The following is a 72,089-nucleotide window of genomic DNA, read 5'->3' as shown; positions in this document are numbered from 1 at the left end:
GATAGACCATGATTAAGAAATCATAATAGCCACAATGACCATAACCACTACAAAATACAGCAGTTATCATGACCATCCCAAAGTCATGTTGTTCAAATGTGGCTATTTAAATTTAAGCTTAAATTAATTACAACTAAATAAACATCAGAAATCTAATTCATCAGTTGTACTAGCCACTTTGAAAGTGCTTAGTAGAGGATGTGACTAGTGACTATCATATGGGACAGTGTAGATATAAATTATTAATAACATAACAGAAAGTGCCATTGGGTAGCACTCCCTCGAACAAGTAAAGGAGAATTTTAGTTAGAGATTATAAATTTTTATTTTGAGCGGAAAGTGGTCAGGGGTAGTCAGCTGCTTCTGCACTTTACTCTCCATGCTTAAGAATTTGGTGAATATTGTCATGTTCCTCCAATGATCTGGTGCCTTTGCACAGCATCCTGACCCCACTCTTTCACTCTGTTAACTCATACGTTATAATTCATTTACTTCACATATAGGTTCCTGAACCCTCTCACTCTCCAGTCTGACTCAGGTGACAACTTCTTGGCTGGCATAGCAACAAACGGTATATTTCACTATATTTCTGCTTAGCTACTCTCCCATCACACACCTTAATAATCCCTGGGAATCCTAAGAGCAAGGTCCTAAATTTGTTCATCTTTCTACTTCAAACACATGGTATAGAGCCTGGCACAGAGTAAATGCTCAATACTCAATGAATAACTTTACTTGGAACATCCTTCTATGGCCAAATTGCTTTAAATTAATTAAATAATTATTTAATAAACAGGCCAACAAATATCAGCAGCTTACCTTTTGAGGTCATTAATTAATTTGTTTTTCTCCTGGACTATTCTCTTGTGGTGCATTCGATGAAAATCACGTTCTTTCTGAGTTTTCAGCAAATCTTCTCTGGCCTTGCTATAAAAATAAAAATAACAACAACCTTAAAATTCAGTGCTATTCTCCTCTGAAAAAATATTTATTTATCTGTTCTAATCCAGTATGAAAGTGAAAGAGGAAAGTGAGAAAGATGGCTTAAAGCTCAACATTCGGAAAACTAAGATCATAGCATCTGGTCCCATCACTTCATGGCAAATAGATGGAGAAACAGTGGAAACAGTGGCTGACTTTATTTTTCTGGGCTCCAAAATCACTGCAGATGGTGATTTCAGCCATGAAATTAAACGATGCTTACTCCTTGGAAGGAAAGTTATGACCAACCTAGACAGCATATTAAAAAGCAGAGACACTACTTTGTCAACAAAGGTCCGTCTAGTCAAGGCTATGGTTTTTCCAATAGTCATGTATGGATGTGAGAGTTGGACTATAAAGAAAGCTGAGTACCAAAGAATTGATGCTTTTGAGCTGTGGTGTTGGAGAAGACTCTTGAGAGTCCCTTGGACTGCAAGGAGATCCAACCAGTCCATCCTAAAGGAGATCAGTCCTGGGTGTTCATTGGAAGGACTGATGTTGAAGCTGAAACTCCAATACATTGGCCACCTGATCCAAACAGCTGACTCATTTGAAAAGACTCTGATGCTGGGAAAGATTGAAGGCAGGAGGAGAAGGGGACAACAGAGGATGACATGGTTGGATGGCATCACCAACTCAATGGACATGAGTTTGAGTGAACTCCGGGAGTTGGTGATGGACAGGGACCTGAGGTGCTGCAGTCCATGCGGTCGCAAAGAATCAGACATGACTGAGCGACTGAACTGAACTGAATCCAGTACTGCATAATTCAAAAGATAATTTAAAATAAAAAATTCCACTATAATTTTCACTGAAATATCCCTACCAACATAACATATATGGGGATGGGGGATGAACAAGCTAAAACCTGTAGTTTCAAATATATCAGTCATTCACATTTCATTTAAATAAAGAAAATAAAAGGTATTTTTCCACAATAACTTACAATCCATCTGTTATCAAAGACAATATGTTTACAAGATTGAAATATATACAAAATAGAATAATTCAAAATAATTACAAATGAACTAAAAGACTTAAATGTAATTCTGAACTTGCTTGAATACATGCTTAAGTGGGTTACTTAGTTCTGATATTTGTAAAAAAAAATATATATATATATATATATAAATGCTAGAAAAATCAAGATTTCATTCTGGTAAGGCATGTGAAAAGCCTACACCACCTACAGATCATATTACATATTACAAATAACTGGTAACTTAATGAGAAAAGTCTCCAGTGTCAGTGCTATGACACAGAAGCATTCTTTAACTAAATGTATCTTCTGCAGATCCCTGGCATAAAGCTAGCAAGAGTATTCTTTTTAATCTGAAGTCACATGTGAAGAAAATTAATGGGAATTTTTTATCCACCACTACTCTATAAGTCAATTTCAATATAACAGTGTAAAGTATAATTTATAATAGAAAAATAATTATCTAAAAGTCTTAGTTAACTGACAAAGCGCTACTGCATTGAGATTCTCACATTCTAAAAAATGGATGGACTGAATTAGAGTACTGACAGCTCACAAAAGGTTCAGAATGGAATAAATCTACCTCTCATATTTTAAAATTCAGATTCACATGAAATAAATGGGTGCAATAGATTTCTTCTTTAGGACCTATGTGAGAACAATCATTGAGGAATGGTGGCTGGGAAGCTGCCAAAGTGGTATGAGTTTAGGTTTTCAGACTTGTGATGGCACATATTATTATGATTAATAAGACTTCTTACTACAAAATCAAGTCACACACAGAATATGGTAAAAGTGTTGTTTTCCATTCTTCCATGTTTCCTTCTTTGTCCCCACCATCTCCCGCTGATTAGGGATTACCTGTATTATTCTTCATTCTACTGTCAATGTTGTAGTTTTGATCACATGTAAATAAACAATGTGTCACAGTACTTCATAGTCTAACCATCTGACCCTCAACTTCATTTCCATGCCAATAATCTTAAAGGCATACAGGCAAATGTTGATTAAAATATTCAGACTTGAAAAATCATCTGTGGAATAGCCCAACTACTAGAAAAATTATTTATTCTTTCTAGGTTTTAACTGTGTGTATATGTAAGTGAAGATGGGGGGAAAAAAGGGAGAATTCCTCTGCCACTAAAATGTGCCTAATACTGACTAGAGTGGAGAGTGAAAAGAAGAGAGAGTTTAAGTAGAGTGGAAAAGATAAATGGCTGAGTTGATATTTTGTTTTGAAAGCACAAGAACAACACCTGAATCCCCACTCATTTTAAAGAAAAGTGTTTAAAGTGTCTTATATGCTATACGACAGAAAAACTATTCAATAAAATTTCTGTAATTGTTATCACTATTATCATGATATTATTTATCATTTAGTATACTAGAACAGATATATTCAATTCCTCTAATAGTTACATGTATCTACCTAAAATACGGGGTACACCAGTTGTTAAATATGCTCTAATGAATTAAAAAAAAAGATATATGATTATTAGTAACACTGTATATCTTTATAAATGAATTTAAACTTTATAAACATTTAGTTTGACTCTACTAACAGTTAGAAGTGGACATGGAAAAACAGACTGGTTCCAAATAGGAAAAGGAGTACATCAAGGCTGTATATTGTCACCCTGCTTATTTAACTTATATGCAGAGTATATCATGAGAAACGCTGGGCTGGAAAAAGCACAAGCTGGAATCACGATTGCCGCGAGAAACATCAATAACCTCAGATATGCAGATGACACCACCCTTATGGCAGAAAGTGAAGAGGAACTAAAAAGCCTCTTGATGAAAGTGAAAGTGGAGAATGAAAAAGTTGGCTAAAGCTCAACATTCAGAAAACGAAGATCATGGCATCTGGTCCCAACACTTCATGGGAAATAGATGGGGAAAAAGTGGAAATAGTGTCAAACTGTATTTTGGGGGGCTCCAAAATCACTGCAGATGGTGATTGTAACCATGAAATTAAAAGACGCTTACTCCTTAGAAGGAAAGTTATGACCAACCTAGATGGCATATTGAAAAGCAGAGACGTTACTTTGCCAACAAAGGTTCATCTAGTCAAGGCTATGGTTTTTCCAGTGATCATATATAGATGTGAGAGTGGAACTGTGAAGAAAGCTGAGTGCCAAAGAATTGATGCTTTTGAGCTGTGATGTTGGAGAAGACTCTTGAGAGTCCCTTGGATTGCAAGGAGATCCAACCAGTCCATTCTAAAGATCAGTCCTGGGTGTTCATTGGAAGGACTGATGTTGAAGCTGAAACTCCAATACTTTGGCCACCTGATGTGAAGAGCTGATTCATTTGAAAAAGATTCTGATGCTGGGAAAGATTGAGGGCAGGAGGAGAAGGAGACAACAGAGGATGAGATGGCTGGATGGCTCACCAACTCAATGAACATGAGTTTGAGTGAACTCCAGGAGTTGGTGATGGACAGGGAGGCCTGGCATGCTGCAATTCATGGGGTTTAAAGAGTCAGACATGACTGAGCGACTGAACTGAACTGAACTGAACTACTAAAAGCTGTCTTATTTTCAACAACTCAATTTATTACTTAATGAGCTTATATATTTTTTATCTTATCTGAAATGTAAACCATAATGGGTTAAAAAAAAAAAACAGAAAAACAATGCTAAAGTTTCTTGGGCAGAACCACAAATGTGTAGCATTGCATTAACTCACTTTTCAAATACACATTTTAAGTCCTACTGTACTCATCCCAGGAAAGAAAGCATAGGAACTGACTGAAGTATTGGACCTTAAAGCCTTTCTGACCATTAAATTGGTTTTCAGAGACTTGCTTTCTGTTTGCAAAAATGAAGTCTACTCAGTAAAACAATTTAAACTCACTTCATGGTGATGCTTTTCCAATTATGAACTTTCTGCTGCCCAACTGCTTAATAAAAGAAAAATAGAAGTTGTACTAAAAAATAAAGTTTGAAATAATCATATATGCAATTAATATTTAAACTATCTAGTATTTTTTATTATATTAGTAGAACATCTTTGTGTTTAAAAGAAAAATTTTATTAAGAAAGATACAAAATATAGAAATTCTATTTCAAGTACAATGAACTTGATATTCAGTGAAACATTCTATTTAGATTTGTTCATAAAGAACATACTACTTAAATACTTTTTCTTAATGAGATAACAGAATAACTATTTAACTTACCCATTTCAGGAAAGCAGCAAATTAAAATATATAAATAAAATATAAAATAGCAAGATACTCATAGGTTTCACACTATAAAAGATCTGTCCCCAAAACTCCATGTTTAACATATAAATATAATTTAAAAAACCACAATGAGGTACCACTTCACACCAGTCAGAATGTCTGCGATCCAAAAATCTGCAAGCAATAAATGCTGGAGAGGGTGTGGAGAAAAGGGAACCCTCCTACACTATTGGTGGGAATGCAAACTAGTACAGCCACTATGGAGAACAGTGTGGAGATTCGTTAAAAAATTGCAAATAGAACTACCGTATGACCCAGCAATCCCACTGCTGGGCATACACACCGAGGAAACCAGAATTGAAAGAGACACATGTACCCCAATGTTCATCGCAGCACTGTTTATAATAGCCAGGACATGGAAACAACCTAGATGTCCATCAGCAGATGAATGGATAAGAACGCTGTGGTACATATACACAATGGAGTATTACTCAGCCATTAAAAAGAAGTCATTTGAATCAGTTCTGATGAGATGGATAAAACTGGAGCCGATTATACAGAGTGAAGTAAGCCAGAAAGAAAAACACCAATACAGTATACTGACACATATATATGGAATTTAGAAAGATGGCAATGACGACCCTGTATGCAAGACAGCAAAAAAGACACAGATGTGTATAACGGACTTTTGGACTCAGAGGGAGAGGGAGAGGGTGGGATGATTTGGGAGAATGGCATTCTAACATGTATACTATCATGTAAGAATTGAATCGCCAGTCTATGTCTGACGCAGGATACAGCATGCTTGGGGCTGGTGCATGGGGATGACCCACAGAGATGTTATGGGGAGGGAGGTGGGAGGGGGGTTCATGTTTGGGAACGCATGTAAGAATTAAAGATTTTAAAATTAAAAAATAAATAAATAAATAGTGTATGTAAAAAGTTATTTTTAGCTTTAATGCTCCCAGTAAAATAATTTTCATTAACTGAATAGCTTTAACTAAGTATTTTGGAGTGAACATTTAATAATGGATTTGTTGAGTTATTGTTTCCATAATTTGGCAAAAGGTACCATATAAACATTTTCTGATTTCCATGCACCAATCAAAGTAAGCCATCTTTGTTGTGTATTTTTTCTCACATGTAAACTTGAATCAAAGTGATTTTTGATAACAGTACAATTATCAACTATTTTTTCTCTTCAATTGGTTAGAAATAAATTAGTTTAACCCACTACAATTAATATTGGAATAATTGTCAGACGGTAAAAATGCCACATAACCATACTAGATTCAAACTTTCATTATATTCTTAACCAGTAAAAGATAGGGATACACCCATGTCTGGAAAAAATACCTTCTTAATTTAACAAGCAATTACCTAAACACTAAAGCATGAAATTTCATGGGTCCCATTATTATCCTTATCCACAGTGTGTGTTTCTGAAAGTCATTAAATTAAATAGGTCTTCAGAAAAGCTGGGTACTCTCTGACCTTTCATAGAAGTGTATTTTGCAAGGGAAATTAGGGTCCATTTGTAAAGCACCTAATGTTTTCTTAATATTAGTAGCCATTAATTTTCCTTATGTCCATATTTTCTGACAGAAGATAAAATCAAGCATTTCATTAATTTTAAAATGGTAGATTTTTATCTTCTATTTAGTAGTTCCAGTCAGTATCATTCCTGCTTAATCTTTCAGTTCAGTTCAGTCGCTCAGTCGTGTCCGACTCTTTGCGACCCCATGAGTCGCAGCATGCCAGGCTTCCCTGTCCATCACCAACTCCCGGAGTTCACTCAGACTCACGTCCATCGAGTCAGTGATGCCATCCAGCCATCTCATTCTCTGTTGTACCCTTCTCCTCCTGCCCCCAATCCCTCCCAGCATCAGAGTCTTTTCCAATGAGTCAACTCTTCGCATGAGGTGGCCAAAGTACTGGAGCTTCAGCTTTAGCATCATTCCTCCCAAAGAAATCCCAGGGCTGATTTCCTTCAGAATGGACTGGTTGGATCTCCTTGCAGTCCAAGGGACTCGCAAGAGTCTTCTCCAACACCACAGTTCAAAAGCATCAATTCTTTGGTGCTCAGCCTTCACAGTCCAACTCTCACATCCATACATGACCACAGGAAAAACCATAGCCTTGACTAGACAGACCTTAGTCAGCAAAGTAATGTCTCTGCTTCTGAATATGCTATCTAGGTTGGTCTTAACTTTTCTTCCAAGGAGTAAGTGTCTTTTAATTTCATGGCTGCAATCACCATCTGCAGTGATTTTGGAGCCCCCAAAAATAAAGTCTGACACTGTTTCCACTTTTTCCCCATCTATTTCCCATGAAGTGATGGGACCAGATGCCATGATCTTCATTTTCTGAATGTTGAGCTTTAAGCCAACTTTTTCACTCTCCACTTTCACTTTCATCAAGAGGCTTTTTAGTTCCTCTTCACTTTCCACCATAAGGGTGGTGTCATCTGTATATCTGAGGTTATCGATATTTCTCCATAAACCTTTCTGGTCTGCATTGTATTTTCTTAACATAAAAGCCCAACAAAGGAAGACAGTATTTTAAATGAGCAAGACTTAACTCCGGAGGAAGTTATTTAAATTACCATCATAAAAGGGAAAGGATGCCTGCTTCTAAGGAATACTATGAAAGAGGCAAAAATCATCAATCAACTACTCAAAAAATTATTAGAAACTTAACTAAAGAGCCAAAATGTTAAAAACATACATTCACATAAGCCCTCATATTTGTCAGGCACAGCTGCAAATCTGAGTATATACTGAGCACAAGATAATTCCCTATTATATGGAGCTCATAATGTAACAAAAAGTGAATATATCAGATAATTAGATGTAAAAGGCACAAATATCAAGCTTTTTCACAAATATACAGTATTTAAGATAATCTAATAACTGGAATGAGATATACAAATAGAACACTAAAACATATGAATACATCAATCCATCCCCCTAAAATGTATGGATATGAAAATATCTGTGTATACTCACACATACACATTCTTCCCAAATTTTAACAGATTGAACTCAATCTTAATCCTAATGCCACCCCAGTCTTTCAATAAAAACTGATGTATACTATCATGTAAGAATTGAATCGCCAGTCCATGTCTGACGCAGGATACAGCATGCTTGGGGTTGGTGCATGGGGATGACCCACTGAGATGTTATGGGGAGGGAGGGGAGGGGGGGTTCATGTTTGGGAACACATGTAAGAATTAAAGATTTTAAAATTAAAAAAAATAAAAATAAAAATAAAAGTACACTAAAAAAATAAAATAAAATAAAATTTATATGAAAATACAGAATCTAGAATAGCTAAACAATCTTTAGAAAAGAAAAACAAAGTTGGAAGAGTAATCTATCTGACTTTAAGAACTTAAACTTGCAGCAATCAAGAGTGTGGTATTAGCATTAGCATAAGGATAAACAAATAGGTGAATGGAACAGAAAATAGAAACTGACCCACAATTATAGAGTGAAATTAATTTTCAACAAAAATGCCAAAGAAATTCAATGAAGAATAAAAAATCTTTCTAAGAATGGTTATGGAATAATGAATATCTATTGAAAAGAAAATTAATCTCTAGCTCCTACCTCACAGAATGTACAAAAATGAAAGTAGGCTGAAAATACAAGTTCTAAATTTTTTTTTTAAGTTCTAGATTTTTGAAGGTTTTAAAAGAAAAGAGAATATATCTTTAACCTGGAAGTAGGCAATGGTATCTTAGCCAAAATATCAAAAGCAGTATTCTAAAAAAGATAAATTAAGACTTTATCAAAATTTAAAATTTCTGCTCATCCAAAGACACCATTAAGAAATTAAAGAATTGAGCCATAAACTAGGAAAAATATTCAAAATATTCTGACAAAGGATTTGTATCCAAAACATATAAATAACTCTTAAAACTCACAAATAGAACAATTGATGCAACAGAAAAAAAAAAACAGACAAAAGACTTACACAGAAAGCATCATATTCAAAATATTCTGACAAAGGATTTGTATCCAATATACAAAGAACTCTTATAACTCACAAATAGGACAACTAATGCAAAAATAAAAATAAAAAAAAATAGCAGGCAAAAGACTTAGACAGAAAGCAGGATGGATGAATGGCCAATAAGCACCAAAAAATGTTATCAGTATCATTAGTCATCAGGAAAATGAATATCAAAACTACAATAAGTTGCCATTATACAACCACTAAAATGGCTGAACTTTAAAAGTCTGACAAAACTCAGTGTTGGTGATAATGTGAAGCAATTAGAGCTTTCATATATTTCTTTTGAGAATGTAAAATGACTCAACTTGAATGCTGGAAAATGGACTAATAGTTTCTTAAACATCTACCCTTTATAAAATTACATTCTCAAACCAGTCAATCCTAAAGGAAATCAACCCAGAATATTCACTGAAAGAACTGATGCTGAAGCTGAAGCTCCAATACTTTGGCCGCCTGATACGAAGAGTCAACTCATTGGAAAAGACTCTGATGCTGGGAAAGATTGGAAGCAAAAAGGAGAAGGGGGTAGCAGAGGATGAGATGGTTAAATATCATCACCGACTCAATGGACATGAATTTGAGCAAACTCTGGGAGACAGTGGAGGACAGGGAAGCCTGTCATGCTGCAGTCCATGGGATCACAAAGAAACATGACTTAGCGACTAAACAAGTTTTTACCAAAAACAAAGAAAACACACTTTCACAAAAAGACTTGTACACAAATGTTCATAGCAGTATCATTCACAAGAACTATAGCTGGAAACAATTCAATAGAAAAAGGGTAATAAATAAATTCTGGTATACACTATACAATAGGACATTACTTAGCAATAAATAATTCGGATATCATCACCGACTCAATGGACATCATTTTGAGCAAACTCTGAGAGACAGTGGAGGACAGGGAAGCCTGTCGTGCTGCAGTCCATGGGGTTGCAAACAGTTGGACACAAATGAGCAACTGAACTGAACTAGCAATAAAAGGGAACAACTTAATCATAAATGACAATATCACAGATAAATTTTACAGACTTTAGATGAGCAGAAGAAGCCAAACACAAAGAAATGAACATTCTGTGATTCCACTTATGAAGTTCTCCAACTGGCAAAACTAATCCAAAGCGGAAAATAATATCAGAACATTAATTGCCAGGGCAGGGAATGACAAAGAAGGGACACAAAAGAAATCTCTGGATAGACAGCAATGCTCTGTATTATGAGTTGGGAGGTTATAAGACTGTCTGTCTGGATGGCTCCATCTCTCTTTGTAAAACATCACCTCTGCTCTCCCATAGAACTGCTCTCTGGTTTCCAACCAAGAAAACAGTTAAAAATAAATCTCATCATTCTGGAAAATAAAAATTCCCCCAGGTATCAAAGTCCAAAAAAAAAAAAAGACTTCATTTGTTTGTCAAAATCATGTAGCTAAGATATGCACATTTCAATTTATATAAACTATAACTCAAAAAATGATAAAAATAATAAATGGAATGTGGGGTAGAGTGTCGGGGGAAACAAATGAAACAATGGTAGAAAGTTGATAAGTGCTGAAACTATCTGACTGGCTCATGAGGTCCATTATTCTATTTTTGTTTACTTTCTATACGATTGATATTTGTTTAGAATTAAAAACTGCATATATGTAAACAAATAAATAAATTGCCTTATACCTGACTTCTGAAAAAGATACCACTCTTGGGTCTTTCTTCAGTGTTACTGATGCTGCTAATAATAAAGTTGATGAAGATGATAATGCTATTCCACCCACTTAATAATACTGTGTACTAGATATAATGCTCATTACACTGTGATGAATAAGACAAGCACAATCTTTACATCTCAGATGTATAAACAAAATGAATAAGGAAATAAAACATATGCATATATTTTTATATATATATCCACAAACTGTAGTGAGTGTTCTGAAAGGAGGAAAAAAAAGGGATGTTTTAATATAGAATATTGATTTAATCCTTCTCAAAGTGAAAGTTGCTCAGTCATGTCTGACTCTTTGCAACCCCATGGACTATAGAGTCCATGGAATTCTCTAGGTCAGAATACTGGAATGGGTAGCCTTTCCCTAGGGGATCTTCCCAACCGAGGGATTGAACTCAGGTCTCCTGCTTTGCAGGTGGATATTTTACCAGCTGAGCCACTTTACTGAGCACTTATCATGTGACAGATATTGGGTTAAAAACTTTAAAATGATGCCCTCAAGGATAATGTCACCCCACTCACATATGTGAAAACTGAGAGATAATTATATTTTTATAGCTAATAAGTGGCAGACAGCATGTACTTGTGCTACTCTATCCTTAATACCTGGCCTGATATTATTATCCATCCTGAGTAAAAGTTTGGGGTTAGTAAGTAATGAAGAATTTGATAATAACATATGTGTTCCTTTCAAGGACCTAATTTTTCCATAAGGAGCTGGTCTGACGTATTATTATGTAGTAACGAGATAAGTCAGCCTATAAGATTATGCAGGATATAATGCTCTCCCTAGTTTGATTATGTCCCTCCATCCAATCTACTTTCCATACAGGAGCCACTTTATATTATTTTTCTCCTCAAAACTATCCATTAGCCTCACATCCCACTTAGAGAAAAAAAAAAAAAAATTCTAACAAAGGCCTCTACCACTTACCCAAACGATCTAGTCACTATGGTCACCTTACTCATCCTCCAACAAGCTAAGCTGTCTCCAACATAGGTTCTTTGTATTTCCTTTTCCTTCTGCCTGGAATTCCCTTTTCCCAAGTTGACACATGGCCCTCTCCTTCAGTTTTTCCAGATAACTGAGAGGATTTCTCTCACTATCCTGTATAAAGCAGTGTATCATTTATTTGTCTCCTTTACTTGTGTTCTTTTTCTGCATAGCACCTACTGTCACCGGATTCAACATGTTCTGTCAACATCCATGTGTAGTTAGTGGCCATCTCATTGGACAGCACACCTTAGAGAGTCTGTGAGGCAGAAGGAGGAGGCAGAAAAGCACATTCTCACAGCATGGGAGGGAGGAGAAGAATGAAAAATAGGGTGCCCACTTGACTAGAATAGTCAGAGTGAAAGCCAAACTGCAGAATATTTAGTATAAGTTCAATGTTGCTTTTAGTAGTAAGACATCCAATTAAGAATAGTTGCAATATCTACATCAGGGGGTCTCCAGCCTCTGGGATCCAATGCCTGATGATCTGAGGTGGAGTTAATGTAATAAAACAGAAATAATGTGCACAAAAAATGTAATGAGCTTGAATCATCCCGAAACCATCCCTCCCACCCCAACAGGTACACTGAAAACTTGTCTTCCACGAAACCACTCCCTGGTGCCTAGAAGGTTGGGAACCACTCATCTACATTATTAGCAAGAGACACAAAATGCTAGTCAAGATACAAAAGAAAATAAAGATTTTGGATCAATAAAATCTGTAATTTTTTATTTACCACAGATTGAAGCGAATATTGTGGCAGATCAGCTACCAAATAAAACAAGGTTTATGCTGCTGCTGCTGCTAAGTCGCTTCAGTCGTGTCCGACTCTGTGCGACCCCATAGACGGCAGCCCACCAGGTTCCCCCATCCCTGGGATTCCCCAGGCAAGAATACTGGAGTGGGTTGCCATTTCCTTCTCCAATGCATGAAAGTGAAAAGTGAAAGTGAATTCGCTCAGTCATGCCCGACTCTTAGCAACCCCAGGGACTGCAGTGTACCAGGCTCCTCCATCCACAGGATTTTCCAGGCAAGAGTACTGGAGTGGGGTGCCATTGCCTTCTCCTCAAGGTTTATGAAATTATGTCTTCACTATGAAAGATATCTCTAAGTGATATTTTTAGTGTTCATGCAACTAACATTTTTCTGCAAATATGAGAGAGGTCACTTCAATTCTAGACCTCTGAACTTAAAATAATTTGTTGAGGCTCCCCTGTTGGCTCAGTGGTGCAGAATCTGCCTGCCAATGTGGGACACCTATAGATTTGATCTCCGATCCAGGAAGATCCCACATGGCACAGAGCAACTAAGCCCATGTGCCTCAAGTACTGAGCCTGTGCTCTAGAGCCTGGGAGCTCCAGCTACTGAGCCCATGTACTGCAACTACTGAAGCCCATGTGCCCTAGAGACCCTGCTCCACAAGAAGAGAAGCCGCTACAATGAGAAGCCCACACTCCACAATAAAGAATAGCTCCCCACTCGTCACAACTAGAGAAAAGTCCATGCAACAATGAAGACCCAGCACAGCAAAAAATAAATTAATAAATAAAATTACCAAAAAATAACAATTGGGCCACATTTCAATATAAACATACAATTAGATTCTAATCTTCCAACAAAGAATGTCAAACTACTACTCATATCATTCCTCCAGTATCTAGTATACAATATTAATATATTCAATGTAACTATGAATCTTTTTAATAATGTTATTTTTCCCTTAAAAACATCTATAAAGTAATTTTCCAAGCAGTTTTGTCCCAAACTTTTGCATATCAATATATAATTGACACATAACATTATATCAGTTTCAGTTCAGTTCAGTTCAGTCACTCAGTCGTGTCCGACTCTTTGCGACCCCATGAATCGCAGCACGCCAGGCCTCCCTGTCCATCACCAACTCCCGGAGTTCACTCAGACTCACGTCCATCGAGTCCGTGATGCCATCCAGCCATCTCATCCTCTGTTGTCCCCTTCTCCTCCTGCCCCCAATCCCCCCCAGCATCAGAGTCTTTTCCAATGAGTCAACTCTTCGCATGAGGTGGCCGAAGTACTGGAGTTTCAGCTTTAGCGTCATTCCTTCCAAAGAAATCCCAGGGCTGATCTCCTTCAGAATGGACTGGTTGGATCTCCTTGCAGTCCAAGGGACTCTCAAGAGTCTTCTCCAACACCACAGTTCAAAAGCATCAGTTTAGCTGTACTGACTGGATGTTTACATAAATTGCAAAATAATCACGATAAGTCTGGTTAACATGCACTACTATACATACAGATATACCATACACCAAATTTTACATCTTAAAAGATAATCTACATTTGCAGCAAATAAGGGAAAGCCTCTGTTCTAAAACTGCCATTGCTTAGAACAGAGAAAAAGACAATTTCTTTTTTTAATTATAGCAACTCAATTATTTTACAGTGAAATATTTTCCCTTTTCATTTCTTCCTCATGCTTCATCACTGCCGATTTCAAAAATAATAATGATGTGATAATTTTTGAAAATCTAGGGATGACAGCCTTTAGAGATATTGATAATAATAGCTGACATTTTCAAAGCACTTTGTGATTTACACAGCTCTTTAATGTAGACTGTCTTGTTTAATTATCACATTACTCCCTAGGAGTTAATAATATTTTGCATAATTATTCCCAGTATAACAATAAGGAAACTGAGTTAATAAGTAGCAGAATATTAGAAGCCAGGTATTTGAACTTTTAATACAGTACTCTTTCCATGGCAAATTTCCTCTAGACAAATATTAAACTTATACTTATATGATTTTGCTGATTTTTCCAGATACATCACTAAATGCTACCAGTTTAATCAAGATAATATAAAACACATCTGTAACCCGATTCTTTTTACATATTAAATGTTATTATTATTATTAGCATTTGACACTATATTCATCTTGCTTTAAGAAAAAGGCTTAATCTTAAAAAAGTAAACTTTAATGTAAACTCTTTAAAGAGAATCCTATGTTTAGCACTTAATTGTTACTGGGAAAATATCCTCACAAGTCAAACTGAAAAACCTGTGTTATGCGTCTTTGGAGAAAAATCTCCCCAACCTCTTCTGCATCATAGAAGAGTCTTTCCCAATCCAGGGCTTGGCCCAGGACTCAGGATCCTGAGAAATGCCATGGAATTCAGTTCTCAGTGGATCAGGGCTGCAATGGATGTTGGGGAACAGACAGACACGTTCTCACATATGTAAGGAGACCTGCTTATGGTGTATATCATGTGGTACATGACATGGAGGGCCATCTCCAACAGACCATTAAGGGATACAGAATGAAAAGACATGTCTCCCATAGAACGCAAAGACCTCGTGAATCTCCAGACATTTAGTCCTACCTATCCATTTAAGATATGAGAAAACTGAGACTCAAGGATGAGGGTCTGATCCGAGATGTCTGTGTGATCCAAGCCAGTAAGGTCTCAGGCTGAGACTGTTGAAGTTGGAGCCAGAGGAGAAGACTGTGAAGATGAACGCCCAGCCAAGGCCAGGACCAGAGGAAAAAGTGTGGGCCCTTGTGTGAAATGTAAGGAAGCCTCCCTCTTGGGGCCTTCCTATACAAATATATCTATGGGAAGAAAGATGTATGGGGAGAAACTTTCCTCAAATCTGCGGCTACTTCAGTGCTTTCCAGTAAATGCCCTCTATCCCTTAATAAAGAGAGAGAAAAAAAAAAAAAAAAAACCTGTGTGATGAGACTTACAATTTAGAGCAAATTTGTAGCATGGCAGAGGTAGTTTTGGGAATTTTTTACAAAATGTCAGTCTCCATTTTCTGAGAAAGCATCCAACAAAACAGGCAATACATGTCATCAAAAAGGGCTGTGAAGCACAATGTGCTTAATATTCATTCAATGATCAATAAATGTTAAGCATTTATAAAGGGTCAAGCAGCTTTCCTTCAGACTTTCCATGTCAGGTAGATTAAACTAAATAAATATTTTCCTTTTCTAATTTGTGTTAAGTTTAATTCTACTGAGTAAGATAGATTTGAGAGATACCATAAGACCACTGAAACTAAAATTATATTTTAGTAAATACATGTAAATCTTAAAAACAGTTACTAATCTGATACTAAACTAGACAGCATATTAAAAAGCACAGACATTACTTTGCCAACAAAGGTCCATCTAGTCAAGGCTACGGTTTTTCCAGTAGTCATGTATGGGTGTGAGAGTTGGACTATAAAGAAAGCTGAGTGCAGAAGAATTGATGCTTTTGAGCTATAGTCTTGGAGAAGACTCTTAAGAGTTCCTTGGACTGCAAGAAGATCCAACCAGTCCTTCCTAAAGGAGATCAGTCCTTGGTATTCATTGGAAGGAATGATGTTGAAGCTGAAACTCCAATACTTTGGCCACCTGATGCGAACAGCTGACTCATTTGAAAAAGATTCTGATGCTGGGAAAGATTGAGGGCAGGAGGAGAAGGGGATGACAGAGGATCAGATGGTTGGATGGCATCACTGACTCAATGTATATGAATTTGGGTGGACTGGGGGTTGGTGATGGACACGGAGGCCTGGCATGCTGCGGTTCATGGGGTCACAAAGAGTCAGACACAACTGAGCAACTGAAATGAAGTGAACCTGATATTTTAGTAAACATGAATAAGAGATTTCATTTGAGTGATATCTGTATGAATCATGCTTTTTAACATTAAGTTAATAATTTACACAGATAATAGTTTGTATCATTTTGATTATATTTATTAAATATAATAGTCAATAAACAACCAGTAATAAAAATGATTATTTCATATTACTGGGACAAATCTCACTGCAGAAAAAAAGGCTCTATATATTCAAAAGAAATTAGCAAACTCAAGCAATAATTCAAAGGAGATCAAGATCTGAAACAATATGCACTCTGAAAAATCTGCTGGGTCACATTCCCATTGCATCCATTATGCATCTATGCAGAATCATAGTCAGTGTCAGAGCCAAGAGTGCAAACCACTCCTGAGAAATGGAACTGAGAATAGAGAGGATGGTTCTAGTAGCATCATTCTGTGGATTATCGTACACTTCTATCCAAAACCGCAAGTAGTCTATGCATAGATAATATGATGGAGGAGGAAATGGCAACCCACTCCTGTACCCCTGCCTGGAGAATTCCATGGACAGAGGAGCCTGGCAGGCTACCGACCATGGGATCACAAGAGTCAGACATGACTGAGTGTCTAACACACACACACACACACACACAGATAATATGAAATTTGTATAACTTGCAAAATACAATTTTACAAGTGCATATAATGACTGAATAAACGATCATACACATTATTTTTATTTACTGCCACTTTTCAAAAATAGAAGCTTATTTTAAATGTTTCCTTCCATTTGCAATACAGTCTTGTTTCTTTAGGCTTTTTTACAAAGTTCTTAGAAAAACTACGTTCCTATATGGTAGTTCTGTTTATCTGATTTTTTGTTTTAATATGATTCTTTTAACAGAAAAGCCTCTCTTTAAATGTTTAATAAAAATTAATGAACAAAGCATAAACTGGCTCTACTCCATATCTAAGTATTGATTTTTCATCTAACATTGTCTTAGATGAGTAGATTTACCTCAAGTCAACACATTCACATATTTGTCTTTGCCAGAATAACACTGCCCATTTATCTAAATCTGTTTGCCAAAAAATTGCTTGTCTTTCATTAATTTTAGAATGAGAGAAACCTGCAGAGAGATTTGCTTTCTGTTAAGTTTCTCCACTGGGCATAAATTCATGCTACAAAATTACAAAATAACAGTTTTCTTTGGGGAATTTTCAAATACTGAAATTCCTCTCCTCAGAGTACACTGGGGCTCCCAGGTGGAACTAGTGGTAAAGAGGAGACATACCTATGCAGGAGACATAAGAGATGTGGGTTCAGTCCCTGGGTTGGGAGGATCCCCTGGAGAAGGAAAGGGTAACCTGCTCCAGTATTCCTACCTGGAAAATTCCATGGACAGAGGAGCCTGGCAGACTACAGTCCATGGGGTTCTTTCTTCCTCTAATTTTTCTATAATATTATTATTATTTCAGAAATCAGCTTACTCTCATGGGAAAAGATTTCCACAAACCATATCACTTTCAAAATTCATAAGGAAGCAAATGAAAGTCAAAGTGAAAAGAACTGGACTTCCCTGATAGTTCAGTTGGTAAAGAATCCACCTGCAATCCAGAAGACCCCAGTTCAATTTCTGGGTTGGGAAGATCCACTGGAGAAGGGATAGGCTACCCACTCCAGTATTTTTGGGCTTCCCTTGTGGCTCAGCTGGTAAAGAATCCCCCTGAAATGCAGGAGACCTGGGTTCCCACAGGTAGCAAATGTTACGTAGCACATTAACAACCTCCTGCACAACCCCCCTCTCATCCCACTCTTGATGGTGAATTACAGTTGTGAGTGTTTTGCTCATCTGTTCAATTAAGTTGCTGGTGAAGCCTTTCACATTCTTTCCAACTTACACTGACATATAATTCAGTTCTCCAGATCTAAAGCTCTGGTGCATAAACCACCATCCATATAGTAGCAAACTCAAGCCTTATTTTCATTTAGTCCAAAATAGAAAAAAAAAAGTTATTAAAAAATAACGTACTCAGCTGCTTGTTTATAGTGCTTCAAATCTTTCTTCAAAATTTTGTTCTCATTTTCTAAAAGCATGTTCTGAGTGTAGACATCTGGAACAATCCCACCATCTCTAAGTTCAGTTATTCCCTTCTGTATTAACTCATACCTAGAATAAAATCAAACAAAAGACTTCATATTGTTTCTTTCTACTAAATTGGTTTTACTTATGTACATTTCAAAAAGTTAAGTATAAGGGAATGTTTAGTAATAAGTTCCAATATTACTTTTTAAACTAAAATGTCAATATTCATAATATATTTTTAAAATGAAATGCTAAGTATCATCATGGTGCATAAAACATAGCTTCTATGCTCCAGGCACTCGTCCAGACACTGGTGAAATTAACAAAAATGTCTAAGTCTCTACCTATCTAATGGAGTTTCCATTCTAGTATGGATGGTGAAACATTCTATGAATTAAAGCGAGATAAGAAAAACAGACACTAAAGTAGAGAGTGATGTGCTATTTTATCTAGAGTGGCCAGAGAAAGTATAATGGACTATTTGATCAGGGACTTGAAGGAAAAGAGAGACTAAGCCCTGTGGATATGTGGGAGAGAAGCAATCTTGGCTGACAGAAAAATATGTGTAAAGGCCCTGAGATAAGGAGGCATTTGACACGTACAATGTAAAGCAAAAAGTCAGTACATCTGCAGTATCTGGAAATGGAGCCAACTAAGTGATCAGGAAAGAGAGTGGTGAGAAATAAGTCAGGAAAGACAGCACAGAGCCACAAACAGGAATGTGATTTTACTCTGAATTAGACCAAAGTCACTGGGAAGCTTTGAGAGATAAGAGACGCTGAACAGATTTATGTTTGATAAGGATTAATCTACCATGTCTTTGAATAAACTGGCTCTAAAGAATAAAAAGTAGAAGCAGAGAGTCTTCTGTAAGAGTTCAGGAGAGAGATGGGTAGATTAGACAAAATTTGGTAGCAGTAGACTGTGAGAAATGGGTCCCTTCTGGACATGCTGTGAAGATGAAGCAAACAGAATTCGCTTTCAGATCAGATTATCATGTTTTAGTTAAAAAAGAAAATTGAGGATGACTCCAAGGTTTTTGGCTGAGCCACGGACAGACATTTAGTCAAATGGGAACAAATGCAGTAGGAATTTGGTGTTTAGAGAAATCAAGGAACCGTTTCTATCCATGTTAAATGCACTATGTCTGCTAGGTAATTAAGTGAAAATAAACATTGTAAGTACACATCAAAAGTTAAGGGAAAAGTCAGGACATGAAATTTAAATCTGGGATAGATCAGTAAATAGATACAGTTTAAAGTCACAAGATTGAATAAAGGCCAGTCAGGAAACAAACATAAAGTGAAAAGTAAGAAAGTTTTAGGATTGTTTTGAGATTGGGAAGAGAGGAAATACTACCAAACAGAGACTAAGAAAGAGAGGGGTCAGTGAAGCAGTGAAAGAACAGGAGAGTACTGTGGCTAAGGGACCAAATGAAGAAAGCGCTGGAAGAAGTAAGTAATGCACAACAGTGAAAAATGATATAAGGAGAAAGGACAGGAAGAATACTAAGGATCAACCACTGAATTTGCCAATATAAAGTCACCGAGAAAAGTTTCAGTAGACTCATGGAGGGGCTTTCCTGGTGGTTCAGATGATAAAGAATCTGCCTGCAATGGGGGAAACCTTTGGGAAGATCCCCTGGAGAAGGGACTAGCAACCCACTCCAGTATTCTTTCCTGGAGAATTTTATGGACAGAGGAGTCAGGCAACCTACAGTCCATGGAGTCGCAGAGAGTTGGACACAACTGAGTGACTAAGACACACACACACACACACACACACACACATACACACACACACATACACAGAGTCATGGAGATGAGAGTGGAACTAGAGTAGGAATGAGAAAGCTGGAAATGAAGAAGTGGCAACAAACTCTTTCAAGAAGATAGACCATAAAAGCAGAACCTAGGAAATCAGGATGACCCTGAAGAGAAAGTGGAGTCCAGGGTGTTCTGTCTTCTCCTATGTTTTTAATACATGACATATTATTGTACATCTTATGCTCATGGCAGTGATTCAGCAGAGAGGGAAATCTTTCACAGTGCAGAGGAGAGAGGGGACAACTGCAGGAGTCATGTAGTGAGTAGGCGAGAGCATCTAGTAGAGGAGAGTTGGCCTCAGATGACAGTGTCTATGGCTCAGCCATGCAACAAGAGATGGAGAATGCTGAGATCAGAGGCAGTGGGTTGGTAGAAAGGAAACAAGACCTGTGGAACATCTATTTTCTCAGTGAAATATGAAGATGCATCAGAAGATTATTTATAAATCGGTTAATAATTTGTTTTAATCGTTATATGTAGCAATTAATAGTTAAAGAAAAAAATAGAGCATAGAAAAAACATTTCAAGTAATACAGTTATTAACCAAAATTCCCTATAAACCTTGCTATTAAGTGAAGTGAAGTCGCTCAGTCGTGTCCGACTCTTTGCATGCCCATGGACTGTAGCCAACCAGGCTCCTCTGTCCATGGGATTTTCCAGGCAAGAATACTGGAGTGGATTGCCATTTCCTTCTCCAGGGGATCTTCCCGACCCAGGGATCGAACCCGGGTCTCCTGCACTGTAGACAGATGCTTTCCCGTCTGAGCCACCAGGGAAGTCAACCTTGCTATAGATGAGCTAAATATAAGTTTAAAATATTAAATTTTCAGCATTTTCATATTATACATCTTAACTTTATTAATATATTATTACACATTAGTAGTCATATGTTTTGTGTTATGTGTTATATATCTAATCTGATACCAAAAAAGAGCAAGAGAATCCTGCTGAATATACAAAAGTTCAAGACAACTGAATCAAGATCAAGCGATATTTGGGCTTCCTTGGTGGCTCAAATGGTAAAGAATCTGCCTTCAACAGAGGAGACCTGGATTTAATCGCTGGGTCTGGAAGATCCCCTGGAGAAGGGAATGGCTACCCACTCCAGTATTCTTGCCAGGAGAACTCCATGGACAGAGAAGCCTGGTGGACTATAGTTCACTATTTGCCAAAACTTACAAAACAACACATATCATTTAATTATAAAATCACTTTTCTATCCATATTTGGACTGTGGTTTATACTTATCTCAGATGAGAAGACATAAGGACTGACTAAAGTGTTGAACCATAAAGATTTTCTGACCATAAAGTTGGCTGAGGGATGGGATGGGGAGGGAGGTGGGAAGGAGGTTCAGGATGGGGGACATATGTACACCCATGGCTGATTCACGTCAATGTATGGCAAAAACTACTACAATATTGTAAAGTAATTAGCCTCCAATAAAAATAAATAAATAAATTTTTTTAATTGGCTTTCAGCCACTGACTTTATTTAATGCAGAAAAAAAACTCTAAAGAAATTATTTCAATAAGAAAAAAAGTGACAGTTTAAAAGTCCTTTAAATTAAATATTATGTAAATAAATTAATACATGGTAAAAGTTGTAACTGCACTACCCACATTTGAGTGACTACATATTACCCCAAATTTTATTGACTAAAAGCAGCAATATTTACCTTGTGAAAATTAAAGAAACAGACTACTAACTTATCATTCCTTTTACAATTTAAGAGAAATTTAAAATCAGTTCAGTTCAGTGGCTCAGTCATTTCTGACTCTTTGCGACCCCATGGACTGCAGCACACCAGGATTTCCTGACCAAAACCAACTCCCTGAGCTTACTCAAACTCATGTCCATCGAGTTGGTGATACCCATCCAATCATTTCATCCTCTGTCATCCACTTCTCCTCCTGCCTTCAATCTTTCCTACCATCAGGGTCTTGCCCAATCAGTCAGTCCTTTGTATCAGGTAGCCAAAGTATTGGAGTTTAAATATTATTAATAATTGCACTATTACCTTTGATGGCATTTTTATTATCAGCCAAACTTCAGTACAATGGTAGACACAGAAGCTAAACTGGAGAGAAACAAGGATGTAAAAGAATAAAGAAAGAAAATGAAGTCCCTGTTTTACAAAAAACATTTGGCTGTAAAGGGAAAAAGAGTTGGAGTGAGTTGGAGGTAATAAGAGGAGAAGGTAGAGGCAAGAATGTACATTTTGGGTGAGTTAGCCCTGACCTTGATAACAGCCAGCAGAACAATCCAGAGGAGGAAAGGAGATGCTTGACATGCTCAGTCAGGGTAAATAAAATATACTACCATATTTTCTCCATTGTAATACTTTAATTTTGCCCCCAGGGAAATAATCATTGTTCACAGAGCACTTCTAAATGGCCATAAAAATATTACTGACTAAACCCACAGTATAGACTTTTCATGGTTCATAGAACATTTTATATATATATATACACACACACATGCATATATACATATATCTATACAGATATTTGTATAATAATTTTGTGTGTGTAAAGGGCCATAAAATAAACATTTATAATTTGGGGTGAAAATAAACATTTATAATTTGGGGGGAAAAGAAAAGCTTTCAAGGTCATATGGTCTGTTGTGACTAACTTTGCTGTTTTATGTAGCAGTGTGAAAGTAACCACAGACAAACAGATAATACCTAAAAGATAGGTCATGGCTGTGTTTCAGTAAAATTTTATTTACCAAAATAGGAGGCAGGTTAGATTTGGCCCCAGGGTCTTAGTTTGCTGGCCCCAGATTTAATGGACTTAATATAATTACTGTTTGAAGAATGAAAAAACATAAGTCAAATTCTACTGCCCAGGTGTTTTGGTTTTGGGAGTTTTGTTTGCTTGCTTTTTGTGGGTTTGTTTTACAAATCAACAAGAGGGAAACATTGTTTCATCACCTTTTGTAAGATTAAATGAATGTATAGAAATGATAAACTACAAGTGTTCTTCCCTATAATAAGAAATTAAAAAATACATGGCAATCCACTCCAGTATTCTTGCCTGGAGAATCCCCATGGATAGAAAAGCCTGGCAGGCTACAGTCCATGGGGTCACAAAGAGTCAGACACGACTGAGCAACTAAGCACACATTCCTATACACTTACTATGCATTACAAACAAAGGTTTCTGATCAAAGTAAAACATGTTTCATTTGAAATAAAACTATCCAATATAGTATAATCTCATTATAAACAATTTGTAATCTCATTATAAACTGGCACCTAGGGATCAGAATAAAATTATTTGAACCACAGTATTATTAAACCCAAATAATGAAGAGATATTTATACAAATCTTACTTTAAAATCATAATATTACAATAAATGATATGCTTACTTAGGGTTTCTATAAACCTTAATATTATTGCACTTTTCTGAAATTTCATCTAGCAATTTCAAATTGTTAAATTTAAAAGGATAATATTTCAGCAAACACCTAATTAAGAGTATACTTGGTTCCAGATTTCTCCAAGGGAATCATTTCACACTTTGGCACAACATGTAAGCACTACATATCCTAACCCATAACTTTAGAAGAAAAATAGGAAACTGAACTACATTAATCATCATTTCATTAGTAATACAAATTAATCATCTATCTATTCTGACAAAAATATATTCTCTAATACATTTGTAATTATTTCATAGGGATATTATTATAAAAATTATTCACACAATCTCTAGATTTAATAACAGTATTATTTTTCTACCATCAAACCTGCTCTTTTTTTTAAACTGTATTAGTAAGAAATGGCTCTCCTCATTAAATTTATTAACACTAAACATGCAATTTAAAATAATGAAACTGATTACTTTTATATGAATGGTCTCTGTAGATTTGAACAAAAACAGCAAAATATAAAAATTAAATCAAAGTTGGATTAGTAGAAATTAACAAATTGGGCCTATATTTAAAATTATTATAGGATTGAACTCCAAAACACCATAAACAATTTTATATATCATATTATTCCTTCTTTCTATAATATGCAATGACTTTTAAAAAAATAAAACATTATCCAATTATTTAATAATATTTTGTTAAAGAATGCTAAGGAGCCCAAAAATATGCCTGATGACATTATCCCTATAGCGAAGGAATAAAGACAGTATGCCTGCTGATTTTCATAACAATAAGTTATTAAAATTTTCAGTTATAACAAGAAAGACTTGTGTAGGTATCATCTGACAATGTAATTTCACTTACTTATAAATGAAGGGACATTTATAGAAAAAGAATCAGTTGTGTGAGTAGAGAAGAGCAGGGCATTACATTCTAAGAAAAACAAGCAAAGTAGTACTGTTAACAGGATGTGTCTTATGTAGGAGATAATACTCATAATTATGTAAAAGATATTTTTAGATATTTCATTAAGTAGCCCTGGATTATATAACTCCAAGAGATGTTCATTTTCTCGATTCTTGAGAATCACTTAAATTTGAGAATTTAGAAAAGATATTTAATTTAAAACTTTTTTGAAATTGATATCCTGATTGTGTATGTGTTTGTGCTGCGGTTTCAGTGGCAGTATTGGAAAAAGTTTCTATCCAGCTCTTGCATTTTACATAAGCTGTGTCACTCAGAGTCTTTTGAGATGATTAAAAGTATACATGTATACATGTATACCTTAAATAATGTTACATTATTTAAAGTATACAGTAAATAATGTTAGTATTTCCAGAACAGAAAACTATTTATCTACTTAGTTATTTACCATTCAGACTGAAAGCAATCAAGAGTTCTGGTCATTCCCATTTTGATCAGGAAATTGCAAAGAAAGTCTTCTATTGCTTCAGGTACTGTATGCTTTGGAGAAAAGACTGTTTTCTGCTCCTAAAATTTAAAAGTGAAATTATTTATTTAAAAAGTATCAAAGCTTTAATTGTACAGCTAGGCCTTACATTCATTCATTCATTCACTTTTTAAACAATTTTGTTGAATATTACGTCCAGGAACTATTTTAATCACTAGGGACAAAGCAGTGATGAAAACAGACAAGACTCAGTCCTTATAACTAATAATCAAGTGAATGCGGACAGAAAAATGAGTAACTAAATTAAAAATATACAGTATCACTGATGATGCTAAGTGCCTGGGGGTAAAAGCAGAGGGTTGAAGTGAGGGAAACCCACGTATGGAGCAGATATGTGTGTGGAGCTGGTCTGCTATGTATGCAGCATGATGAAGAACGATTACACTGAGAAAGTGACAGGTGAACATATATCTAGAGAAGAGGTGGAGTCATGTTCCAGATATAGCATCAGCAAGTACAAACGCAGACAAGACTGTGATTGGACTGTCCAGAAAACAATAAAGGGGTCAGCTTGCCTAACAATAGTATATAACACACTCAAAAAAATAAAAAATAGTATGGATTGTTTAATTCTTTTACTTATTACCATTATAAAAAGAAATGTGGTTTTGGTGCCTATATTTTTAGAAACACTATGGAAGAAATTATGCACAATAGAGCACCCTTGTACTCCTATTTCATAATGGAAATAAATAAGTCTATCAACTAGATCAGAGGTGAGTTAACTTTTCTCATAAATAAAGTTTACTAGAACCCACCATGGCCACATGTTTAGATATTTGACAGTATTTCTGAATAAATATACAGGAACATATTTTAGAATGAAATTCTTTGAGAACTATTGATAAATATGTTAAACAGCATAGTAGTTTTGTTCAGTTAATTAACCTCCCACAAACACTATTTCAAAGAAATGTCTCATATTCTTAGAGGAGGAGGTAGAGAGTTGATGTCAGGAAATTTAACAATTACGTGATTTAGAAACTTGCTAATGTCATCTTTAAAGATCAAAATTATAATTTTATAAAAATTATGTTATTATAGAATTATGGTGAAAAAAAGGACCTTTGAGACTGCACCTCCAATATTAGCAAAACAAAAAACCAAAAACTAAAACTGCTAAATAATTACCCCCCACAAATGGCAATAATATGCTCAAAAGAAGTCTCATGCTATAGAGGGGAAAACCCAGCTTGAATGTAAGTAGACTTTTTTTCAAAAAATTACATACAAATATTTTTAAAGAATATATGTGTTCATGTACATGTCTATTCTTATTTCTTCTTACATGTATACTTAGAAAAAAGACTTCAGTTTCAAGAAACAATTGACAGTATAACCAAACCACATATTCATTACAGATTAATAACATTTCCTATCCTCTGAATTTTTTTCATTAATCACTCTAAATATAATAAAACACAATTACTTTGCCAACAAAGGTCTGTCTAGTCAAGGCTATGGTTTTTCAGTGGTCATGTATGGATGTGAGAGTTGGACTGTGAAGAAAGCTGAGCACCAAAGAATTGATGCTTTTGAGCTGTGGTGTTGTTTGTAGAAGACTCTTGAGAGTCCCTTGGACTGCAAGGAGATCCAACCAGTCCATTCTGAAGGAGATCAGCCCTGGGTGTTCATTGGAAGGACTGATGCTAAAGCTGAAACTCCAGTACTTTGGCCACCTCATGCGAAGAGTTGGCTCAATGGAAAAGACTCTGATGCTGGGAGGGATTGAGGGCAGGAGGAGAAGGGGATGACAGAGGATGAGATGGCTGCATGGCATCACTGACTCAATGGAAGTGAGTCTGAGTGACCTCCGGGAGTTGGTCACGGACAGGGAGGCCTGGCGTGCTGCAATTCATGGGATCGCAAAGAGTCGGACACGACTGAGCAACTGAACTGAACTGAACAGATATTTTCAGAGTTTAGAATCATTGCACCTATCAAGGAAACTGATACTGTATAGAACAGAAAGTTCAAAGTTTATGAAATAAAACATGTATCAATTCTCAAATAGATATATATATTTTATATATATATATAATATATTACCAAGGTTTAAAGAAAATTGCAATTGATTTAAATGTCAACTCTTCAATAAATAAATAATCCTTGTTAATTTTTAACAAATAAAGCTATTTACATTACTTCCAAATTTCAAAATTTTAATAATTTCAAATATATTCAATACCCTAGTAGTAATGTTGTTTTGTTTTCAAACTTTAATAAAAATTCTAAAAGTCCTCATTGAATTGGGACTACTACTGTCCTCTAACATAGAAGAAAATATATGCTGATCATAAACAGATGTAATAATATCGTAACAAAAGGAAGCTGGTTTCATAAACAATAAATATTCTTAAAACAGAAAGCCCATGGCACAACTCAAAGTTAGTTTTTGAAGACAAAACACTATAAAAACAAAAACCAAATTATAAATATAAAACTGCAGTACTTATCACAATATAAATCCATAATCAATTTTAAATGCCTAAAGGAAACTTTTGTGAATTTTGTACATAGTAATATTTCTCTAAAGAGCTCGAAAAAAAACAGAAAAAAACTAAAAAGACAGTCAATCACCTATAAATATGTCATAAATCTAGAAAGTTAACTCCTGCAAAGTTAGGAGTTTGAGTTAGCTTTTGAGAAATTGATAAGAGAATTACTGATATTTAGTTCAGAAGATATGAGCTACTATATTGAATTTATTTCCCAATTGCCCTTCTTGGATTTATCTTTGGATTTACAAACAAATTCTAGCATGATAACAGATACAATTATATTTTAAGTCACAATTTTTTCATTCAATGACTCATTTATTCATTCAATTATTTAACTGCTATACATTTAGTGCCTACTATGTGTCAATCATTGTGTTAGATGTATCTATGCTACCAAGTGGAGAAGGCAATGGCAACCCACTCCATCACTCTTGCCTGGAAAATCCCATGGATGGAGGAGCCTAGTAGGCTCCAGTACTTGGGGTCGCGAAGTCGGACTCCACTGAGCGACTTCACTTTCATTTTCACTTTGACGCATTGGAGAGGGAAATGGCAACCCACTCCAGTGTTCTTGGCTGGAGAATCCCAGGGATAGGGGAGCCTAGTGGGCTGCTGTCTATGGGGTTGCACAGAGTCAGACACAACTGAGGCGACTTAGCAGCAGCAGCAGCAGCATGCTGCCAAGTACCACTATAAGTGAGTAGTACATAAAGTATTTTTTTAATGCTCCTCAACTTAATGATGAGGCTTCCCTGATAGCTCAGTTGATAAAGAATCTGCCGGCAATGCAGGAGACGCCTGTTCAATTCCTAGCCCAGGAAGATCTGCTGGAGAAGGGATAGGTTACCCGCTCCAATATTCTCAGCCTTCCCCTGTGGCTAAGCTGGTAAAGAATCTGCCTGCAATGTGGGAGACCTGGGTTCAATCCCTGGATAGGGAAGATCCCCTTGAGAAGGGAAAGGCTACCCACTCCAGTATTCTGGCCTAGAGAATTCCATGGACTGTATAGTCATGGGGTTACAAAGAGACTGACATGACTGATTTTCACTGACTAAATTAATGATGTAAGAAGGAAGATGATGAGCAATACATATCATACAACTGATATGTTTATCCACTGCTCATCATTCAAAATTTTTAAATTTACCTATAAATTACTGCATAGAGATGTCCAACAGACAAACACCCTCTTCCAACAACACAAGAGAAGACTCTACACATGGACATCACCTGATGGTCAACACCGAAATCAGACTGATTATATTCTTTGCAGCCAAAGATGGAGAAGCTCTATACAGTCAATAAAAACAAGACCAGGAGCTGACTGTGGCTCAGATCATGAACTCTTTATTACCAAATTCAGACTGAAATTAAAGAAAATAGGGAAAACCGCTAGACCATTCAGGTATGACCTAAATCAAATCCCTTATGATTATACAGTGGAAGTGAGAAATAGATTTAAGGGCCTAGATCTGATAGATAGAGTGCCTGATGAACTATGGACTGAGGTTCATGACATTGTACAGGAGACAGGGATCAAGACCATCCCCATGGAAAAAAAATGCAAAAAAGCAAAATGGCTGTCTGGGGAGGCCTTACAAATAGCTGTGAAAAGAAGAGAGGCAAAAAGCAAAGGAGAAAAGGAAAGATATAAGCATCTGAATGCAGAGTTCCAAAGAACAGCAAGAAGAGATAACAAAGCCTTCTGGAGCGATCAATGCAAAGAAATAGATGAAAACAACAGAATGGGAAAGACTAGAGATCTCTTCAAGAAAATTAGAGATACCAAGGGAACATTTCATGCAAAGATGGGCTTGATAAAGGACAGAAATGGTCTGGACCTAACAGAAGCAGAAGATATTAAGAAGAGGTGGCAAGAATACACGGAAGAACTGTACAAAAAAGATCTCCATGACCCAAATAATCATGATGATGCAATCACTCATCTAGAGCCAGACATCTTGGAATCTGAAGTCAAGTGGGCCTTCGAAATCATCACTACGAACAAAGCTAGTGGAGGTGATGGAATTCCGATTGAGCTGTTTCAAATCCTGAAAGATGATGCTGTGAAAGTGCTGCATTCAATATGCCAGCAAATTTGGAAAACTCAGCAGTGGCCACAGGATTGGAAAAGTTTTCATTCCAATTCCAAAGAAGGGCAATGCCAAAGAATGCTCAAACTACCACACAATTGCACTCATCTCACATGTTAGTAAAGTAATGCTCAAAATTCTCCAAGCCAGGTTTCAGCAATACGTGAACCATGAACTTCTTGATGTTCATGCTGGTTTTAGAAAAGGCAGAGGAACCAGAGATCAAATTGTCAACATCCGCTGGATCATGGAAAAAGCAACAGAGTTTCAGAAAAACATTTATTTCTGCTTTATTGACTATGCCAAAGCCTTTGACTGTGTGGATCACAATAAACTGTGGAAAATTCTGAAAGAGATGGGAATACCAGACCACCTAACCTGCCTCTTGAGAAATCTGTATGCAGGTCAGGAAGCAACAGTTAGAAATGCACATGGAACAACAGACTGGTTCCAAATAGGAAAAGGAGTACGTCAAGGCTGTATATAGTCACCCTGCTTATTTAACTTCTATGCAGAGTACATCATGAGAAACACTGGGCTGGAAGAAACACAAGCTGGAATCAAGATTGTCAGGAGAATTATCAATAACCTCAGATATGCAGATGACACCACCCTTATGGCAGAAAGTGAAGAGGAACTAAAGAGCCTCTTGATGAAAGTGAAAGAGGAGAGTGAAAAAGTTGGCTTAAAGTGCAACATTCAGAAAACGAAGATCATGGCATCTGGTCCCATCACTTCATGGGAAATAGATGGGGAAACAGTGGAAACAGTTTCAGACTTTATTTTGGGGGGCTCCAAAATCACTGCAGATGGTGATTGCAGCCATGAAATTAAAAGATGCTTACCCCTTGGAAGAAAAGTTATGACCAACCTAGATAGCATATTCAAAAGCAGAGACATTACTTTGCCGACTAAGGTCCGTCTAGTCAAGGCTATGGTTTTTCCAGTGGTCATGTATGGATGTGAGAGTTGGACTGTGAAGAAGGCTGAGCACCGAAGAATTGATGCTTTTGAACTGTGGTGTTGGAGAAGACTCTTGAGAGTCCCTTGGACTGCAAGGAGATCCAACCAGTCCATTCTGAAGGAGATCAACCCTGGGATTTCTTTGGAAGGAATGATGCTAAAGCTGAAACTCCAGTACTTTGGCCACCTCATGCGAAGAGTTGACTCATTGGAAAAGACTCTGATGCTGGGAGGGATTGGGGGCAGGAGGAGAAGGGGACGACCGAGGATGAGATGGCTGGATGGCATCACGAACTCGATGGACGTGAGTCTGAGTGAACTCCGGGAGATGGTGATGGACAGGGAGGCCTGGCGTGCTGTGGTTCATGGGGTCACAAAGAGTCGGACACGACTGAGTGACTGAACTGAACTAAACTGAGCAGACTTCACTTATGTCTACCTAGAAGGAACTATGGGGCTTCCCTGGTATCTCAGCAGTAAAGACTCTGCCTGCAATGCAGTAGGCTCTGGTTGGATCCCTGTGTCAAGAAGATCCCCTGTAGAAGGAAATAGCAACCCACTCCAGTATTCTTGCCTGGAGAAACCATGGATAGAGAAGCCTGGCAGGCTATAGTCCATAGGGTCGCAGGGTTGGACACAACTGAAGTGACTAAGCAGCAGCTGCAAGAGAAGGAACTATATCCATAGGATACATTAGAGAATAGAGTTTACTGTGAGCTAAAGCCCTCCACTTAGAATATAATCAATCCTGGGTTCAAGAAATTCTGCTCTTTAGCATTTTTCAACTTTGAATGGACAGATATGTTGGAAAGGAGTTACTGGATTTCTCAACTCAGGAAATCTACAAAATACAGAAGGACTGATACAGGGCAGAATATGCAGTGAAGTCTATCCCATATGATTTTGCACTAAGGAAGCCAAATCAGCACCTAAATAAGAGTATAATAATTGCCTTCACATTTCACACAAAGGTTTCATTTTTCAGGAAAAGCCATCTTCTTAATTAGCACTAACATGACTTTAGTATTAATTAGTATTAGTAGCACTTTACAAATATTTTTCTATCATAATTAAATTGCTATCAATTTTAAATGAATTTTCAATTTTACAGTGAAGCTGTCATTCTATGTACTGTTAATCGGTGGTATTATAATTAGAAAGCATCCACCATATTCTCTAGTGAAATGAGTTCATAGGCCTCATAAGAAAAAATAATAATAATATATCAAGCATTCCCTGTGATCTAAATACTTCCATAAAAAAAACAAAAGACACAGATGCTTACAAAGTAGACTGCAGTACATGTATACAGTAACAAATTTTGTGCAAGTGTTGAAAATCCTTGGTTAAACCTCATTGAGCTTAAAGACAGTTCTGAAAGAAAGTGTCATTTGTTGCAAAGTCATGTAAAAGTGACCACCATGTGGAAAATGATTATGAAGGCAGAGTAAATACCACTATGTACTAAAAGTAAAAGTTTGATGGTAAAGAAATTAAAATGAAAAGGACATTAGGTGATAGAGCTGCATCTAGTAGTGAAGAACTTATAGCCTAAATGACTATCAAAACTTCACATAGAAAAGATCACTGTTAAACAGTAAGCTTTGGTTGTGTTCAAAATTCTCACCAAAATCTGGGTATCTGTAGCCTGTTCTTGGACCATCTGAACTGCTTTTGCCAGATCTTCTTCACCTTCTGGAATGCTATAATTGTCATCTGGTATCTAAATCACAGAGAAAGATAAGGATAGAAAGAGTTAGAGGAATATAAAATACCTTATTTCATTTTAGATAATAAATTTTCCTCACACAACAAATGATCAAAGAAATACACTTCATGTAAGACACTATGTCATTCTGAAGACCCATGAAAAATTAACAACTAACAAGTAGGCAGACCTCTGATTTCCTTATAAACATCACTCAGTGTTACTTCTAATAACTTGATATTAGCTATGAGCAATTTCTTTTATCTGTACTGGCAAATATAGTCTAACAACTCTACTGGAAAAAAAAATCTGCTAAAATAGAAAGCTAGGCCTTCTAAATGCTACCAATCTCTCCTCATTGAAGATTTTCTCCACCATTACTTTCCATTTGTTGTTTAGTCACTAAGCCATGTCTGACTCTGTGATCCCATGGACTGTAGCCACAACTACTAGCAACTGCAAATCTCTAGTAAATTAAGTCTAATATTAAAAAGAAAAAGTCTGAAAGTTAAGCTCTTGCAAGAATGCAATTGACTCTATGACATTAATGAAAGTGAACATTTATTGCATGCTTCTTATGTGTTGATCACAGATTTAAGCCTGTTACATTTATTAATACATTTCATGTGGTATGTATTAATATTATCTCCACTTTTCCAGTAGTAAAATGCCTCCTGCTTGCCCAGGCCACAACTTCCAGGCTTGCTTCCACAGTTTCCTTTACAGCTTCTGTCACCTTAGAGTAACACTGTCCTCATAGTCTCAGATGTAATGATAGGTTCCATTGGAACAATAAATTAAAGGAAAGGTCTGAGACAGTAACTATTAGATGGAAGTACAGCTAAGTTGCAAGGAAGCATGGGATCTATGCTCTGGGAAGGTAGTAGGAATCTGGGAAACACTGCCAAGAGCAGAGTAGATGACAGGGAACACCTGTTAGACAGAGATGACAGACTTTAGTATGGATCCATAAGGAAGGTGATGAAAGGCTGACTCTGAAAACAATTAACAGGGAAATCAAAAGAGCCAGATATATTAACCTATCTAAATTTTTAAATACAATTTTCAGATCTCATTCTTAACTATATGATTAGCCACATTCAGTTGAAAATGTGGTATCACTGAAGAAAAAAAAAGTTTAATGAAAAATAAAATGAATATTTCACAGGAATGACAGTAATGAATTTACAGAAAAAATACATAAAATGAACAAATTACCTCTTCATATTCATAATCATCTTCAGATGCTTCAGTTATAGTGACCTCTAAATATACTGTCAAGTTTGAATCTCAAAATATATGGAATAAAATTAGTACATTTAAAAACTGAAATAACCTTAAAATAGTTATTAGATTCAAATATCTTACCAAGTTAGTAAAACATGTAAATCATTTTTTAAATTTCTCTTCTTCATACAGCTCACAATTATACAAGTTTTAAAACAAAATATTTAAATAGTTATCTTAAATTACTATTTAACACAACCCAAACTCATGAAAAGTTTTTAGTCTATGTGAAAATGAAAGTAGTTCAGTCTTGTCCAACTCTTTGTGACCCCATGGACTGCACAGTCCATGGAATTTGCCAGGCAAGAATACTGGAGTGGGTAGCCTTTCCCTTCTCCAGGGGATCCTCCCAACCCAGGGATTGAACCCAGGTCTCCTGCATTGCAGGTGGATTCTTTACCAGCTGAGCCACTGTCTAATAATTTCCAACTCTATTCTAAAAAGACTTCTAAAAATGTGCATCATATCAGAGTATCATAAATTAGAAAGAGATAAAAATGATGGACAGGAAAACTATGACAATAAATTTTTCAAACAAATCTCAAACCACACTGAATTTTCCATTATTTCTGTCTCCTTCACAATGACTTTTTATTTGGATTAAACAAAGCACTTCCCTGGTAGGTCAGCTGGTAAAGAATCCACCTGTAGGGCAGGAGACCCTGGTTCCATTCCTGGTTCAGGAAGATCCACTGGAGAAGGGATAGGATACCCACTCGAATATTCTTGGGCCTCCCTGGTGGCTCAGCTGGTAAAGAATCCACCTGCAATGTGGGAGGCCTAGTTTCAATCCCTGGGTTGGGAAGATTCCCCTGGAGAAGGGAAAGGCTACCCACTTCAGTATTCTGGCCTGGAGAAATATATGGACTGTACAGTCCATGGGGTCACCAAGAGTTGGACAGGACTGAGCAACTTTCAAAAATAAAAAGCATACTAAAATTAAATATAAGTAAAAAATAGATTTTAATGTTTTAATCAATTAAAGTTAGCTCACTCTCTTTCTTATGTATTTCAATTTTAAAATAAATCATAGTCTCAGAATGGCAGCCTAATTTTAAGCAAATATAAACTATATAATAATCATAATAGCAGAGCAGTTCAGAAAGTATCAATATATATCAGCATTAAAATATCAATGAAAATGATTCTAATAAAAATTTTCAATAGAATTGCTATTAGAGCTTTACAAATTAAGTCACTCTAATTACAAATGAAAACTTCAAGATAACATTTAATTTTTAAAAAAATCAAAATATGTGCCAGTAACACTTGTTTTGTTGATTGGTTGGTAGGCTTACATTTCTTTTCACATTTACAGACTTTATTACGTCAAGTTTAAAAAGTATAAACACTTCAGTACATAGCAATGCTTATGAAAATCAAATATGAGTTTACCCTGGTTTTCATTTTGCTGATTATCAGAAATTTCACTGTCATTCCATCCTCCAAGAGTAACCTGACAGTCTGAATAACAACGTTGTTTGTAATGAGAACTGGTTACACACACATGGTATTTAATAGGAGCCAGGCACTTTCCTAAGGGTTTTACATGTATTAAATCATTCCATCCTCATCCCACCAATAAAGGTGAACTAGTATTATCTGTTTTACAGATCAGGACTCAGATGCACAAAGTTTCACAGTCAGGACCTAACAGAATTGGGAAACAGCCCTAGAAGTTTGGTTTTCACTATGCTATACAACGTCTCTTGTTAACAAGGGTTAGCATATGGAAATCATTTAGAATGGTGCCTGGCTTGTAATAAAAACAAATGTATGTTTTTCCTTCCCTTGTTCTGGAAAGATATGAGTACCTGTGGAGGAGTCCCCTAAATCTCCCATGATCTTCTGTTAAGATGAATGGATACATAAAAGGCATTCTGAATCTCCCTCCTTTTCTAGATTTATATTTTCCTGACACATTTTCACTTAATGATATAAAATTTCCTGAAGTTCAGCTACAGGAAGTTGGCCTCCTTTTTATGGAAAAATATATCCCTTTCTGAGAAACAATGATTGTAAGTTGATTTTGTGAGCTCAGAATGGATTAAGACCTAAATGTGAGACTGGACACTATAAAACTCCTAGAGGAAAATGGGCAGAACACCCTCTGACATAAATCACAGTATCTTTTTCAATCCAAGAATAATGGAAGTAAAAACAAAAATAAACAAATGGGAACTTTCAAAAGTTTTTGCACACTGAATGAAACAATAAAATGAAAAGACAACCCACAGATTGGGAGAAAATATGTGCAAATGATGTGACCGATGAAAGATTAGTCTCCAAAATTTACAAACAGCTTACGATGCTTAATAGCATCAAAACAAACAGGCCACTCAAAAACTGGGCAGAAGACCTGTCCTCCAAAGAGAGCAAAAGTAGGCACATGAAAAGATGTTCAACATCACTAGTTATTGCTGTTCACTTAATCGTGTCTGACTCTCTGAGACCCCATGGACTGCAGCATGCCAGGCCTCCCTGTCCTTCGCCATCTCCCGGAGTTTCCTCAAACGCATGTTCATTGAGTCAGTGATGTCATCCAACCATCTCATCCTTTGTCGTCCCCCTCTCCTCCTGCCTTCAAGCTTCCCCAGTATCACGGTCTCTTCCAATGAGTCACTTCTTTGAATCAGGGGGCCAAAGTATTGGCGCTTCAGCTTCAGCATCAATCATTTCAATGAATAGCCAGGGTTGATTTCCTTCAGGATTTACTGGTCTGATCTTGCAGTCCAAGGGACTCTCAAGAGTCCTTTCCAGCACCACAGTTTGAAGGCATCAGTTTTTCGGCACTCCAGCCTTTTTTTACAGCTCTCACATTCATACATGACTACTAGAAAAAACACAGCGATGAATACAGACCTTTGCTTGCAAAGTCATGTCTCTGCTTTTTAACACGCTGGCTAGGTTTGTCATTGCTTTTTTTCCAAGGTAGAAGCATCTTTTAATTTCATGGCTGCAGTCAATGTCCACTGATTTTGGAGCCCAAGAAAATAGTCTTTCACTGTTTCCATTGTTTCCCCCACTTTTGCCATGATGTTATTCAGTTCAGTTCAGTTCAGTCACTCAGTCATGTCCAACTCTTTGCGACTCCATGAATCACAGCACTCCAGGCCTCCCTGCCCATCACCAACTCCTGGAGTTCACCCAAACTCTTGTCCATCGAGTCGGTGATGCCATCCAGCCATCTCATTCTCTGTCATCCCCTTCTCCTCCTGCCCCCAATCCCTCCCAGCATCAGAGTCTTTTCCAATGAGTCAACTCTTTGCATAAGGTGGCCAGAGTACTAGAGTTTCAGCTTTAGCATCATTCCTTCCAAAGAAATCCCAGGGCTGACCTCCTTTAGAATGGACTGGTTGGATCTCCTTGCAGTCCAAGGGACTCTCAAGAGTCTTCTCCAACACCACAGTTCAAAAGCATCAATTCTTTGGTGCTCAGCTTTCTTCACAATCCAACTCTCACATCCATACATAATCACTGGAAAAACCATAGCCTTGACTAGACAGACCTTTGTTGGCAAAGCAATGTCTCTGCTTTTCAATATGCTATCTAGGTTGGTCATAACTTTTCTTCCATTATGTTATTAGAGAAATGTAAATCAAAACTATGAGATGTCACCTCAAATCAGTCAGAATGGCTATAATAAAAAAAAATCCACAAACAACAAATGTTGGAGAATGTGTTGAGAGATGGGAATACTCCTTCACTGTTTGTGGGAATGTAAATTGGTACAGTCACTATGGAGAACAGTATGGAGGTTCCTTTAAAAATGAAAAATAGACCTATTATAAAACCCTATAGTCCCATTCCTAGGAATATGTCCAATGAAAAACATGATCCAAAAAGATACAGGCACCTCAATGTTCATTGCATCACTGTTTACAACAGCCAAGACATGGAAGCCATATAAATCTCCCTTGACAAAGGAATGGATAAAGAAAATGTGGTACATATATACAGTAGAATATTAGTCAGCCATTAAAAAGTATGAAATAAGGCCATTTACAGCAACATGGATGGACATAGAAAGTGTCATACAGAGTAAAGTAAATCAGACAGAGAAGAAGAAATATCAAATTTCTCAAATGAACTTACAAAACAGAAAGAGACAGGCTTAGAAAACACACTTAAGAGTTACTGGGGTAAGGGACAGTTATGGAGTTTGGGAAAGTCATGTACACACTGCTATATTCAAAATGGATAACCAACAAGGACCTATTATATAGCACATGGAACTCTGCTCATCGTTTGTGCCAGTTTGCAAGGTTTGGGAGAGAATGGACACATGTATATGTATGGCTGAGTCCCTTCACTGTTCACCCGAAACTACTACAATATTGTTAATCATCTATACCCCAATACAAAACAAAAAGATTTAAGTTTGGGGCAAAAAAAAAGAGGCTGAATTTGTAGGCAGTCATTTGTTTCCAGAAATTAATGCTACCGTTCATCACTAGGGCTTCCTGGGAGGCTCAGCACGAAAGAATCTGCCTGCAATGTAGGAGATCTTGGTTCAGTCTCTGGGTCAGAAAGATCCCCTGGAGAAGGAAATGGCAACCCACTCCAGTTTTCTTGCCTGGGAAATCCCATGGACAGAGGAGCCTAACAGACTACAGTCCATGTTACAAAAGGGTTGCACACAACTTAGCACCTAAACAACAACATCCTTCATTACTCCTCATTCCATAATAAAGTTCACAAATAAGTAAATATTCTAAAATGATCTGGATAGACTTTATAATTTAAACAAACTGCTGGCAAGATTATTGTGAGAAAGAAATGTCAAAGAAAAGCTTCTTTAACATGGCTATGTAGAGAAAAATGTAATTTGTCCTCAAAGCTTTGGAAATATTAAACAATACTTGTAACTACTACCAAAGAAAATTATTCTAGGGATGCTGCTGCTGCTACTGCTGCTAAGTCACTTCAGTCGTGTCCGACTCTGTGTGACCCAATAGATAGCAGCCCACCAGGCTCCCCTGTCCCTGGGATTCTCCAGGCAAGAATACTGGAGTGGGTTGCCATTTCCTTCTGCAGTGCACGAAAGTGACAAGTGAAAGTGAAGTCGCTCAGTTGTGTCCTACTCTTAGCGACCCCATGGACTGTGGCACACCAGGCTCCTCCGTCCATGGGATTTCCCAGGCAAGAGTACTGGAGTGGGTTGCCATTGCCTTGTCTGGTTCTAGGGATGAGATATAATACTGAGTTCAGTTCAGTCGCTCAACCTTGTCCAACTCTTTGCGACCCCATGAATCACAGCACGCCAGGCCTCCCTGTACATCACCAACTCCCAGAGTTCACCCAAACTCTTGTCCATCAAGTCTGTGATGCCATCCAGCCATCTCATCCTCTGTCATCCCCTTCTTCTCCTGCCCCCTATCCCTCCCAGCACCAGAGTCTTTTCCAGTGAGTCAACTCTTCGCATGAGGTGGCCAAAGTACTGAGGTTTCAGCTTTAGCATCATCCTTCCAAAGAAATCCCAGGGCTGATCTCCTTCAGAATGGACTGGTTGGATCTCCTTGCAGTCCAAAGGACTCTCAAGAGTCTTCTCCAACACCACAGTTCAAAAGCATCAATTCTTCGGTGCTCAGCTTTCCTCACAGTCCAACTCTCACATCCATACATGACCACTGGAAAAACCATAGCCTTGACTAGAAGGACCTTTGTTGGCAAAGTAATGTCTCTGCTTTTGAATATGCTATCTAGGTTGATCATAACTTTCCTTCTAAGTTGTAAGCGTCTTTTCATTTCATGGCTGCAATCACCATCTGCAGTGATTTTGGAGCCCCCCAAAATAAAGTCTGACACTGTTTCCCCGTCTATTTCCCAAGTGATGGGACCAGATGCCATGATCTTCGTTTTCTGAATGTTGAGCTTTAAGCCAACTTTTTCACTCTCCTCTTTCACTTTCATCAGAAGACTTTTTAGTTCCTCTTCACTTTCTGCCATAAAGGTGGTGTCATCTGCATATCTGAGGTTATTGATATTTCTCCCAGCAATCTTGATTCCAGCTTGTAATATCATGCTGCTACTGCTAAGTAGCGTCAGTCGTGCAACCCCATAGATGGCGGCCAACCAGGCTCTGCTGTCCCTGGGATTCTCCAGGCAAGAACACTGGAGTGGGTTGCCATTTCCTTCTCCAATGCATGAAAGTAAAAAGTAAAAGTGAAGTAGCTCAGTCGTGTTTGACTCTTTGCAACCCCATGGACTGAAGCCTACCAGGCTCCTCCGTCCATGGGATTTTCCAGACAAGAATACTGGAGTGGGTTGCCATTGCCTTCTCCAAGTAATATATTTCCCCACAATCAAAAGAGTAGGAGGAAAAATATGATTTTATAATGCTTAAAAAGTATTGTCACATGGATCATACCATATGTACTCTTAAAACCCTGTAAGAGTAAATGGCACAGGAAACAAAGGAAAAATTTGGGGGGAAAAAAAGGAAACTGAGCCAGGAAGAAGAGATCTGGCCAAGATCAAAGACATGAATGACAAAGACAAGTTTCTTGAATACAAATACCATGACTTCTCAACTACATCATGCTGTTTCTACAGTGACACAACAGCAATGTACAATTTTTACCAATATTCTCAATAATGAACTCTATAATCTATGTTTTCCAAGCTCTCAAGTGTCATATTATGAAGAAATAAATCAAATCCTTTAAACAGCTCCATCCGAAGACCCTAAAGGAAAGAGAAGTATAAAAGAGATACAGAGCAATAGACTCAAAGATTAAATAAACCAAGGGCAAGAGATTCATGAGACAAAAGGTCAGAAAGAGGACAAGTACCCCAAACAGGAACCAGGATCATCTTAGTAGCCACAATAGAATGTGAACAGAAAAATCTTCCCAGAAGCAACTCAACTGAAACGTGATATTGCAGGGTTACTGAAGAAGTAAATGTACTCTGAAATGTATGTTTGTATGCATCTGTCCAGCTGGCTAGCTGGCTCACAACACATGGACAAATTATCCCCCAAAGAATTCTGTGGCAGTGTTCAGACATGCATACAGCTATAAGGAGTTAAAAATAAATGAATATGGAAATTAGAAGAGAAAGGGAAACAGCAGAAGATAAAGTACAAGCTATAAGGTCTCTTGTACTTTGATATATATAAGCCACAGGTTTGAGACTAGGTTTCCCAGCAGTCAGGGTCAGACAGAAATGTAATCAGATATCAATTCAGTATCCATCCAAAGAAAATAGATGAATTTCTCAGCAGATGTACAGCAATCTCTGGTTCAGAAGCCTGAGAGAAATCATGCTCTTAGGTTCTCATAAATAGAACATTTTGGACAGTACAGATATTGATCCCCTCAGTCCTTGGGACAGCCAGAAAGACAGACTGAAGCAAGATCTGATGGAGCAACATGTGAAAAAGATTGGAAAGCACTACTTTAGAAGCAATATTGCTAGAATAAAAATGCACAATTCATCAAGAATTGCCTGAAAGATAAAACTTTTACTCCAATTCTAGTCTTATTGGGCAACTTTCTCATCTGTAATCTAATCTCTATCCTCCAGGAAACTTCCATACAATTAAGCTAGTCATAATTTTCATACAAAGTTATTTTTCCACTGCTTAAAATCAGTTTCTTGTTACCAAGCTGACTGAGTCCTTACAAAACTCCCTTCCCATTCATTACCTGCCTAGTTTTCCTTCAAAAAATGTCATTGAACTCTCAATTCCAAAATTTATTTTTTTTTCTACTCTATTCCCTTCAGATCTTGTCCTGCTTCTCTACCAGCTTGAGCTTTACCTGACACTTAATGTCCTGGTTTTCTAGTCTGATCTTGCCCAGGGTACTATCCATAGCTACCCCCTTCCTCCCTGGCATGCATGCACAGTCCTCATCACTGCCCTGTTCCAGGCCAGGTCCTATGTTCTAGAGTCATGGCCTGGTCTCAGACTAAGGATTCTCCATGTGTACACTTGCTCTGGAAGGAGTATAGTAGCACTTGTGAGCATGCACACAAGGAATTAAATCCCTGGTACTTCATTACCATGGGTGAACTAACTGGTAGTTTTCGCACTAACAGAATCTAACAGACCCTAACCTTGCAGATATTGTAGGTGAAGGGTTAATACAGCCACAGTAGGGAAAGTGGAGACGTGCCTGCAAACGGGGCTCTCTGCTCGGACTGAACGTGCTTGCAAAAGAGGCTCTCTGCTCGGGCTGAACGTGCTTGCAAACGAGGTGTTCTGCCAAGGAGTCTGGACACAGCCTTGAGTTTAATGGTCCCTTGCAAACGAGGGAACATTCCCTTCCTGTGATAAGGAGGGAGAAATGGCTCTGGACAGACTCTGCAGTAAGCTGGAATTTCACTCTCTTTTGCTGTACGATAACATTTATGCACATGTGCTGTACTGAGAAGGCTTAGTCATACAGTCTGAAATTCTGCCCAGGGGTGCTATATAAAAGTAAACCGCAAGCTTGCTTGCGCAGTTCTTTTTCCTCTGGCCAGAGTGGTGTCTGTCTCTTCTGTATCTCGTGTGTTTTGTCTTTGTGTCATTTCACTCGCCATCTCCAATATCTGGCGCCCAACGTGGGGCTCGAGTGAAACCGAAAGGATGAGTAACCCTGGGGGGATTTTAAATCCATAGCAGGAGAACTTTCAGGAAAATCATGGGGAATTCCTCACCCTAGCAGGGGAACTTTCAGAAAATCATGGGGAATTCCTCATCATCATTACGGACACAGTACATGGAGTTAGTCAAAGGACTTCTCTACTCCATAGGCGTTAAGGCCTCGACTAGTCGATTGAGTGAGCTCTTTCGCTTGGTGGAGAAATATTGTCATCGGTTTCAATATCAAACTAAGTTACAGTTAAATTTAAAGAAATGGAAAATAATTCAAAAAAAATTGAAAAAATAACATTGAAAGGGTAATGTGATCCCTTTAAAGTTATGGACTTTATGTAATGCTATAACACAGGCTTTGACTTTGCTATCTACTGATAATGAGACTAAATCTAATGGATGTGCCAAACGTTGGTGGGGCTTCTACATTGCCTGAAGGCAAGGATACAGATGAGCCTCCTCCTGTAAATGGTAAAACATCTGATAGTTCAAAATCAGATTCAGAGGCTTCTTCGGTTTCATCAAAGGAGGGTAAAGAGATTTAAAAAATGACCCATCTATTCAGGAATGGTAAAAATCCCACAGGGAGAAGAAATCTGCGCCTTCTGCTCCTCCTTATGCTTCTCTTTTCCCCACCGAGGTTGATCAGCCGATGTGGGCAGGGAACATTGTTGGTTCTCCTTTCCTTTGTCTATGCTTCATGATGATTTGCCTGCTCCCCCTGGTGGTTTTATCGATCCTCCACAATTATTTCCCATCCAGAGACAGCAAGATGACAACGTGATAAATATTCAGTACACTCCTTTGAAATATAAATTTTTAAAGATCTTAAAGCTGCAGTAGCGCAATATGGTCCTCAATCTCCCTTTGTTTTGGCTATGGTGAAATCATTGGAAAAAGGCAAATTAATCATTCTGTTAGATTGGGAATCTATTGCCCAAGCTGTCTTGGAGGGTTCTCAATGGTCGCAACTTTGTAGCTGGTGGGAAAAAAAAGCTAAAAAGCAGGCTCAGATTAATAAAAGACAAAATCCCCCTGATCCTCTCGAAGATAAGTTAATGGGAGAGGGCCATATCGGGCTTTAAGAGAACAGGCTTAGTACTCTGATCAGGACTTACAAGTTCGCCAGGTCTTTTTACGAGCATGGCATCGTGTGGTGCCTACTGGCCATGCCCAGCCCTCCTTTGTTAAAACAATGCAAGGCCCCAATGAGCCATATACTGATTTTCTAACAAAATTGAGGGTAGCTGTGAAATGAGCTGTAGGGAGGGATAAAATTTCAGAGATATTGTTACAAACTTTAGCATTTGAAAATGCAAATACTGAATGCAAACGTATACTGGGACCATTAAAGGAATAGGGTGCATCTATAGCTAAATATATCAGAGCCTGCTCGAGAGTAAGAGGAACAGAGCATCAGGCTAATGTCTGCTACAGCCTTGGCCAAAGTTATGAGACCACAAAAGGGAGGTAACTGCTTCCATTGTGGAAAACCTGGTCATATGAAAAGAAAATGTCAAAAATTAAAAGCTGATCAAGGTGCAATTCCTAAAGACAGATCTTTTGCTGGGAGAAATAAGACTCCTCCTGGACCTTGCCATCGATGTGGGAAGGAGCTTCATTGGACTAATGAGTGCAAATCTAAAACAGACAAAATGGGCAACCCGATACCGGAAAACTATCTCGCAGGCCTAAGTCCTTGGGGCCCAGGAACAATACTGGAGACTTTTCCTCCTTGCCCTCCTTCCATCCCACCTGCCCCAACCCTGTTACAGGGTTACCAGTCAATGCCTCAGTTACCAGTCAATGCCTCATTAAAAGGACCTCAAATGATGATTTCAGACTTACGGTCTGCTACTTCAGGGAGTGCTGCTGCTGATTTGCCACTAGCTGAAAATGTTCTTTTGTCACCAAGAGGAGGCATTTACAAATTAAAAACAAATGTATTCAGACCACTGCCTAAAGGCACCTTTGGCTTAATATTAGGCCATAACAGTGTGGCTTTGAGAGGTCTAACCATAATTCCTGGGGTAATAGACTTCAACTATGTTGGGGAAATTTTGATTATGGTTTCTACTTCTACCATGCTTTCATTATTAGCTAAAAAACATATTGCTCAAATACTTCTCCTACCTTATCACCCCTTTTTGGCTCTTCCTAATAAACAAACAGGAGGATTTAAAAATACTGGGCAACATACATTTTGGAAAATGCTTATCAGAGATTCTCACCCTGTTCTCTCCTTAATTATACAAAAAAAAAAAAAAAAAAAACTTTGAGGGACTAATAGACACAGGGGCAGATGTTTCAGTTATTTCTTCTCAACAATGGCCCCAAGATTTAAAAAATAAAGAAGCCCTCTAATGCTGATGAGACTAGGCTCTATTGCAGATGTCTGAAAGAGTACCCATCCCTTACAATGCCAATTCCATAATGAAAGATCAGTGTCTGTTACCTTTTATATTGTAAACATGCCTATTAATATTTGGGGAAGAGATCTTCTCTCTCCTTTGGGGACTTTTGTAACCATTCCACCAAAAAACTAGTAGCCGCTGCTCAAATTCCTCGAGCACTCCCATTAAAATGGTTAACTAATACTCCAAAATGGGTTGAGCAGTGGCCATTACCACAAATAAAGCTAGAGGCATTACAACAATTAATACAAAAACAACTCCAACTTGGTCATATAGAGCCCTCTACCTCCCTCTAAAATTCTCCTGTTTTTCTTATTAAAAAAAAAAAATCTAAAAAATGGAAAATGTTAACCGATTTACAAAAAGTTAATAAATGTATGAAACCTATGGGAACATTACAGTTGGGACTCCCCTCTCCAGCTCTTATTCCTCAAAATTGGTCCTTAATGGTGCTAAATCTTAAAGACTGTTTTTTTTGCCATTCCCCTACAATTGCAAGATAGAGATAAATTTGCTTTTACAATTCCTGTTCTTAATCATTCTCAGCCTGTTAAACGTTATCAATAGACGGTCTTACCACAAGAAATGACAAATAGTCCTACTTTATGTCAAAAATTCATAGCTCACTCTTTACAATCCCTCCGTCAAAAATACCCCAATTATAGTCTATATCATTATATGGATGATCTCCTATTAGCAGCTCCTAGTATTGTCAAACGTGATAAATTCTTTCTAAAAGTAAAAGAGGCTTTAAGACTATACAATTTACAAATAGCCCCCAGACCTTAACCCCATTGGCTTTATAGAAACTTCAATTTGTTGAGCAACAACTAAATGACAGTTTTTTGACTTACTTACATGCGTCTCAACCTATTTCGTTTATAATATTTCATACCCCTTATTCTCCATCTGGTATAATTGCTCAAAAAAAAAAGATTAATAAAATGGGTTTTCTTACCTAACAGCTTTTCCAAAAAATTGACTACATATATGGATAAATTAGCCTTTCTTATACAAAAAGGTTGCCATCGTATTTTACAATTGTCAAGATATAAACCACACCAGATTGTTACTCAATTAACAACTGCTCAAATATCTCGATGTTTACAATTTAATAAAAACTGACAAATTTCTCTTGCCTCATTTCCTGGTTCATTTTCTAATCACTATCCATCATCTAAATTGATTGATTTTCTCCAGACTAACTCTATGATATCTCAATCCCCAATTTCAAATGTTCCAGTTAAAAGACCCACTATTTTTACAGATGCAAATAAAAATACTGCTAGATATTAGACTCCGAAAAGTTCCAAGGTTCTCCCCACTCATTTTCTTCTGAACAGCCCACTAAATTGTGGGCTATCTATTTAGTTTTGGAAGATTTTCCCCAACTTCCTATTAACATTGTTTCAGATTCTCAATATGCTGTTCTCTCTTGCCTACTGCTTCCCCATGTCTCCCTTCCACTGACCCTTAAAACGGCTATAGATAAATTGTTTTACCAAGTACAATTGCTCCTGCAGCTTTCAAAATTAATTTTCTTTACTCACATTCGCACACATTCTGCCCTTCCTAGACCCTTATCATTTAAAAATGCTACAATTGATGCCTTACTTTATCCTATAAAAGCAGCAAAACAAAAACATCTCTTACAATATACCAACTCCAAAGGGTTACAAAAATCTCATGCTATTACTCAAAAACAAGCTCAAAATATTGTTCGTTCTTGTTCCATATGTGCACCCTTTGCTTTACAGTTTACCTCACCAGGTGTCAACATAAAAAGACAACAAGCAAATCAAATATGGCAGATGGATATAATTTATATTTCTTCTTTCAGACAACAAAAATATGTGCATCATACTATAGATACGTGCACACATTTTCAACGGGCCACTACATTACTTTCCAAAAAGGCTGACGCTGTTATTACTCATTTGTTATCTTGTTTTGCAGTTATGAGATTACCAATTAAATTAAAAACTGATAATACACCTGCCTACCAATCCACAAAATTAGCTCACTTTTTATCCCAATATCATATAACTCATACTTTTGGTATTCCTTATAATAGTCAAAGGCAAGCTATCATTGAGAGAGCTAATCATACCTTGCATAAATATCTTTAAAAAATAAAAAAGGGAGAACAGGAGATATTTATGAAACCTAAAGACATTTTGAATAAAACCTTACTTACCCTAAATTTTTTGAATATTTGGAGCAAGGGAAATCTACCAGCAGCAGAGTTGCATTTTCAAGGGAAAAAAGAAGACAAGAAGATCTTGAATACGCCTATTTGGTATAAAGATAAAGAGAAAGGTTGGAACCCAGCATCATTAATATATCTGGGACGAGGGTGTGCTTTCATTTCTGTTAATAATTACAGGTTTTGGACCCCAACGAGATTGATCAAAATCAACAATGGCTGATCCCTTTGTTCAAAAATTCGAAGAGCTTACTATGCAGAGGAGCTTTACTTTCCATACAAGGAAGCAACACCTCCTATGTGGGGTCAAATGAAGAGGTTGACCCAGGAAGCAGAGAAGACATTAGTAAAGGCAGGGCAACCTCTGAATCCTACCAATCTTTTGCTTGCCATGATGGCGGTGGTGACACGTCAGGTAATTGGTGTATTGGCAAGTAATCATACATATTGGGCATATATACCTAATCCCCCATTAGTAAGAGCAGTTTCCTGGGGGGAACCAGAAGTGCAGGTATGCACTAATGAGACTGCCTTCTTTTCCCCACCAGCTTGTGGGGAAATAAAACAACTATCTCATCATAAACAACAATATAATATTAGTAATTTGACCATTGCAGGGGAAGGTATTCCTTTGTGTATAGGAGGACACCCCTTTTGTCTGTCCACCAAGGAACATTCTCATCATTCTTATAATACATGGGGGGTAAAGTACAATAATTATCATTTTGCTGCTTTTACTGTGCTTGTTTCCACCCGGGGCTTTAACACCTCAACAAAACCGATAGACATTCATAATGGAATACATATGTCACTATGTCCTGTTAACTTTTTTGCTCCTTCTCTAGAATCTTTGGAATGGGAAAGTTGCCGAGGTAATCGACCCTTTAAAGTCATGGAATTATTCTGGGTCTATCATTGTAGGTTGGAGTCTAGATCATGGGCAATTCTTAAAAAAATGGTCAAATAAATCTCTTAGGTGGCATCGTGCAAATAGCACTTTGATGGGCAATGGTAATGAAACAATTAAATGGCAGCAATTTGCACTTGTCCCTCCTCAATTACAATTGCAAGGATATCCGCACATTCAAGGAGATATTTGGAAACTATGGGCAGTTGCTGGTAATCTCACTATCTGGTCAGGAAACTATACTTTAGATAGTGGCAACTCTTCGGGTCCATTTCATGTTAATTTACACGTTAATAAATCTTATTCCACAATGGCATGTGTAAAATATCCTTTTGCATTGTTATATGGAAATTGGACCTGGAATGATACTGTGGGGTCTGTGTCATGTGATTATTGTAATCTAACTCAATGTGTAAATCAGTCTTGGGGGGAAAAATTTAAAAGACGAGCCTGTAACTCCAATTTTTCATTAGTAATTGTTAAAGCTCAGACAGAAGTATGGTTGCCTATAAATCTGACTAGGCCATGGTCAGATTCTTTTGCTGTTTCACATCTAGTAACCGCTGTACAGACTTTGCTACGTCGATCTCAACATATGCTTGGTGTGGTCATTGCTTCGATTCTAGCAGTCACGTCAGTAACTGCAACAGCGGCGGTAGCAGGCCTTGCGTTATACCAAAAAATTCAAACAGCTGATTTTGTTCAGGACTGGCATAAAGACTCTCATTTGTTATGGCAACAACAGCGAGATTTGGATGCACAACTTGCTACCGACGTGCTCAATCTTCAACACACCGTTTCCTGGCTTGGAGATCAATTAGCTGTTTTATCTACACAAAGTGTATTAATCTGCGATTAAAATTCTTCTCAGTTTTGTGTAACACCTGTACCATTTAACATGAGTGAGAGATGGGAAAGAGTAAAACGATCTTTGACTGGACATCAAAATCTCACTATGGAGATTATGGACCTGGAACGACAGATTTTGTCTACTTTTAGCAGGACTTTGCCTGACCTTGCGGGGTCTGATTTGTTGAAAAGTCTTCAGGAAGGACTGAATAACTTAAATCCATCAGGGCATGTATCCACACTAATTGGGACGACCTTTGGGAACACTATGTTTATATTACTTTTATGTTGTGTTGCTTTTCTAGTCTTCCAACGATGGCAAAAAAAGAAACAACTAAAGCGTGAAGCAAAAAAGATCCAGACCATGCTACAATTTATTAAAGCAAATAAAAAAGGGGGAGATGAAGGGTTAATACAGCCACAATAGGGAAAGTGGAGACGTGCCTGCAAACAGGGCTCTCTGCTCGGGCTGAACATGCTTGCAAACGAGGCGTTCTGCCAAGGAGTCTGGACACAGCCTTGAGTTTAATGGTTCCTTGCAAACGAGGGAACACTCCCTTCCTGTGATAAGGAGGGAGAAACGGCTCTGGACAGACTCTGCAGTAAGCTGGAATATCACTCCCTTTTGCTGTACGATAACATTTATGCACATGTGCTATACTGAGAAGGCTTAGTCATACAGTCTGAAATTCTGCCCAGGGGGGCTATATAAAAGTAAACCGCAAGCTTGCTTGCGCAGTTCTTTTTCCTCTGGCCAGAGTGGTGTCTGTCTCTTGTGTGTCTCGTGCATTTTGGCTTTGTGTCATTTCACTCGCAATCTCCAACAGTAAGAAAACAGGCAAATATATACCCACAATGAAACTGTCAAGAAGCTCTAAATACATAACAGTACTACGGATGACACAACTGCAAGAGAAGCATTTCAGCTGGCCTAATGGAGCAGAGCTTGATGTGACAGTTGGTGCAATGGGGTCACACATAAGGTTCTGCAAATGGACCACAGCCAGAAGGAAATGAACACTTTTTAGATGAGAACGGCATACAAAGTTCCTTACATCCTGGCCCCCTGCACTACTGCATCTGTAGGTAGTGATCACTGCCAGAAACACCAGCTGTATAAAGAATTTTAGTGAAACATATAGCTAATTATATTTTACATGATTTCACAAAGCTACCATAGACAGAAATTGCTTTGTAACCTTTGCCATCACTGTAGAATCAATGCACTTGGAGGCAATCTAAAATCTAGAGTGGATTCTCCGTGATCAACATTTTATTTCACCAAATTGAAATAAAAGATATGTACGGTAAATACAAAACATTATAGTCATGTTCACTTTTTTAGAAAAGTCAATTTAAATAAAGTTAACTGAAAAATATAGGCCAAAGGTGGCAAATAACTGGCACATTTGTTCCCATACTTCCCACTGCAGTTTTGCTTCCTTCAGTCTTTCCTACTAGTGGTAAAGAATCTGCCTGCCAATGCAGAAGATTCAAGAGATGAGGGTTTGATCCCTGGGTCAGGAAGATTCCCTGGAGTAGGAAATGGCAACCCACTCTGGTATTCTTGCCTGGAAAAATTCCATGGACAGAGGAGCCTAGCAGGCTACAGTCCATGGGGTCACAAAGAGTCGGACAAGACTGAGCAATTGAACATGTATCTTAGATAAGGTATGTGTTTAGAGTGATCACCATATTTCAGGATCTGGAATCCTTAATTTGCATTTGGAAATAGCTGACTTTGGGCCTGCATCCAGAGTTGATTAGCCTCAAACGACAGGATTAAACTCAGTCAACCCTCAGAAATTGCTGCTGGGGCCAAAGGAAATCTTTCCAGGGGCCAGAAAATTTATGTAAGTCAAATTTTTAGTATTAAAATGCCTAGAAAGACAAAATAATAATCAACAGCCGGTTAGGGACGCAGAAAATTAGCACAAAGTGGGTAGGTAACAAAAACAATACTACTTTGGTGGTTCTACTTCCCTGGAGTTCATGCATTTCATTACTCTTCCATGAATAAGGCCTTTGTTTCAACAAGGAGAAAAAAAATCAATTAAGCATTAGCTTTCTTAGTATATAATTCATTCCAGCCTGCATCTCTCAACTGGAATTAGGCACTCCCAAATGTCTGCAGTCACATATTAAAAGACAACCATCCCTGGTCACTACTACAGTTGTAAAGCTCTTCCAAATAGCATTAATTTTTAATAGAGAATTCATTCATAAATGACTATCAACCTTCATTACAATTACTAGTTCAGTTCAGTTCAGTCACTCAGTCGTGTCCGACTCTTTGTGACCCCCTGAATTGCAGCACGCCAGGCCTCCCTGTCCATCACCAACTCCCGGAGTTCAGACTCGCGTCCATCGAGTCAGTGATGCCATCCAGCCATCTCATCCTCTGTCGTCCCCTTCTCCTCCTGCTCCCAATCCCTCCCAGCATCAGAGCCACCCACTAACCAGTTTATAGATCACATAGTTAAAATATAGCCTTATATTTCTCAAAACTGCCAGTATCTTTCTTCATCAGAGAATTCATATATTCCCTAACTAGATCTCTTAAAATTCTGGAAATACTTAAGATAAGAACTATATCATGTATGGGGCTTCCCCAATGGCTCACAGGGTAAAGAATCCACCTGTAATGCAAGAGACCTGGGTTCGATCCCTGGGTCAGGAAGATCTTCTGGCGAAGGGAATGGCAACCCACTCAAGTATCCTTGCCTGGAGAATTCCATGGACAGAGGAGTCTAGTGGGCTACAGTCCATGGGATGTCAAAGAGTCAGACATGACTGAGTGATTAACACACAAACACAGACCCGCACACAATATCATGTATGTTGCATTATTTTATGTTTAAAACATAAAAACAATGATATAAAGTGCCTTGGAAGAGAAACAGGTGGTGCCATTGTAGCTAGACAGTTACAAAGGAGGGTTGTTTCAGTGGTAATAATACTGTTTCCTGGACACATTCTCTAAACTGGCTAAAAGAATGTAAGACTTCTAATGAAGCCACTCTCCTGTGGATCATGGCTATGTTTCTGGTTTGGACCACACTAGCCTATACACGTTCTTTATATCTGAATGTTGAAGAGTAAAGAAAAGGGTGATTTCCTGGAGAATTTGAGTCAAGCTCTTTCACAAGCCTTGGTCAATATTAACAGCTCATTGTATAGTATCCTAGGAGCAACTGTTTAGTATGAACAAGGAAAGTCCAGGACCAAATTAGTGAATCAGAAGTGATTAAGTACATGTGCAAAGTAAAGAACATCAGATTCCTGATTCATATGTGCATATTATAATCTTTATTTATCACTGCAATAGCTCAATTAAATTACCTGTAAATTAAAGACACAAAAAGGTCCCACTTCAGCAACTAACATAATCACAATTTTTTTTCTGTGCTAGTTACTCAGTTATGTCCAACTCTTTGTGACCTCATGAACTATAGCCTGCCAGGCTCCTCTGTCCATGGGGTTTTCCAGGCAAGAATACAGGAGTGGGTTGCCATCCTCTTCTCCAGGGGATCTTCCCAAACCAAGGATCAAACTTGGGTCTCCTGAACTGTTGCAAGCATATTCTTTACCACCTGAGCTACCAGGGATACAGGAATAATTGGCATTCAACAGTTACCCTCAAACTTCATTTAACTAAGGGCTAAAGGTTCTCATGACTAAAGACTGAAAGACATTCAGTCTCATGACCTGAAGACTGAATCCAGGAAAACTGACTGGTTAAATGTTTAGAAACCTCTTGACTACTCTCTGGTTGAAATCAAAAACAGGAAACCAAAGAGAGATGGAGGAAAAGCAGTGACAAGAAATTTTTTTGTGAAAAGATAATTCACAAAGAGGATAATAAAATCCTAAAAGAAGGGTGGGATCCAAATGGCAAATAGGAAGAACTTGAGCTCACCTCCTCCCATGGACACACCAAGACTACAATTACATATAGAACAACTCTCTCTAAGAACAACTTGAAGACAAGTAGAATGTCACTGCTACATTAGGATATAAAGAAAAAACAACATCAAGACATGTAGGAGGAATAAAGGTGAGATCAAGTCAAGACCCTCATCCATAGACTGGAAACTCACACAAGTGGGAGTGCTGTGCTGTGTTTAGTAGCTCAGTCAGTTTCAACTCTTTGCACCCCATGGACTATACCCCACCAGGCTCCTCTATCCATGGGGATTCTCCAGGCAAGAGTACTGAAGCAGGTTGTGCCCTCCTCCAGTGGATCTTACCAAACAAGGGACTGAACCCAGATTTCTCACATTGCAGGCAGATTCTTTACTGTCTGAGCCACCAGGGAAGCCCACGAGTGGGAGGGGCTATCACAACCATGGAAGCCCTTGCTAAAGAGCAAGGAATTCAAGTCCCATATTGGTAACTCTAGGACAGGGGATCTGCATGACAAATATGAGGCCCCATAAAGTATGACTTTTGAAAACCAATGAGTCTTACATACAGAGGACTCTGACAAGAAACCAAAACTCCACTCTGGGCTCATGCACAAACTCACTCACTCTGAATCCTATCACAAAGACAACAGACTGAATAATGCCTACAAAATTCATTATAGTATGTCCCTTACCTGTGCCCACTCCAGCTCCTGGTCCCCTGCCAAGGCAGCCCACGCTCATAGTATAATATTCATAGTATAGGGGTCCCAGAGGGAAAGAAGCAAGAAGGATAGGTCAGAAAACCTATTTGAAGAAATAATAACTGAAAACTTCCTTAAATTAGGAATGGAAACATATCTAGATGCAGAAAGCAAGAGAATTCCAAACAAGATAAACCCAAAGACAGCCACACCAAGACATACTATAATTAAAATGGAAAAAAAAATAAAAATAAAGAGAGAATGTTAAAGGTAGCAAAAAGAAACAATTAATCACATACAAGGAAAGCCCTAGGCTAAAGCAAATTTTTCAGCAAAAGCTTTACAGGTCAGAAAAGAGGGGCATGACATGGTTATGTGCTTAAAAAAACTTACAACCAAGAATACTCTAGCTGGCAATATTATCATTCAGAACTGGAAGAAAGAGAATTTCCCAGAAAACAAAAAGTAAGAATTCATCACTACTAAACTAGCTTTATAAGAAATGATAAAGGGATTTCTTTAAGTAGAAAGAAAGGTCATAGCAAGATACCAGAAAATATACAAAAGAAAAAAAAATGTCACTAGTAAAAGCAAATAAATAGAAAAGGAAGTGGATCAGACATTTAAAAAGCTATGAAAGATAAAGACAAAAGTCACAAAACCAGCTACGAATACAATAAGTAGTTAAGGAATACACAAAGCAAAAAGATGTAAAATATTAAATAAAAAACATAAAACATGGGGAGGTAAAAAGGTGTGCTTTCATAATCCTTTAAAACTTAAGCAACTATTAAATACACTGCTGTATATACAGATTTGCAAGTACAAAGAGAAACCTATAATATATACTAAAAGTAAAAAGAAAGAATTCAAATATAACAGTAAAGAAAATCATTAAACCACAAGGAAGGAGAACATAAGAAGAAATTACAGAAACAAACAGAAAGGGAGCATACATCATAATCAACTGGGATTTATCCATGAATGCAAGAATAGTTCAATAAGGACAAATCAATCAATGTGATACCTTACATTAACAAAATAAAAGACTAAAAGCACATGTCGACCTCAATAGATGCAGAAAAAGCATTTGAAAAATTTGACATAAACCTATGATAAACTGAAGACAACACAAAGGAATGGGAAAATATACTGTGCTCATGGATCAATTCAGTTTAGTTGCTCAGTCACGAGCCCATGGACTGCAGGACATCAGGCTTCCCTCGCCATCATCAACTCCTGGGGGTTACTCGAACTCATGTCCACTGAGTCGGTGATGTCATCCAACCATCTCATCCTCTTGTCTTCTGCCTTCAATCTTTCCTAGCATAAGGGTCTTTTAAAATGAGTCAGTTCTTCGATGAGGTGACCAAAATATTACAGTTTCAGCTTCAGTGTCAGTCTTTGCAATGAATATTCAAGACAGAATTCCTTTAGGAGGGACTGGTTAGATCTCCTTGTAGTCCAAGGGACTCTCAAGAGACACTCTCAAGTTGTGGAGAACAATATCACAGTTCAAAAACATCAATTCTTTGGTGCTCAGCTTCATAGTCCAACTCTCACATCCATACATGACTACTGGAAAAACCACAGCTTTGGCTACATGGAACATTGCTGACAAAGTAATATCTCTGCTTTTTAATATACTGCCTGCTTTGGTCATAACTTTTCTTCCAAGGAGCAAGTGATTTTAATTTCATGGCTGCAGTCACTATCTCCAGTGATTTTGGAGCCCCAAAAACGAAGTCTGCCACTGTTTTCACTGTTTCCCCATCTATTTGCCATAAAGTGATGGGACCAGATGCCATGATCTTAGTTTTCTGAATGTTGAGTTTTAAGGCAACTTTTTCACTCTCCTGATTTTTCACTTTCATCAAGAGGCTCTTTAGTTCATCTTCACTTTCTGCCATAAGGGTGGTGTCATCTGCATATCTAAGGTTATTGATATTTCTCCTGGCAATCTTGATTCAAGGTTGTGCTTCATCCAGTCCAGCATTTCTCATGATGTACTCTGCATATAAGTTAAATAAGCAGGGTGACAATATACAGCCTTGACATACTCCTTTCCCGATTTGGAAACCAGTCTGTTGTTCCATGTCCAGTTCTAAATTTTGCTTCTTGACCTGCATAAAGATTTCTCAGGAGGCAGGTCAGGTGGTCTGGTATTCACATCTTTTGAAGAATTTTCCAGTTTGTTGTGATCCGCATAGTCAAAAGCTTTGGCTTACTCAGTAAAGCACATGTATTTTTTCTGGAACTCTCTTGTTTTTTCGATGATCCAACAGATGTTGGCAATTTGATCTCTGGTTCCTCTGCCTTTTCTAAATCCAGCTTGAACATCTGGAAGGTCACAGTTCACGTACTGTTGTAGCCTGGCTTGGAGATTTTTTCACATTACTTTGCTAGCATGGGAGATGAGTGCAAATGTATGGTAGTTGAACATTCTTTGGCATTGCCTTTCTTTGGGATTGGAAGGAAAACTGACCTTTTCCAGTCCTGTGGCTACTGCTGAGCTTTCCAAATTTGCTGGCATATTGAGTGCAGCACTTTCACAGCATCATCTTTTAGGATTTGAAATTCCTCAACTGGAATTCCATCACCTCTACTAGCACTTTTTTAGTGATGCTTCCTGAGGCCCACTTGACTTTGCTTTACAGGATATCTGGCTCTAGGTGAGTGATCATACCATCATGGTTATCTGGGTCACTAAGATCTTCTCGGTATAGTTTTCTGTGCATTCTCTCCACCTCTTCTTAATATCTTCTGCTTCTGTCAGGTCCATGTCATTTCTGTCCTTGATTGAGCACATCTTTGCATGAAATGTTCCCTTGATATCTCTAATCTTCTTGAAGAGATCTCTAGTCTTTCCCATTCTATTATTTTCCTCTATTTCTGTGCATTGTTCACTTAGGAAGTCTTTCTTATCTCTCCTTGCTCTTCCTTGGGACTCTACATTCATATCGGTATATCTTTCCTTTTCTCCTTTGCCTTTCATGTCTTTTCTTTTCTCAGCTTTGTAAGGCTGCCTCAGACAACTATTTTTTCCTTTTCGTATTACTTTTCCTTGGGAGTGCTCTTGATCACTCCCTCCTGTACAATGTCATGAACCTCCATCCATAGTTATTAAGGTACTCTATCAGATCTAATCCCTTGAATCTATTTCTCACTTCCACTGTATAGTCATAAGGGATTTCATTTAGGTCATACCTGAATGGTCTAGTGGTATTCCCTACTTTCTTCCATTTAAGTCTGAATTTGGCAATAAGGAGTTCATGATCTGAGCCACAGTCAGCTCCCAGTCTTATTTTTACAGACTGAATAGAGCTTCTCCATCTTTGGCTCATGGAGAGAAAGAATAAATATTGCTAAAATATTCATACTACTCAAAGCACTATACAGAGTCAATGAAATCCCTATCAAAACATCAATAACATTTATCATCAGTTCAGTTCAGTTCAGTCGCTCAGTCGTGTCCAACTCTTTGCGACCCCATGAATCGCAGCATGCCAAGCCTCCCTGTCCATCACCAATTCCCGGAGTTCACTCAGACTCACGTCCATTGAGTCAGTGATGCCATCCAGCCATCTCATCCTCTGTCGTCCCCTTCTCCTGCTGCCCCCCCATCCCTCCCAGCATCAAAGTCTTTTCCAATGAGTCAACTCTTCACGTAAGGTGGCCAAAGTACTGGAGTTTCAGCTTTAGCATCATTCCTTCCTAAGAAATCCCAGGGTTGATCTCCTTCAGAATGGACTGGTTGGATCTCCTTGCAGTCCAAGGGACTCTCAAGAGTCTTCTCCAACACCACAGTTCAAAAGCATCAATTCTTTGGCGCTCAGCCTTCTTCACAGGCCAGCTCTCACATCCATATATGACTACTGGAAAAACCATAGCCTTGACTAGACAGACATTTGTTGGCAAAGTAATGTCTCTGCTTTTGAATATGCTATCTAGGTTGGTCATAACTTTTCTTCCAAGGAGTAAGCGTCTTTTAATTTCATGGCTGCAGTCACCATCTGCAGTGATTTTGGAGCCCCCCAAAATAAAGTCTGACACTGTTTCCACTGTTTCTCCATCTATTTCCCATGGAGTGATGGGACTGGATGCCATGATCTTCGTTTTCTGAATGTTGAGCTTTAAGCCAACTTTTTCACTCTCCTCTTTTACTTTCATCAAGAAGCTTTTTAGTTCCTCTTCACTTTCTGCCATAAGGGTGGTGTCATCTGCATATCTGAGGTTATTTTTATTTCTCTTGGCAATCTTGATTCCAGCTTGTGTTTCTTCCAGTCCAGCATTTCTCATGATGTACTCTGCATATAAGTTAAATAAGCAGGGTGACAATATACAGCCTTGACATACTCCTTTTCCTATTTGGAACCAGTCTGTTGTTCAACAAACCTAAAATTTGTATGGAAACACAAAATATCCTGAATATCAAAACAATCTTAATATATAAAAACAAAGCTGGAATTATCACACTGCTACAAAGCTTTATAATCAAACATGTTAAGAAATTGTCACAAAACAGATACATAAATGTAAAAAAGTACAAAGCCCAGAAATAAACCCATATTTATATGGACACTCAATCAAGGAAGCAAAACTATACAGTGAAGAAAATACAGCCTCTTTTAAATGGTTCTGGGAAAACTAAATAGACATAAGCAAAAGAATGAAACTGGACCATTTTCTTTCACCATATACAAAAATAAACTCAAAATGGATCAAAGACTTAAATATAAAACCTTAACCATAAAACTCCTGGTAGAAAACATGGGCAACAGTATGCTCTGTGATTTTTTGGATCTGTCTCCTCAGGCAAAAGGAACAAAAGCAAAAATAAACAAATGAGACTACATCAAATTAGAAAACTTTTGTATAACAACAACAACAAAAACCCAATAAGATGAAAAGGGAAAGTGCAATCTACTGAATGGGAGATGATATTTACAAATCTTATATCTGATAAGGAATTAACATCCAAAATAAGTATAGAATTCATAAAACTCAACATCAAAAAGGTCAATAATCCAATTAAAAATGAGCAAAGGGCCTATAGACATTTTTTTTCAAGGATTATATACATGGCCAACATACATATGATAAAGTTTCAAAATATTTAATCAGGGAGATGCAAATGAAAGCCACAATGAGATATCACCTCACACCTGTCAGCATAGCTATTACCAAAAATCAAGAAATAGCAAGTGGTGGTGAAGATGTGAAGAAAAGGGAACCCTCATGCACTTGTTCACAGGAATGTAAATTAGTACAACTATTATGGAAAACAGTACAAAGTTTCCTTAAAAATTTAAAAAGAGAACTAATATATGATCAAGACATTTCACTTCTGTGTACTTGTCTGAAGAAAACAAAACACTAATTTGAAAAGATATATGTAGTCTATGTTTATTTCAGCATTATTTACAATAGTCAATATATGGAAATAACCTATGTGTCCATCAAAAGGTGAATGGATAAAGAAGATATGGTACACATAAATACTATGGAATACTACTCAGCCATAAGAAAACTAAAATCTTGCCATCTGAAACAACATGTATGGACCTTCAGGGTATCATACTAAATAAATGACAAATACTGTATGGTTTCAATTATATGTAGAATTTAAAAATTAAAAATAAAAAAACAAGCTCAACAGAAATAGTCTCAAGAGAGAAAAAATCTAATGGATGCCAGATATCAGGGAGATGTGGAGATTGATGAAAAATATGTCAGGAATTAAGAGGTACGAACTCCCAGTTATAAAATAAATATGTCATAGTGTAGTAATGTACAGCATAGGGAATATAATCAATAATATTGCAAAACTCTGTATGGCAACTAATAGTAACTAGACGTCTAGTGGCAATTATTTCATAAAGTATAAAAATAATGAATCACTATGTTGTACACCTGAAACTAATATTTTTTTAATTTTTATTTTACTTTATTTTACTTTACAATACTGTATTGGTTTTGCCATACATCAACATGAATCCGCCATGGGTGTACATAAGTTCCTAATCCTGAACAGCCCTCCCACCTCCCTCCCCATACCATCTCTCTGGGTCGTCCCAGTGCACCAGACTCAAGCATCCTGTATCCTGCTAATATAATATTGTACATCAGTTTTACTTCAATTAAAAATAAAAATCCTAAAAAGCCATTATAGTCAACAAATAGTCCAAAATGCAGTACTTGGATGTAATCTCAAAAACGACAGAATGATCTCTGTTCATTTCCAAGGCAAACCATTCAATATCATGGTAATCCAAGTCTATGCCCCAACCAGTAATGCTGAAGAAGCTGAAATTGAATGGTTCTATGAAGACCTACAAGACCTAGAACTAACACCACCCAAAATTTCCTTTTCATTATAGGGGACTGAAATGGAAAAGTAAGAAGTCAAGAACACCTGGAGTAACAGGCAAATTTGGCCTTGGAATACAGAATGAAGCAGGGCAAAGGCTAATAGAGTTCTGCTAAGAGAACACACTGGTCACAGCAAACACCCTCTTCCAACAACACAAGAGAAGACTCTACACATGGACATCACCAGATGGTCAACACAGAAATCAGATTGATTATATTCTTTATAGGCAAAGATGGAGAAGCTCTATACAGTCAGCAAAAATCAAAAGCAGGAGCTGACTGTGGCTCAAATCATGAACTCCTTATTGCCAAACTCAGACTCAAATTGAAGAAAGTGGGGAAAACCACTAGAACATTCAGGTATGACCTAAATCAAATCCCTTATGACTATACAGTGGAAGTGAGAAATAGATTTAAGGGACTAGATCTGATAGATAGAGTGCCGGATGAACTATGGATAGAGATTCATGACCTTGTACAGGAGACAGGAATCAAGACCATTCCCAAGAAAAAGAAATGCAAAGAAGCAAAATGGTTGTCTGAGGAGGGCTTACAAATAGCTATGAAAAGAAGAGAAGCAAAAAGCAAAGGAGAAAAGGAAAGATATAAGCATCTGAATGCCAAGTTCCAAAGAATAGCAAGGAGAGATAAGAAAGCCTTCCTCAGTGATCAATGCAAAGAAATAGAGGAAAACAATAGAATGGGGAAAACTAGAGATCTCTTCAGGAAAGTTAGAGATACCAAGGGAACATTTCATGCAAAGATGGGGCTCAATATAAGACAGAAATGGTATGGACCTAACAGAAGCAGAAGATATTAAGAGGTGACAAAAATACACAGAAGAACTGTACAAAAAAAGATCACTCACACTCACCTAGAGCCAGACATCTTGGAATCTGAAGTCAAGTGGGCCTTAAGAAGCATCACTACGAACAAAGCTAGTGGAGGTGATGGAATTCCAGTTGAGCTATTTCAATCCTAAAAGATGATGCTGTGAAAGTGCTGCACTTAATATGTCAGCAAATTTGGAAAACTCAGCAGTGGCCACAGGACTGGAAAAGGTCAGTTTTCCTTCCAATCCCAAAGAAAGTCAATGCCAAAGAATGCTCAAACTACCACACAATTGCACTCATCTCACACGCTAGTAAAGTAATGCTCAAAATTCTCCAAGCCAGGCTTCAGCAATGTGTGAACTTCCAGATGTTCAAGCTGAATTTAGAAAAGGCAGAGGAACCAGAGATCAAATTGCCAACATCTGCTGGATCATCCAAAAGGAAAGAGAGTTTCAGAAAATACATCTACTTTTGCTTTATTGAATATGCCAAAGCGTTTGACTGTGTGGCTCACAATAAACTGTGGAAAATTCTTAAAGAGATGGGAATACCAGACCGCCTGATCTGCCTCTTGAGAAATCTGTATGCAGGTCAGGAAACAACAGTTAGAACTGGACATGGAACAACAGACTGGTTCCAAATAGGAAAAGGAGTATGTCAAGGCTGTATATTTTCACCCTGCTTATTTAACTTATATGCAGAGTATATCATGAGAAACACTGGGCTGGAGGAAGCACAAGCTTGAATCAAGATTGCTGGGAGAAGTATCAATAACCTCAGATATGCAGATGACACCACCCTTACGGCAGAAAGTGAAGAAGAACTAAAGAGCCTCCTGATGAAAGTGAAAGAGGAGAGTGAAAAAGTTGGCCTAAAGCTCAACATTCAGAAAACAAAGATCATGGCATCTGGTCCCATCACTTGGGAAATAGATGGGGAAACAGTGGCTGACTTTATTTTGGGGGGTTCCAAAATCACTGCAGATGGCGATTGCAGCCATGAAATTAAAAGATGCTTACTCCTTGGAAGGAAAGTTATGACTAACCTAGACAGCATATTCAAAAGCAGAGATATTACTTTGCCAACAAAGGTCCATCTAGTCAAGGATACGGTTTTTCCAGTGGTCATGTATGGATGTGAGAGTTGGAATATAAAGAAAGCTGACTGCTGGAGAATTGATGCTTTTGACTGTGGTGTTGGAGCAGACTCTTGAGAGCCCATTGGACTGCAAGAAGATCTAACCAGTCCATCCTAAAGGAGATCATTCCTGGGATTTCATTGGAAGGACTCACGTTCAAGCTGAAACTCCAATATATTGGCCACCTGATGCGAAGAGTGGACTCATCTGAAAAGACCCTGATTCTGGGAAAGATTGAGGGCAGGAGGAGAAGGGGACGACAGAGTATGAGATGGTTGGATGATATTACCGACTCAGTTGAACATGGGTTTGGGTAGACTCCAGCAGTTGGTGATGGATAGGGAGGCCTGGCATCCTGTGGTTCATAGGGTCGCAAAGAGTTGGACATGACTGAGTTACTGACCTGAAAAAGCTACAGTTGCTTATGTTTGTAAATGTGATTACTTGGAAAAGTCTAATATGTTTGCAGTTGCAACTCAGTGACCTCCATGCAAATTCAGTAAAGCAGATTTTCATTAGTGAAAGTTCTACTATATTGGAGTCTTACGACTTATTTCATAAAGATGTTTGCAAAAACTTACCTCACTCTATTTGTCTCATGTTAACACTCAAAATACTGTGACAGAAATCGTTTTAATGCAGGCAGATATAAGATGCCTGGTTATCACTAACATGGGTATTGAATAACTTCATGTTTTAGACATAAATCAGCTATGAAAGAGTCACTGAATTGTTTCTGAATTTAAAAAGGATTATTACTGGAAAAGACAGCTTGTTAAGGGTCAGAAGAACAGAATACGAAACCTCACTTGAAACACTAAAGCATCCACATCTTTCTCTCAAATTGCTTTCAAATTATTCAAACACACTCCTATAAATATGTCCGTATTGAATAAACTACATATATTTTCTTTGAGCTTTTTAATCAAGTTCTTCAAAGCTCTTTGTAGCAGGGATGTGTACTGGACCTGAGTCAGGACAGGTTAATCAGTTTAAAAACCTACAAAATGAATCATTGCTGGATCTCTGAAATCTTGAATTAAATCCAGGTGGATTATATTTGAACAACACACAAAAAACAGATTTTGCAGCTTCCTTGATACCTTTAAGAATAAAAGATTACCCATCTCTCTCTTATCTGCCAGAAGAATAGAGCAGTTACCTTTCTAATGATCCCTCCCCCTCTCTCGTACCATCAATTTACAGAAGGGGGGCTCAAAAGTTTTACCCAAAAATAGTGAGCCTACACATCCACATGTGGCTATTCAATTTTTCTAGTTATTTCCATTGATAACTGTTCGTCTCTGTCTTATCTGATTTCTTCATAGCATCGCTGAGACTTGTCAGCTCACCAGGATACCATTTAGTTGCTAAAAGGGGTAAAAAGTTATTATCATTAAGTCGCCCACAATGAAACTATCCAGCAGGTCGCTGCTACCAAAACAAATCATAGAAGCACTGGACAACTGGGCCATCTACAGACTGGATATCCTGATGTTAAAGCCTAAACGGAGCGGTTTTTTCCTTAACCTCCGGACGTTCCCCTACGGAATTTATTTTCACGGCATTCCGTGTTTAAGAAAACCACTGAGTGAAAGGAGGGTTGGATTAATTTGTGGGGCTACTTTAAACAAAATTGCAAAGTTTACTGAGTGGTGACTACGAACTTTTTCCAACAGGAACACACCAGCCTATAACTACAACAAGGCGAAAAATTACAGTGGGCAGGTTTCCGGGGTCGCGGTGTTGGAAAGATCACCGTGAGATCCGACAGGCGCCTCTACCAGCTGGTGGATCCCAGGCTTCAAAGGGCGCCCTCGCTCCCAACACCCGTTACCGCGGCCAGCGTCTGGGAGCCGCGCCTACACGCGAAGGATACGCTCCAGGTAGTAGGCACCCTCAGCAGCCACCGCCTCCGCGGTGTCCCCGGCAGCCGACACGCCCATGCCCAGCGCTTCTTCCAGGACCCGCAGGGCCGAGGAGGGCGTTCCTTGCTGAGCAGCCATCTGAAACGCTCCGGCTGCCTTGCCCCTGACTGGCCGCCGCAGCCCTACGGCCAACCGCGAAGACGTAGAGTAGAACGCAGACACAGCTCTCGCGAGAGTCTAGCCTCCACCCCTCCCACCACGCGGGCCCGGAAGGGCTCCCTAGAGCCCTGAGTGTTGAAGCCCTCCGCGCTTCCTACGTTACCGGGGCAACCTCCGTTCCCTAGTTACCCTAACACTCAACAAGCAGTGCCTGGAGTGGAAGAGGTGAAATGAATCAGTGGACTTGGTTTGCACACATTTTCTAACCGAAGTGGCTTGGTTTTCTTCAGTTTTGACCCTGAAGCATTTGTTTTTCACTTTGCTTTCTTCTCTAAATTTTCTTTTTTTGCTTCTTACAGGCCCATCATCAGTTCCCAGATATTTTAGGCATGTGTAGAGTCCTAGCTTTTCCCAAGGAAAGCTAACCGAAAAGAGGAAGATCTTCAGCGCCTTGGGGGTGGGGGGGTGGGGGGGGTGGGGGGGTCGGGGGGTGGGGGGGTGAGGGGGGAGGAAATCGTAAAAATCATAACTGAGAGATTGGCCCAGGGGAACTACAAATAAAAACCCTAAACAATTCCGTTCTCATGCTCCTTTAAAGTATTAATTATCTGGACGTCTGTTATGACTTTCGTTTTATATTCGGGGACTTGGAGGTATAGTGTTAATTCTTACCGAAGTAATGCCGTTTCCATAAGAATTTTGAAGTACAAGTGATCCTAAAATAATGTATAATAAGTGTTTGCCCAACATAATTTTGTTTGGGTTTATATTGTGTGTGTATCAGAAGCATCTACAGGGCCCTTTCTTTACAGATTCTTTTTTATCTTAGACTCTTGAAAAATTCATGTCAAACAGCAACTCATTATAAAAGTTCCCATTAATACAAAAAAAAAAGTGGTAACTTCTAATGAAATGATTAAGAGCTTCATTATTGGAACCAGAGAGGCTGCATTCAGAACCTGACTCCACCATTCAGTTCAGTTCAGTTCAGTCTCTCAGTCGTGTCCGACCGTTTGCGACTCCATGGACTGCAACCTGCCAGGCTTCTCTGTCCATCACCGACTCCCAGAGCCTACCCAAACTCAGGTGCATCCAGTCGGTGATGCCATCCAACCATCTCATCCTCTGTCATCCCCTTCTCCTCCCACCTTCAATCTTTCCCAGAATCAAGGTCTTTTCAAATGAGTCAGCTCTTCACATCAGGTGGCCAAAGTATTGCAATTTCAGCTTTAACATCAGTCCTTCCAATGAAATCCCAGGATTGATCTCCTTTAGGAAGGACTGGTTGGATCTTCTTGCAGTCCAAGGGGATCTCAAGAGTCTTCTCCAACACCACAATTCAAAAGCATCAAGCCTTTGTTTTATCTTCTCTAAAACAATAATTTTAATATCCACCTTACTAAAATATAGATTAAATGAAATATATGAGAAATATTAAAGGTCATGAAGCAAGGTCTCTACCTACAAAAGTAAATCTTTCTTGTTCAGAAATTTAATTTTTTTTGAAAGAGAAGTGTAATAGACATCTAAATATAGCTTTATAAAAGCTCCACTCCAAAAGAGCTTTATAAAATGGTTTCATTGGATATTTTCAATTTATATCACTATTAAAAGCAAAGTTACCCTCCCCAAAACAGTGTTCAATACATCAAACATTTTCTATGTTTATAAAATATACTTAAAATATTAAATAAGTTAGCCAATCCCCAATTGGATATTAAATTTATAAGAAATTTAAATATATACAAAAATAATTCTAAGGCAAAACTTAAATACATTTAGAAATGTCAGATACTCAAAAAGGGAGATATGTTTGAGATAACTCTCAAGAGTTCCTTGGATTGCTAGGAGATCAAACCAGTCAATCCTAAAGGAAATCAATCCTGAATATTCACTGGAAGGACAGATACTAAAGCTGAAACTCCAATACTTTGGCCACCTGATGTGAAGAGCCAACTCATTTGAAAAGATCCTGATGCTGGGAAAGATTGAAGGCAGAAGGAGAAAGGGATGAGAGATGAGAGATGATCTCATCCTTATCTAGGATAAGATGGTAGGATGGCATTACTGACTCAATAGACATGAGTTTGAGCAAGCTCCAGGACACAGTAAAGAACAGGGAAGCCTGGCATGCTGCAGTCCACCGGGTCACAAAGAATCATCAGCAACAAGAATCATAATGTCAGGTCAGTTTATTTTTCTCCCTCAGTTCTTACCTCATCACCACAAAAATTTGTAATGATGGACTAAAGTGTTTATAGCTCAGTTTAGCTCAAGCAGACAGAAATTTTATTAGACAAACACTTTCAAAATATGAGAGCAGGCCAAACTTAAAGGAAGCTTGTTTTTCCCTGTTGGCATCCTCCCTTTTTATATTTCCAGTCTCCTCCTTCTGGTTATGCCCTGTGCAAAATAGGGCTTATACCCACCACCAATCAATGAAAGGGAATGCAAATGGGCATACACTCAAGGCTGATTGACATTTGCACATTATATAACAGCAGACTGTGTTTATGTCATTCCATAATTCAGTCTGTTATAATCAGATGTAGAATATTTAAAAATCCTTAATGGTCTCCTTGCTGCTTAGGTTACTTTGAAAAACCCCAGTGGTTTTTTTGTATCCACTGTGTGTCTACAGCTCATGTGCAGGAGTTAGTAAAGTCTCTGTGGTTATTTTGTAGCACATCTGTGAGCTCTCCTGGGTGTGTCTGGGATGGGTTTTTGAGATCAGCTGGCATCCTTTTCAGCCAGGCCTCCCCTCATTGCTCATGACTAACTTCCTACCTAACAATAAGAAAACAGATAAATTATGACCAATATTCACTGCTTACAGTGGAGAAGAAATGGATAAGATTCTTCTTAAAAGAGCCAAAAAATATAAATAAATAAATCGTACAACTTAAGTATCACTACACCACTCCTCAAAAACGTTTGTTTCTTTTTTTAATTCGAGAAGTCTCATTTTCTAAGTGTTCTAAATAATCAAAGCTTTAGCTTAGAATTACCAACTTGATTATAGCCATTTTATGAATTTTAGTTGTCACCCAAGATATTTTGGCTCCCCTACAATTTGAACACATTTCATAAGACCTGGACAACAGTGTATTTAAAAACTAAAATTAGTCATGTCTTTAATATCTTTTTAAACCTTTATATTTTTATAAGCATGAGTAATATTTTAAAATGTAATTAAATTAAAGCAAAAATAAACTTTACAAATATAAACAGAATCAATAATTGCCTTCAGATAAAAATTGGGATGCCACCTTCTGTGGTGAGTGCTAATATCTTAACCAGTATATCTTTGCAATGGATGAATTTGAAAATAATGCTTTTACATTGAAATTCTTGTTCTGTTAACTGCTAGTTTAATTGAAAAGAGGTTTGAAAGCCTGATTAAGAAAATACAAAAACTTCAGATCACAAGAGTCATTTCAGTTATAGTGCTGTCTTATAGTCCTTCCATCCTATAATCCTTACTTTTCAAAATATTTTACAAATTTCCTTTAACTGCAAAAAAAAAAGAAAAGTTCCTTAACATTCTGATGAATGAACAGAAAGCTATCTAGTTTCCCCTTGAATGCTCCTGAAAGCAGTTAATAAAGAAAACCAGTGAAGACAGTCAAAACGAAGCAAAAAGCAGAGGTGAACAGATTTTATTCTTCCCAGACTAAATGATCCAGTTTTGTGAAAGTGAAATTATTTTTAAAAGCAAAACCAAAAAAGAATCTGACAATGTATTTACTTTCATATTCATAGTTTCAAAGCAGAAAATGCTCTAATGTAAAGGTTTAGTCAATTACTATTCAATTTTCAGATGTTGAGTGCTCCTTTACTACAGATAGAGCCCAAGTCATATACAGATACATCTTTTCCTACAAGTTACTATCTTATTTTTTCTCAAAAGCTCACAGTAAATGGAAGTTTTAGAATTTCATAATTCACAGTAGTGGTAATTGACTGTAATCAGCCATACAGCTATATTTTCCCTTTTTTCACTAATGAAAATTTGCAGATTCAAGTTGTTGTGTTCTTAGCCCATGTGGTTCAAATTGAATCAATCCTCTGACTTTGGTGAGGAGCACATGACCCAAGATTAACATAATGAGAGTTCTCTTGGCTCCAATGATCAGCTGCTAACTTAGCATGTGACCTAAAAAGAGTCAATGAGATATGGTGGGAAATTGTTGGTGATTCTGGGGAAAAAAAATTTTATTTCATCCCTTGGGGTGAGTCTTCTCCAGCACCAAAATTCAAAAGTATCAATTCTTCGGTGCTCAGCCTTCTTTATGGTCCAGCTCTCACATCCATACTTGACTACTAGAAAAACCATAGCTTTGACTATATAGACATTTGTTGGCAAGTCACATGTCTGCCTTTTCATATGCTGTCTAGATATGTCATAGCTTTTCTTTCAAGGATTAGTTCAGTTCAGTTCAGTCACTCAGTCGTGTCCTCCTCTTTGAGACCCTATGAACTGCAGCACGCCAGGCCTCCCTGTCCATCACCAACTCCCGGAGTTCACTCAAACTCACGTCCATTGAGTCAGTGATGCCATCCAGCCATCTCATCCTCTGTCATCCCCTTCTCCTCCTGCCCCCAATCCCTCCCAGCATCAGAGTCTTTTCCAATGAGTCATCTCTTCGCATGAGGTAGCCAAAGTACTAGAGTTTCAGCTTTACCATCATTCCTTCCAAAGAACAACCAGGACTGATCTCATTTAGAATGGACTTGTTGGATCTCCTTGCAGTCCAAGGGACTCTCAAAAGTCTTCTCCAACACCGCAGTTCAAAAGCATCAATTCTTCGGCGCTCAGCTTTCTTCACAGTCCAACTCTCACATCCATACATGACTACTGGAAAAACCATAGCATTGACTAGATGGACCTTTGTTGGCAAACTAATGTCTCTGCTTTTGAATATGCCATCTAGGTTGGTCATAACTTTCCTTCCAAGGAGTAAGTGGCTTTTAATTTCATGGCTGCAATCACCATCTGCTGTGATTTTGGAGCCCCTCAAAATAAAGTCTGACACTGTTTCCACTCTTTCCCCATCTATTTCCCATGAAGTGATGGGACCAGATGCCATGATCTTCATTTTCTGAATGTTGGGCTTTAAGCCAACTTTTTATTTATATATAAGTTTAATGGCTCTTTTTATTTTATTTTATTTTTACTTTATTTTACTTTACAATACTGTATTGGTTTTGCCATACATTAACATGAATCCGCCATGGGTGTATAAGAGCTCCCAATCCTGAATCCCCCTCCCACCCCCCACCCCATATCATCTCTCTGGATCATCCCCGTGCACAGCCCCAAGCATCCTGTATCCTGTATCAAACATAGACTGGTGCTTCGTTTCTTACATGATAGTATACATGTTTCAATGCCATTCTCCCAAATCATCCCACCCTCTCCCTCTCCCTCAGAATCCAAAAGTCCGTTCTATACATCTGTGTCTCTTTTGCTGTCTCGCATACAGGGTCATCATTACCATCTTTCTAAATTCCATATATATGTGTCAGTATACTGTATTGGTGTTTTTCTTTCTGGCTTACTTCACTCTGTATGATAGGCTCCAGTTTCATCCACCTCATTAGAACTGATTCAAATGTATCCTTTTTAATGGCTGAGTAATATTCTATTGTGTATATGTACCACAGCTTTCTTATCCAATCATCTGTTGATGGACATCTAGGTTGCTTCCATGTCCTGGCTATTATAAACAGTGCTGCAATGAACATTGGGGTACATGTGTCTCTTTCAATTCTGGTTTCCTCGGTGTGTATGCCCAGCAGTGGGATTGCTGGGTCATAAAGCAGTTTTATTTGCAATTTTTTAAGGAATCTCAACACTGTTTTCCATAGTGGCTGTACTAGTTTGCATTCCCACCAACAGTGTAAGAGGGTTCCCTTTTCTCCACATCATCACCAGCATTTATTGCTTGTAGACTTTTGGATCACAGACATTCTGACTGGTGTGAAATGGTACCTCATTGTGGTCTTGATTTGCATTTCTCTGATAAGGAGTGATATTGAGCATCTTTTCATCTGTTTGTTAGCCATCCATATGTCTTCTTTGGAGAAATGCCTATTTAGTTCTTTGGCCCATTTTTTGATTGGGTCGTTTATTTTTCTGGAGTTGAGCTACATAAGTTGCTTGTATATTTTTGAGATTAGTTGTTTGTCAATTGCTTCATTTGTTATTGTTTTCTCCCATTCAGAAGGCTGTCTTTTCACCTTACTTATAGTTTCCTTTGTTGTGCAGAAGCTTTTAATTTTAATTAGATCCCATTTGTTTATTTTTGCTTTTATTTCCAGAATTCTGGGAGGTGGGTCATAGGGGATCCTGCTTTGATGAATGTCGGAGAGTGTTTTGCCTATGTTCTCCTCTAGGAGTTTTATAGTTTCTGGTCTTACATTTAGATCTTTAATCCATTTTGAGTTTATTTTTGTGTGTGGTGTTAGAAAGTGATCTAGTTTCATTCTTTTACAAGTGGTTGACCAGTTTTCCCAGCACCTCTCATTAAAGAGATTTTCTTTTCTCCATTGTATATTTTTGCCTCCTTTGTCGAAGATACAAAGACAGAAATATAGATCAATGGAACAAAATAGAAAGCCCAGAGATAAATCCACACACCTAAGCCAACTTTTTCACTCTCCTCTTTCACTTTCATCAAGAGGCTCTTTAGTTCCTCTTCACTTTCTGCCATAAGGGTGTTGTCCTCCGCATATCTGAGATTATTGGTATTTCTACAAGCAATCTTGATTCCACCTTGTGCTTCTTCCAGCCAAGCATTTCTCATGATGTACTCTGCGTATAAGTTAAATAAGCAGGGTGACTATATACAGCCTTGACGTACTCCTTTTCCTATTTGGAACCAGTCTGTTGTTCCATGTCCAGTTCTAACTGTTGCTTCCTGACCTGCATACAGGTTTCTCAAGAGGTAGGTTAGGTGTTCTGGTATCCCCATCTCTTTCAGAATTTTCCACAGTTTATTGTGATCCACACAGTCAAAGGCTTTGGCATAGTCAATAAAGCAGAAATTGATGTTTTTCTGGAACTCTCTTGCTTTTTCCAAGATCCAGAGGATGTTGGCAATTTGATCTTTGGTTCCTCTGCCTTTCTAAAATGAGTATACCACCCAAAACAATCTACAGATTCAATGCAATCCCTATCAAGCTACCAACAGTATTTTTCACAGAGCTAGAACAAATGATTTGTATGGAAATACAAAAAACCTTGAATAGCCAAAGCAATCTTGAGAAAGAAGAATGGAACTGGAGGAATTAACCTGCCTGACTTCAGGCTCTACTACAAAGCCACAGTCATCAAGACAGTATGATACTGGCACAAAGACAGAAATATAGATCAATGAAACAAAATAGAAAGCCCAGAGATAAATCCACACACATATGGACACCTTATCTTTGACAAAGGAGGCAAAAAAATACAATGGAGAAAAGAAAATCTTTTTAATGAGAGGTGCTGGGAAAACTGGTCAACCACTTGTAAAAGAAACTAGAACACTTTCTAACACCACACACAAAAATAAAATCAAAATGGATTAAAGATCTAAATGTAAGACCAGAAACTATAAAACTCCTAGAGGAGAACATAGGCAAAACACTTTCCGACATAAATCGCAGCAGGATCCTCTATGACCCACCTCCCAGAATATTGGAAATAAAAGCAAAAATAAACAAATTGGACCTAATTAAACTTAAAAGCTTCTGCACAACAAAGGAAACTATAAGCAATGTAAAAAGACAGCCTTCAAAATGGGAGAAAACAATAACAAATGAAGCAACTGACAAACAACTAATCTCAAAAATATACAAACAACTCCTGCAGCTCAATTCCAGAAAAATAAATGACCCAATCAAAAAATGGGCCAAAGAGCTAAACAGGCATTTCTCCAAAGAAGATGTACAGATGGCTAACAAACAAATAAAAAGATGCTCAACATCACTCATTATCAGAGAAATGCAAATCAAAACCACAATGAGGTACCATTTCACGCCAGTCAGAATGGCTATGATCCAAAAGTCTACAAGCAATAAATGCTGGTGATGATGTGGAGAAAAGGGAACCCTCCTACGCTGTTGGTGGGAATGCAAACTAGTACATCCACTGTGGAAAACAGTGTGACGATTCCTTTAAAAACTGGAAATAGATCTGCCTTATGATCCAGGAATCTCACTGCTGGGCATACACACTGAGGAAACCAGAATTGAAAGAGACACATGTACCCCAATGTTCATTGCAGCACTGTTTATAATAGCCAGGACATGGAAGCAACCTAGATGTCCATCAACAGATGATTGGATAAGAAAGCTGTGGTACATATACACAATGGAGTGTTACTCA

The 72,089-nt window shown here is 37.9% G+C and overlaps 1 protein-coding gene across 1 annotated transcript; it reads right to left on the bottom strand.

Moving 5' to 3' along the window:
* Nucleotides 1-18,471: 18,471 nt before the first annotated feature.
* Nucleotides 18,472-63,694, bottom strand: SPAG16 (sperm associated antigen 16). Its single transcript, XM_068969424.1, has 5 exons — nucleotides 63,568-63,694; nucleotides 33,705-33,751; nucleotides 32,406-32,501; nucleotides 25,123-25,241; nucleotides 18,472-18,625 (listed from the first exon to the last, which is right to left on the bottom strand). The coding sequence occupies exons 1-5, from the start codon at nucleotides 63,692-63,694 to the stop codon at nucleotides 18,472-18,474; spliced, it is 543 nt and encodes a 180-aa protein (XP_068825525.1).
* Nucleotides 63,695-72,089: the final 8,395 nt, after the last annotated feature.

Source organism: Capricornis sumatraensis, chromosome 3, assembly GCF_032405125.1.
Source record: "Capricornis sumatraensis isolate serow.1 chromosome 3, serow.2, whole genome shotgun sequence".
NCBI lineage: Eukaryota > Metazoa > Chordata > Mammalia > Artiodactyla > Bovidae > Capricornis > Capricornis sumatraensis.
The sequence above is the reverse complement of the archived record's forward strand: the minus strand, read 5'-3'. Positions and strand labels throughout refer to the sequence as shown.

Coding starts and splice junctions, on each gene's coding strand:
- SPAG16 (XM_068969424.1), bottom strand. CDS start 63,694: ATGGCTGCTCAGCAAGGAACGCCCTCCTCGGCCCTGCGGGTCCTGGAA. Junction 32,502..33,704: donor ATGATTATGAATATGAAGAG/GTAATTTGTTCA, acceptor TCTGTGATTTAG/ATACCAGATGACAATTATAG. Junction 18,626..25,122: donor GATTGCTTTCAGTCTGAATG/GTAAATAACTAA, acceptor ATTTTATTCTAG/GTATGAGTTAATACAGAAGG.